Here is a 70,364-nt window from a genome sequence, read left to right on the forward strand (position 1 = left end):
AGCTGCCCCCTGACAAAAGCCTCAAGCACAGGACCAAGTTCCTGCACTGAGCAAGGCCAAGAGCTGCTCTGACACCCCTGAGGCCTTCCGTGCACCAAGGCAACCTTGTGATGTCACCACGACCACGTGACAACCGTGCCCTGACATCACAAAGCAAACGCTCTGCCTTGATCTGGATGGATGGAGGAGGGCACGTGGACTCGACTACTGAGGACTCATTGCAGATGCTAGAATTAAGGGCTGTCCTTTGGATCATTATGAATTGGCCTGATCAGGGTGTAAATATTGTCACAGACTCATGATACGTAGTAGGGGTGGTGCTGCGGATTGAGGATGCATTGATAAAGGATATAAAGAATGACAGGTTATGGGAACTTTTGAGGCAGCTGAGGCAAGCTGTTCGGCTGCGCTCAGCTCCTTTTGCGATTTTGCATATTCGAAGCCACAAATGGTCAGAAGGTTTGGGTCAGGGTAATGCCATAGCTGATCAGTTGGTTTCTGTTGCAGTACCACAAGACGGATTTCAGCAGGCACGTATTGCTCATGAGACTTTTCACCAGAATGCACGAGGCCTAAAGAAACAGTTTCGCATATCTCTGAATGATGCCCGTGGTATTGTCAGATCCTGTCCTCTCTGTAGTCAGCATGGGCCTGGACTAGGGTTGGGAGTAAACCCACGGGGCCTTGGACCCAATCACATCTGGCAAATGGATGTAACTCACGTATCCTCCTTTGGTAGATTGAAATATGTGCATGTTACAATTGATACTTTCAGTAAATTTATTTGGGCTTCAGCGCAGCCGGGAGAGAAAGCTCTCCACGTGGTACGACACCTAACTACTTGCTTTGCGGTGATGGGGGTGCCAGAACAGATTAAGACAGATAATGGCCCTGCATATGTGAGCAGCAGGATCCAAAGGTTCTTACAGAAGTGGGGTGTGACACACATCACAGGTGTCCCACATTCACCAACAGGTCAGGCGATTGTGGAGCGAGCCCACCAAACACTCAAGGATTATCTGTTAAAATATAAGGAGGAGGTGGATGCGCAGACCATGCTATCAAAAACACTATTTGTATTAAACTATCTGTGTGTAATGGGGGACCACTCGGAGCCCCCTGCGGTCATCCACTCAGGCGGAGTAAAGGAGGAAGCAACTAAGCCATTGTTTAAAGTCATGTACCGAGATCCCAAAACTGGAGTATGGGAAGGTCCCGCAGAGGTTCAGTACATGGGTAGAGGTTATGTTTGTGTTCTTACCCCCACAGGGCCCCAATGGATACCTAGTAAATGGATCCGTCCTGCTAATGACCCTGCAAGAGCGACATCGATACTGGACAGCCAGGGTTAGAGGGGGTACACTTAATTGAAGACTTAAGGGCAAGAGAAAACCTACAACTGCTCTGGCAGTTTGACAAGGTAGCACAGAGAGATCACTGCATGTCAATTCATACCCAAATAGCTAAGTTGTAAGAACTCACTAGTCATTTGCAGCAAGACACAGGCTTGGGTTTAACAGATTGGCTATGATCTTTCGGGCTAGGGCCTTGGATAACCTCCCTACTGCAACATGTAATCAATATTGTGATTGTTATTATACTGCTTGTACTTTTTGTATCTTGCTTTTTTTGCTGCTTGCAACAGATGATGTATCGCATAGCAGAAACAGTAACTACTCGACACGCTGCGTTTGCTGCACAAAATAAAAAAGAGGGAATTGTTGAAGAATGGTTAGCAGAGCAAGGCCACGGATCATTAGAGGCCTCATGGCCCGATACCAAGTGCTAGCAGCCTACGTACTGCTAAGATAAGCTGTCCTTGGGACAGCAGTAAGCACGGATACAGGCCAAAGATAAAAGAACTTGTGCTTAATAGAGCGTAGCAGTAAGCACGTATACAAAGTTTTCAGCATGCCAAGGGGAGGAACCTTCTCACGCTTGATATAGCCAATCAAGTATAGATGAGTAGTGTATGCTAACCAATTATAATTTGACAAGTATGCTGAATGCTTGGGGCAAAAGTATAAGAACGGATGTTATGAGCAATAAAGTTGAACAATGCTTTACCAATCATATTGATTGATTGCATTCTTCCCTCGCCGAAATCCTCCGCAGTGCAGCACATCCTGCGTAGGAGATGGTCCTGGTGTCCCAGAGGGAATTGTGCATGGCTTTGGGGACAGTGGTGCAGATGGAGCCCAGGTCGCTGAGGGCCAGGTTGAGCAGGAAGAAGAACATGGGGCTGTGCAGGTGGTGGCCGCAGGCTACGGCGCTGGTGACGAGGCCGTGGCCCAGGAGGGCAGCCAGGGAGATGCCCAGGAAGAGGCAGAAGCGCAGGAGCTGCAGCTGCCGCGTGTCTGCCAACGCCAGCGGGAGGAAGTGGCTGATGGAGCTGCTGTTGGACATTTGCTGTGGCTGCATATGGGGACGTGTTCATGGATAAAGGACAGTGACAAGTCAGGGCTGGCTGCTTTGAGCCAAACCCGTGCCATTCCCTGTAGCCTGTCCTGCTGGTGTTGGTGTCTTTGGGGCGGACCCTGACTGCCGACAAAACAGCAACACATTCGCTTAAGAGCTGGACTAGGTCAGTGCAAAAGATGGCGGCCAGGGCTGAGGGAGCCACACACAAGATGGCGGCCAGGGCTGGAGAGCCACACACAAGATGGCGGCTGGGGCTGGGCTGCCAGGGCGGCTGATCTCACTAGGAGGCGCAGCCTCAGCCCTCTGGCTGCCATCCTGTGTGGGGCAGGCAGAGCCCCCCTTCAGTGCCTGTTGAAATGGACATTAACGGACACCCGGGAAAAGGACACGGTCTGGCACCTTTGCTCTCTGCACTCAAACATAGACCAGCCAGTTTGGAACGCCAACTGGCAGTACTTTGATGTCAAGGCAATTCAAATAGGTGAAAATACGAAACTCCAGGCATTGAACGTTTTAAAATAAAAACTTTTTTTTTTTTTTTTTTTTTTTTGAAAGAGGGCTAAAAGCACTCCTTGTGCACATGGACTCCAATTAGCATCAAGCAGCATCACAAGTGGTTTCGTCCAGGCAGGAGTCACAGTCACTGTGAGGTGATGAAAACGGAGATGGGATCTGCTTGAGGCGGATGGTGCAGCGGCTGCGCACCTGCGACGTGTATCCCTCAGGGTACCTATTTCTTTAGAACACTATGAAGACTAGAGGGAATTGAAAGTCCACTGCAGTTTAGGTTGTTCTTCACGAGATTGTTCAAGTCGAGCACAGCCATTCTGCTCAGCAGACACACGGGCAGGGGCTTCTTGGAGCGCTGCTCTGGCACCCATTCTTTGGAGGAGGGGATTGCAGGAAAGAAGAAAAGAAGCTCATCAACTACTGAAGAGGAAGAGTCACTGACAGGAAGCAGTGGGTTAAGAAATGTGAGGGGGAAAAAGGCAGAAAACATGAGGTGACAAGTGTGAGAAATGGGAGTGGAAAAAGGAGGGAAGTGTGAGGGAAGAAAAGGGTAGGAAACCTGTGTGGGAAAGGGTGAGAAAACTGAGGGGAAAATGGTGAAGATGTGAGTGAAAGTAGGAGAGGAAGGTGAGAGGAGGAAAAGGCAGGACATATGATGGGAAAATTCTAAGAAACATGATCAGGGAAGGCTGAAAAACATAGAGGAAAAAATGGAGGGAAATGTGAGGGGAAGAGAGTGAGAAAATTACTGGCAGAGAGAGAGAAACAGGCAGCAAATGTGAGGGGAACATTGTGAGAATCCTGAGGGGAAAAGAGGGAGAAACCAGAGGGCAGAAAAAGGCAGGAAACATTAGGGGGGAAAAAAGGGTGGGAAGTTGGATGGGAAAAGTGGCAGAAAACAGGAGTGAAAAAAGGGCAGAAAATGCTAGAGGAAAAGTAGAAGCAACATGAGGGGGAAAGAATGATAAACGTGAGGGGGAAAGTGGGAGAAATGTAAGAGGGAAAGGCTGGGAAACATGAGGGCAAAAGTGAGAAACATGAGGAGACAACTTGGAGAAAAATGACTGAGGAAAGGAGAAAAGCATGAGGGGAGAAAAGGGCAGGATAAGTGAGGGGAAAATTGTGAGAATCGTGGGAGAACAAAAAAGCAGGAAAAAGCGGGAAGTTGGGGAAATGTGAGAGGCAAAGCGTGAGGAAAGGGAGCTGAAAAGGGTGGGGAAAATGAGTAAAACTTGGGAGGCAAACATGAGAGGAAAACTGTGAGACTCGAGAGGGGGAAGGGGTGGAAATGTGAGAGGGAAAAGAACAGGAAATGTGAAGGGAGAAAAGGAGAGAAGGCAGGATTGGCATGACAGCTGAAATGATTCCTAACACATTCCCCCATGCATTTGCCCATTTATTGCACTAGCCCAGGGCTTCTCTGTATGTCCGTCTCCCCCTGTGCCTTGATTCCTGTTTGGAAGCAGTAGAAGTGCAGGATGTGCCCACCAGCAGGAGCTGCTCCAAGCTGGGAAGGGGCCAGGTGGTGCTGATTTCCAGAGGCTTCTGTGTCCCAGGTGAGGCCAAGGCAGGAGTGGGTTGAAAGGTGCTGCTGCTGCTCCTCTGTGCCAGAGAGCCCTGGCCGGGCAGGGCACGGCGCCCACTGCACTGCGGGCTCTTTCTCCTGCCACAGCTGGGCACACCTGGCAACAAATCATGACGACTTGTGGGGAAACCAAGGGCTTTGTGGAGGCTGCCTTGCTCTGCACACACCCGGGCCACCTGCAGCACAGAGCTTTGGCCCCCAGAAAGGCAAACCCGAGGGGAACAGCTGGAAAAGGTTTCATTTTCACCTGTCAATAGATGACTTTATTTCAGTGCTGGGTGCGTGGGGAATCACTTTCCTAACACGTGCTCAGCCAGAAATCCCACCTACTCATTTGTAACCATGGAAACAAGACCTACTCATTACTTTGCTGAAACTCACAGGCTAAACATTCCCTCAAATTAGTTGACATATTTAAATCACTTCTCAGAAGTTACTGACAGGAGAGTAGGGCTCTCTTGAGAGTCTTGGGTGGTCATTTGGGGAACATCCCATTGCTGCAATTCTCCTCTGATGCTCAAGAGCCTCCTACAACCACTCTTTTCCCCTTGAATGCATTCCAGCTGCATTCTTGGGAAGACTATTCTCAAGGCTAAGGTAGTCACTTGCACACATCAATCACTGCTCTGGAGGAATAGAGGGCTCAACAGTCTGTTAATGCAAAGGGAATTCACAATTTGTTACAGTTCAATATTTTCTCAAAACCTGCCTTCTCTGGGCATTGCTCACAAGCATTTCTTTAATTCACCTTGAAAATGTTTTTGCTGACTGAAGCCACATTGTGTCTTTCCTTCAGCAATTCAGAAGAAAAACACAAACTGCCTGCTGAAACCCTTCTGCTCCCTTCCAAATCAGTTCACTGCTCAAGCACGGGCCACAGGCTCCTGCCTGATTCCCTCTGTGAGATAGGAGGTAATATTTTGCTGCAGCTGCAGGGTTATGAGAAGAAAGAACGAAAGCTGTTGGTTCTTGGGGTTGTTATTTAGGGTTTGGGTTTGTTCTAGTTGATTTGTTGGGTGTTGCTGTGAGCTGGGAGAGGGGCCAGCGTGAAGACCAAACCAAAAGGGAAGTAGGAGAAGAGGGGAGGGGACAGAAAAGGAGGCGGTGGGGACAGAATACAAGTTTCCTATTTCCCGGCCAAAGGGAAAGGGGACAGGGTTCGCCCTGGGCTGGGAAAGGCAATAAAAAGCAGCATTTTCTGTGTGTGTGTTGTGTGTGTGTTTGGCTCTTGGGAGAGGGAGATACACACCCAGCTCAGGTGAATCCATCCTAAGAAACAGTTCTCTTTGGCTTTGATGACGTTGTCACCCCATTAAATTTCATCTGACAGTTGGCTCCTCTCTAACACCTCTCTATCTCCCAGCAGCTCAGGGCTGCATTGCACAGTGCTTGCTGTGTGCCAGAGAGCTCAAAGCAGGCTGGCCTGGCGCCCCAGAATATTTCTGCAGAACACTCTGCATTTCACTCTTTTGCTCTGGCTCAGTGCACAACTCCAGCACTGCAGGCGCTTCCTCCCAGAGCCGTGTGAGGCCCCGGCTCCTGCAGATGTGAGCTGACAAGCTGTCCCTGCCTGCCGCTGACCTCGCTTCCCCCGGCAGAAGCGCCGTGCCTGAAGGAGGCTGCCCTGTGCCGGAGCCTGCGGAGCAGCCCGGCTCCCTCCCCTGTGCCCAGAGCGCTGCACACACTGCTCACCTTGGCCAGGAGTTAGAGGGCAGCCGGCACAAGGGTGGCAATCCTCAGCCAGGCCTGCAGCCCTCGCCTGTGGTTTGCCTTTCTCTGCTCCTGTGCACGCTCCGGACGGCCGATGCCACCGGTCTGTGCTGTGCCCAGCACGGCCACGCTTCCCCTCGGGAGAGCCTTCCCCACTTTCCAACTGTACCAAAAAAGCCATCAATGTCACTCTCCACCTCTAAGAAAAAACTGACACTTCAGAAGAAAATGTTGAGCTTTCTCAGAGGCTCAGAAGGAGGGGAATCTTTGAAAGGAGTTGAGGTTTCACAAACTTTATTTCCAATCCTATGCTACTATCCTACTCCACTGTCCTAGCTGCAATCCTACTCTACAGTCCTATTCTACAATCCTTCTCTATACTGGTGTTGGAGAAAACAGTTGTCTGATTCCTGTCTCCTCCTTCCACTCTTTCACTGAAGTGATCAGTGGCACCAGGCTGGACACAGGCTTGGCTGATGTTACAAATGGATGCTGCACAAAGAAAAAAAAAAAAAAACAAGAATGAACCATTACTTTGCAAGCTAAGAGCCTCAAAGGCTGGGCAATATTTTTCAAAGGAAAAGGAGATTGAATCAGAGTACGTCTAAGGAGCAACAGTGGGGCCACATTGGCACAGCTTGCTGCAAGAGCTGCTATGTGCCCCAGGCCTGGAAATATCTCCGGTCTGAGCATCCTGATCTCTTGAAAGAGGTCCCTGGTCATATTGCAGGGCACTTGGAGCAGATGACCCTTACAGGCCCTTGCCAGCCCAGCCCAGTCTAGGATTCCTGACTGTTCTCATTTGAACAGCACCAAGAGTGGAGGTGAGGAGGAGGAGGCTCCCCTGATGCCTTGCACTTCAGTGCAGGAGGAGCCCGTCCCTGGGACACTGTTTCCCCTGCAGCCCCTTGGCATTTTACCTGCAGCAGCTCCTTGGCAGACCAGCGCCGCGCCTCGTCTCTCTGCAGGCAGCAGCTCAGGAAGTCACGCAGAAAAGGGGAGTGGAGCTTGGGCTGCTGCAGCTTTGGGATCCCTTTGGTGGCTTTCAGGAGTTGAGCCTGGAGAAAAAGGAAACACGAGTTTCTCACCCGCTTCTTTCACGTCTGGAACTGCTCTCCCAGATCCCATTGTTTCAGGTGCACTCTGCAGTGGCAGTTTCTGCCGTGGCACAGAGGCAGAGATGACTTTCCTGACCAACAAAAAACCCAAAGCCCAATGCAGCCACAGCTTTTCCAGCATCCAGCAGCTCTTGCCTTGGCAGCTGATTTCATTGACTGGCCTTGTTAGTGGAAACAATAGCAGCAAAAGCAGGTTTCCTTCTCTGAGGATTCACCTGAGCAGCTTGACAGGCTATTTGGAAGAGGGACTTTGCTCTACTAACTCACTGTACTATTTCCAAAGATAATTACATGAAAAGCATCTCTGCAGCTCTTGTTGGTCCCTTAAGCACAGCTGCCATCAAACCAAAGTCATCAAGCTTTTTCCTTGGTTCTTGAAAACAATGGGAATTGCAAGCAAAGAAAGGAAATCCCTCAGTTATTCCTCAGGTAAGGAAACAAACATTTGGAATCTCATCTTCCACACAGACACATGAAGATGCATGCACAAATGTCTTGGGACGAAAATGCCTCTTTGGGCACACAGGAAACACCTGCACCTCCGTCTCTCATCAGACTGCAAATTTCAGCTTCCCTTAGGCAGCAAAAGGAAAATTTTGGTGGTCAAAGCAGAAGAGGGAGAAACGCCATCCATGTGGTAGCCCTCTGCTCATTTGGACACTCAAGTCAATGCATTAATGGCATGGCCATCCTAGAAAGTGCCAGGAAACAAAGGGGTGGGTTTGGCAGGCTCTCCACATGGCCAGGCTTCATCTTAGTGACATGGAGGTGACGGCTTGGGTTAGGAAAGAAAGACGGTCACTGAGTGTTTCAGCAGCACCGCACAAGAAGCACAAGAGACTCTGTGGCCTTCACACCCTCTTGTTAAGGTTTCAGGCAAATTTCCTTGTGAGAAGAATGGGGGTGCACTTCTTCTCTCCAAACCACTGTTTTATAAACATTCTTGGGTTTGGGTTACTTCATTTCAGGAAAGATAACACCACTTCTAAGATGCTTGTTTGCTGCTATTAGGGCTGTCTACAAAGCCAAAAGAGCTGGAACGACTTCTAAGCCAAAGCCCAGTGTTGCCTGAGAAGGGAGATTGTTTGCCTGGGCTAAGGCTTGAGTTCCCCCACGGATGCAACCAAAACCCCAGCAGATGCTGATGTGCTGCCGGGACATTTTCAGAAAGGGACTGTGGTGGAAGTAGTTCCAGCGGATGGCAATGGCATTTTGTCCAGTGGCACACACAAAGTGGGATGGGGGAGAAAGACAGCGGGATCAGAGAGTATTTACACCTTACCATGGCAGAATTTTCCTCCCAGTCAGGAGCTTCTCCTTCCACCATTTCAATGACCACGATTCCCAAAGACCATATGTCCACTTTGGGGCCATAGGGTTCACCGTTCACTTCAGGTGCCATCCACTGAAGAGTCCCGACCACCGATCTCCGTCTACTCTGCTCAGGGGTGAGTTGAGCAGAGAGGCCAAAATCAGCTGGGGAGAGAGCAAAAGACCGTTTTTATTTGAATCCTGTGCAATTAGGAAAGCACGCAAAAGAATTTCCCGGTAGAAGTTTGAGAATGTGCTCTTGAATCTCCTGGACAACCGTCCCTGCCTTGTTTCCTCAGGACTTTAGCCAAGGAAATATGGTGCTGGCTGCTTCAGAAATCCCCACATTTTTTACACTGCCTCCAGCAGGGGCTTTTCAAACTTTAGACATGTAGCTCCCTCCCTCTGGAAGGGACACGCACAGAGCAGTGCCACTGTGGACTGCTCGAGCCTTGCCATAGGTCTGTGCACGTTGCCACCGCGTGGTCAGCTCACAACAGGCTCCCTGCACTGCCACCAGCGCCATTTTGGGGGGGCTGGCACTCACTCAAAAGCAGCCCCACAGCCCACATATCCCTGGAACGCTGCACCTGCCCAAGAATATACTGACCCAGCTTGACAGAGCCATCCGTTTTGAGAAGGATGTTGAGGCTTTTCAAATCTCTGTGCATCACGTGGTTGGCGTGGAGAAAATGCAGTCCTTGCAGGCACTGAGAGAGAAACCAGAAACAGGAGGGCAAATATCAGTGATGTGATTTCATCACACAAGAAAGGAAACAGCTCTCCAAGATTCCCTCTCCAGGGGAATGAGGAGTAATGGCAGAACACAGTGCCACTGAGGGGAAGAGCTCGCTACTCCAACACAGGCAGAGCAGCACCTTTCTAAAGAAAGGCATGTCAGCTTGCCAAAGAGCAACAGCAACTGCTGGTGTAGACTCTGCCCTGCAAACCAGCCAGGATGACTGCTGCTGCAGTGGATGTGCTCAGAAGTACAGAGCACTCTGGCTGCACTGCTAACCTTTCCAGCTGAGGACTCAGAGAAATGAGTCTCTCTTTCTTCTTTGCTGTTCCTTTCAAATGCTCCCACCACAACCACCTTTGCTTTTACAGGCAAGGAATGCAGTGCCAACAGACCAAAGTTTAGAGAGGCAAGATGGAGAAGAGCAAATACAAGAGCCAGAGTGAAAATGCAACAGCAGGAGACAAGAGGACAAGAACAGAGTCCAGTGAGTGCAGGGGCACTGGCAGGCAGTTCATTTGAGATGCTCTTGCTTGCCCAGAGCATATCAGCCACACAGAAACAAAGCCTGGCTCATGGAATCGCTCCTGTTCTGAGCCCCTTTCCCAGACAATCCTGCCCAAGCTCTGGGAAGCACAGCTGGGATCCCCGACTGACCTCCCGACTGATGATGGCAATCTCGTCTTCTGTCAGGCGAGTCTTTTGGATTGTGTCGTAAAGACTGCCTCCATCCATGTACTCCATCACCAGCCACAGTTCTTCATGCACAAGGTAGCTGAAAGAAGGGAACAAGGCCATGCAGATGAACATGCATTCGTTGGCTCCTTTGCTTGATTCTTGTTTCCGGGTTGCTTTGTGACAAGGACAGAATTAAAAGAATTAAAGACATTCCCTCCGGGCTGTGGGTTGTTTGCAGTCTGTGCAGTCTCAAGGAGAACAGCACATCTGTCAAAAGGAGATGTCTCTGATGGCCAGCAATCAAAAAGTGCAGTTTAGTATACGCCAAGATGAAAAACCTGTCCCGCGTGGTATTTCTGGAAAGAAGCACCTAGTGTTCCTGGCATGGCCAGCCCTGGAAAAGAGGGGCAACAATCCAAGGGAAATCCTCCCTAGCATGCTTCATCAGCATTGAAGAAACCTTAAAAAATCCATCCTGAGACAACATGGAGGCAGCCAACTTACAGGGTACTGACTTCTTATGGTAGAGTTGATGCAGGTTTTTGAACAATTTTTCAACTATGTGTTGGAAAGCCAGGGATGACTCACGGAGATAAACTGCACTCTCTTCCCATCCTTTGGAGATGAGTAGAGAAATAATAATGAAGCAATAATTAACAGCTTTCTTTTCTGCTAGTGTCCAAAGTGGGGTTTTAACCTTGCATGCTTTTACTATGTAAACAAACCTTCATGGGATGAGACCATGACCACTCACCCGTCTAAATAATGGACAAGATGGGGACTCATATTCCTCTTCATGACCGTGATTTCAGTAACAATATCCTCCATCTCGCTCGGTCCCTGAAGATAGATTTTTTTGATGGCCACCTAGAATGACATTGAAAATCAGTAACTTTAGAAGTTGGCGGAATGAGACCAAAACACACATGGGGAGAGAGATTTTGCAATGACACCGCCAAGCCGTGCCAAAGTGCCTTGTAATTAGACAAAGGAGTAATTAGGAAGTGACATTCCTACAGCCCCTTTCTCTGCTCCTTTGGGGGCCAGATCCAGGACACGTGGCCACTGACCACATTTTGCCTTGTCCACTTGTTAGCAATGGTGTGTCAACTCTCACCCCCCCAAAGCTCTGAGCACACTCTCTGTCTGTCTGTACTTGAGAAGAAGTAATGCGTGCCTTGGTACTCTGTGGATACATCTTGGGCTATAGGCAGGGCTTGGGGCTTTTAGGGACGCCTTGCAGATCTCTCCCTATGTGCAGTTCCCAAGTGCAGCACTGCAGGTGCCTAAGGAACTGCCAGGAACATTCAGATGTATTTGCTGGCAGCCAGAAATGAGAATTCAGGACTCTGAAGCCGTAGCCCCAGAGAGCAGTGAGATGCTCCTTTGTTGGAGCAATTGAGAGCCAGGGAGAGCATCCTTCTCTGAAAGGAACCGCTGTCCTCCTTGCCTTCCTTCTGGCAGCTGAGCAGGACAAAGACTGTCCCAAATGCAGTTGGCAGGCTGGCACCAGTCTGTGCTTCTTGTGCCTTTGCAGCACAGCTCTAGCCACAGCTGAAGCCGCAGCTGACACGAGACAGGAAAGCCCTGGAGAGCAGCAGAATCTGCAGGGGCTCTTGACATTTACCTGTTCTCCTGTGGCAGTGTCGATGGCTCTGCAAACCTCTCCAAAAGCCCTAGAAACAAAACAGCAGCAAAGAAAGGAGAAGCCATTTAGACCTTGGAGTGAAAGCCAGCCCAGACAGGAGATGTCTGCTGGAAATGCCTCCAACCTGCAGCATGCAGGAGGGCACTGCCAGAAGGCAGATGATGCATGTTCCTCTCCAGTGCATGGGCACTGGGCCTGTTTCTGAAGCATTGGGGTTTAGTGCCTCAGCTCCAAAGGCCAGGTGATTCTTTCATCGTGGATTTCAGTTTCTAAACTGGGCGGTTTTTATCCTCACCACAGACTATTTCCTTCAGCAAACTCTTGGGAAGAAATGCTCCTGAGAAGTGTTATCTGACTGCTATGATAGGGGGTAGGTTGCTGTTTCTGGCAATGAAATAGAAGTGTCTTTGATAATGCCTTCTGACCACACTTCCAAATTCTGGCCGGTACTGAGAGATGGGGCAGACTAACCCCAGTCTCTGAATATGTTTGCAGCTTGCCTGACTTCACACTTGACAGATATTCCAGCAGCAAATCAGCTGCCCCATGACTGTGTAGAAGCAACTGTGGTTGGACTCACCCTCTGCCAACAATTTCCTTTTCGGTGTATTTCCTCCGGGGATTTTCTGTGCTCACCATTTGCCCTGAGGGAAACAAAATGCAAAATGCTCACTTGAAAGCAGACATCCCACCATCCAAGAGATACAAAAGGCAGCCCTGCTGGGGCTCTACAGTCTGGCCTTCTGAGTCCTTTGTGGCCAGCTGGGTAACAACAACAACAACAACAATTGCAACAAGACAGGCAGCTCTGCAGTACAAGCAGGTCAGCACAGAGAATGATTTTCTACAGTCCTTTGAAGAGATGCCTTGGCAGAAAACAAAGCACAGGGAGATGCATTCCCAGGAGAGGAGGGCATCTTCCCCATCTTGCAGCAGTTTCCCAAAGGAATGCCTTTCCCTTTGTAAACCCAAGCAGCTCATGCTCTAACCAACCCCAAGGGGCCTTCAGCAGCAGGACCCTCACCCTTGATGAGCAGGCTGAGCTGGAAGACGCCCTTGCCCGTGGCCCACGTGAAGAACCACACTGCTTCTCCTCCCCCTGACAGCAGGGATCAGTCCCTGCCATTGCACTCGCCCTCTCAGCCCCGCACACGTGCCCACCTTCCCGCAGCGGGCAAGGGCAGCAAGGACAGCAGTGCTCCTCAGGTGCCGGCGGGACACGGACAGCTGCCCAGAGGAGATGCTGACCCTCTGTGAGCCCAGCCCAGGCCGTGCAGGAGCCGGCCCAGAGCAGGGGCTGCTGCCTCGGGGCAGCTCCGCGCTGCAGCGGCCGGCCGGCAGCGGCACTCTCCCAGCTAAGGAAGGCTCCAGCCTCGGCGCTCACACCAGCCCTCAGGGCCAGGGCAGCCACCGCCACAAAGCTGCCAAAGCCCAGGCACCAGCACTGACAAGCAATGGCAAGAAGGCACGGCCACACCCAGCCCCTTCCAAGCTGCTGCCCCCACTGAGGACACAGCAGGATTGGCTTGGAGAGCAGACACACCCAGGTGCACGTCAGTGCCCTTTTGTGCCAACAGGTGATGGGAGGCAGAGAGTCAGCTGGGCTCTCTTCTCAGCCCCACCAGGTCTTATCTGAGGGCACAGGACGGGCAGCTGCTCTGGGCAAGAAGCAGCTTCAATGACTTGTGCTGTACAATCACAAAGGGCACTGAGATGAGGAGGATCATTGGGTCCAGCTATGCTGACACGTGCTCACAATACACTGTCCCTCAGAGAAGAAAGACACAAGACGTACTCATGAACCCCAGGAAGTCATCCTCATCATACTCCATCTCCTGTTGCTGAGCAGCAGCTTTGTCAGTGCTGGAGATGAAGGAACTGCCCAGGCTCCACTGCTCAGCTGGGGCAGGCCAGGCCCCTTCAGGTGACACTGCTGCTCCTGCTGCTGCAGCTTCAATAGAAGAGCCTGTGGAGATCTGAGACAACAAAAGAGTTTGTGTCAGAAAAGTGGCTGGCAGAGATTAGCCCCAGATCCCATTTTAAATGCAAGCCCTTAGGAAGGTGCTGTCAGCCAGTGACTGGGAGCTGCTGTCAAGCTCAGCTTTTTCACCTTTCTGCCCACAATTCACATTAATTCAGCCACTTCTTTCTGCTTCCCTGCCCACCTCTGCTTCCGTTTTACCAAAAGAACAACCTGGCAACCAAGGCACCAAAATCCCTGACTTGAAGCAGAAACTCCACGTCCCCAGTGTGTCTCTGAAATGCTCCCAGGTAAGCACAGCCAAGAAGCTCGTGGGGACAAACCGCCCCAAAAAGCTTGTGTTGTCACATCAATACTTTTTGTGCCTGTGGGTACTTGGCGAGTCTGTGGAGGGGGACAGGTGTCCCCAGACCACAGCGTCCCCTACGTATCCACCAAGGCTGAGCACAGTGCCTTTGACATGCTCCCTCCTCTGCAGACAGGGAACCTTCCTGCTCCAGGCTGGCCTCTATCAGAATCCCAGCAAGCTGGGGCCTAAACATGGCAGCTCAAAGCCCATTTTCCAGCTGTCACTGGCTGAGGGGAATGGCTAGGTCTGGCAGGACTGCAGCACTCGGCATCCTCAGCCACCAACAGCAAGAGCTGGCTGCTCAGAAACTTGCAGCTCTGCCTCGCACTAAAGACAGCACCCTCCAGAAGTGGCACTTACTGGCTGGGAAAGTTGCGGCTGTGGTGTGACCACAGCTGGAGCCTTGTGGTCATTTGGCTCCTCGTTGGCTTCTTGTCCAGGAGCAGAGGAAGCCGGAGGGGAGTCTGTTCTTCCTTCAGTGATCTGTGGACAGACAGGAGCGTGAGACACAGGCTCATTTAGAACCTTCCTTCTCTTCAGCTCTAGAACCAGCTCTACTAAGCACAAATCATCAACTTGGAGAGCAAGGATATTCTAAGTCCCTCAGACTAAATTCTGATGGGCTGATTCAACTGGACACTGCAAATTGCTCTGAATTAGATATTCCCCCCTGGCTACTATCAGGAAGCAACGTTCTCTCAGCAAAACTGGGCTTTTAGTTCTTTTAAAGCTCTGGAATGGAAAATTAGGAAATAGCCGGTGATGCCTTTGCTCTTCCTGCTGTAGACATGGAAATGGATTTTCTTGCAGCCTACTCAGCTGGCCCTCTACACTCTACTGCCACAGGCCAAGCTCACAGCTTGCTGCACAATTCATAAACGCCAGGAACATCAAATGTGCCTTTCTTACTCACCTCAGCATCAGCACCTCTGAATACCCGGCTCAGGTGACCTGCAGTGGGCAAGGGAAAATGAAGCAGATGCTTTGAGAAAACTGGAGACAACCACAGCATTTTTAGAAGACCTTCCAAGAAGGCCTCCCAGTCTACATTTTCAGAGTTGTCCTGCTTGACCCAGCAAATGGAGGAAATGACAGACTCTGCTGCCACAGACTCTCCAACAGAGGGAACGCAACCCCTGCAGGCTCCCTTGCAAATGCTGCCCGCACGGCCCTGGCTACAGACAGCCCGTTTTGAGCTGAACGTGTTGACAGCACCTTTACCCAAGTGGCATCCAAAAGGTCTTTCTGTTTCCAAATCTACTCAGTCCCCAAGAAAGAGCAGGAAGACATACAAAAGGCAAGTTAGGTGACACTCAGGGAAAACCTCTACTTACGTGCCAGGTGAGTCAGGAAATAGGTGGAATATCCAACTCCATAAACGGAGCAAACTACAGCAGCCAGTTGCCCAATCATTGTGGCAACTGCTGTGCAAGTTTGCCAACTGTTCTCTAACACTATCAAAAAGCAAGTCTCCTGTCAGTGTGCACGTGCCCACTGACAGTCGCCTCAAGCTGCAGGACGCTCCTGCACTGAGCAAGCTCAAGAGCTGCTCTGACACCCCTGAGGCCTTCCGTGCACCAAGGCAACCTTGTGATGTCACCACGACCACGTGGCAACCGTGCCCTGACATCACAAAGCAAACGCTCTGCCTTGGTCTGTGAGTTGATACAGATGGAGAGACTGATGTTTGTGTAGGCCTAGGCTGCATTTTTACCTCTTTCCCCCGCTCAGCTGCCTGTTTCAGCTCTTGTTTCTCCCCCTGCGCCCCCTGTGTCCCCTGTTGCTGTGCTGGGTCCGAGCTGGCGGCCGGGCCGGGCGGAGCAGCAGTTCCAGCCCCGGGTGTCCCTGGAGCGCTGGGAGCTGCCGGTGGCCCCAGGCACTGTCCCCTGAGCCAGTGCCATCTGCTGTCCTTGTCCAGGGCTGCTGCTCTGCAGGGGGGAAAGCTAGGATGGAGTGAAAGGTTTTGAAGATGGGGCGGCTGGAATCCCTCTGCTTCGAGTTCTTTTTAAAGATATATGGACTTGAACATAGAGAGGGATAATTATATGGATATTTATACATGTGGGTATGTGCTATTTGTATGGGAATATTTCTATCTATATGTTGTTATATTTATAAATGTATGCTATGTATTTTTGTGTCTGTATATATGCATACGTCTTTGTAATAACATATGTATATATGGATGCAAGTATATGTATATGTAAGTACACCGTTCTATGTGTGTTTAATTCTATTTCCTATGAATACAGTTGTGTAGGTATTTCTATTTATGCAGTTGGAGTTATATGGCTCTTTAAATAGGTATATTGGTATTCCTAGAAGTAAATATGTTGAGGAATGGCTACATGACCAAGGCCACGTAGACATGAGAGAGCTTTGCTGAAATCACTTGCACAGAAGCCTGCGAGGTCAGCATGACCCTGAATGCAGCTGTGTTACCATAACAAAGCCTTGGGGTTGAGAAGTTTGAGGGAGAAGCTTAGTGATAACAAGTATATAGTTTTCTTTTACTGTAACCAATCAAATGTTAACAAGTGTGCATAATAAGAAGTAGCCTCAATATAATGTGTGCCTTTTGATCAAGAAAGTGAGGCTTGCTTATAAATCATATTGATTATGTGCGATCTTCCCACGTAGGAGAAAGAGCAATATAAATATATCTAGCTTTATATTTACACATGTGCATTTACTTCTGTATTTTGAGGTGGGTGTATCTGGGTGTATCTTTTTATTTCAGCATGTATGGAGATGTATAGTTGCATCATTGTATCGACTGAGATCTTCCTAGAGGACTGTTTAGATAGAAATACTGATATTTTTGTATTCCTAGATGGGCTTTAGGCTTGCAGTAATATGTAATAAATTAAGTTGCTAAACACCTAATTGATCTTTGTCTCTACTGAGTTGTTGTAGATGTTGGCAATAAATTAAGGTTTTCTTAACTGAAGTGGATATTTCTATATTTTTACATAGCATTGTTGTAAAAATCTAATAAATCCCTTTTTTAACTTAAATTGAGATATATAGTTAAATTAAATATATCGTTGTATATTGTCAGCGCAGTAGAAGCAATTTGTAATAAATGACATTTTTCATGTGAAATCAATTCTTGTGCATTTGTCGATCAGCAGTGCAGCTGTAGGAATCTGCAAGAAATTACAATTGTCAACTGCGATGGGTGTTTTGTGATTTGTGCTGTCCAGAGCAATGAGCAGTTGTAAATATTGGAGGATTTTGGCCGTGGAAATCTCCATCCATGCCCAGCACATGCCCCACTTGCACTCAGGCTGGGCAGGGCAGGTGCAGATTTGGGATGGCAGCAGAGCCACACCTTGGCTGAGAACTCGCTGCAAAGGCAGCTGAGAAAACTCCGGGACTCCACGGAGCATCCAGCTCCAACCAGAGCCACCCAGGGAGGACAAATCCACCCGCCATGCCACGGGCAGCTCTTCAGGAAGCGCTCCAAGTGTCCCTCTGAAGGTCATCCTGGAGCCCAGGAGCCAACAGGGATCCTGAGCCAGCTCCGCTGCCTTTGGCAGCACTTTGCAAGTGAGCTGCAGCAAGGGGGAGGCCGCAGGGCTGTGAGTGCTGCAGGCTGGGGATGAAGGAAGGGCCATGGACACCTGTGCTGACATGCTCCAGAATCCACAAGGATTCTGGGGGAGAACTGGCAAGCAACAAGTTCCCACAGCCACGACAGTGATGGAAGCCCTTGGTGTGAAGTTCCCTGGAGGAACTCCCAGGGGAGTTGCTGCTATAAGAACTAGTACCAGAAGGCACAAATGTAGTAACACTAGGAGATGGCCTCTAGGACCCACAGGCAATAGCTTAGGAAAAGATCAACTATATATTTGATATATTCTATTGATTATGGCATATCAGAATATATAATATGCAGCATTATATTTGATAAATTGCATATATGATACATATAAATATGTACCATTGAGTGCATTTTCATAAATATTTTCATTTCATATAGATTTGATATATTCTTCCCACTTGGGGGAGTGAAGATGTACTGCTGTTGAGAACCTTCTGCCCACACAGCAGTCAGGCCACAGGGCTGTGCATGCACACCCACCCACCGTCCTTGTTCTTCTCGGCATCTTGGGGCTGCTGTTGGCACAGAACTGGGATGAATTGAACTCGACACACCTGTCCATGTCCAGCCTGTCATCAACGCTGATGTGGCAGGGCACAACACACAGCTCTCAAATCACTCACATTATCATACATGCTTTCATTCCTGCTGGGGAATGGGGAACTTAGAAACACCAAAGACACAGAAAAGAGGTGGAAAAAGTTGGGATCTTTGGTACACTGCTGCTACCCTCATGGAGGAACATTTGTTGGGTTTTTTAAGGTCATAACTTTCCAAAAACTAGCAAAGCGGCTCAGCATCGGTCACCCAGTTGTGAACGGTTTTCTTGACTTGGCAAAACTGCAGTGTTAACTGCGGACTCCGTCCTTGGTTCAAACCACCTGCCCTGACCTGCAGACAAAAGCACCAGCACCAGCAGAAACTAAATCAGCCACTTTTCTCAAAAAGCTCTCTTCAATATGTGAGAGGAAAGGAAAACATGTCAGACAGTGTGGATTAATGACAAGACTCTGAGCAACAGTTAAAAAGCAAAGGGCCGCAGCTTCTCTGGGACACCCCTCGTGCTCCAAGGCAGCCAGGCCGCCCTGGCTGCCCGGGACCCTGCGCTCCACGGGCTCTGCAGAGCTGCACAGCGGGGAGGCAGCCTCGGGCACCTCAGGCCCTGGGCACCAGTGGCCTTCTTGGTCTGGACGGCTGCCTCTGGGCAAATGCAGCCTGCTGGCCCTCTGCTCTCGGCCCTAGCCCGGCCTTGCAGGGCTAATCCTGCTCCCGGTCTGAAACGTGCTCAAGCGGGATTTGTTTGTTTCCAGCTTTCCAGGGCATTGATTTGCACCACAACATACTGAAGGACTAAGGCCTGAACAACAGGCCCTGAGCTAAATCTGCCCTCTGGATGACCCTTCCAACCAAATGTTCAATGGATCTGCTCCTTAACCAAGTCTTACTATCAATAGGATCGATGCATTCATTCATTGGTAAAACACGTCTTTATCTTTCAGCATGAAGAAATCAGACAAGGCCACATCTGGCCTTGCTTCCTCCTTGAGCCCTGGACAGGCTCAGGGAGAAAATAAGAGGAGAAGGAAATCAGATCTCCTGCCCCAGAAGGTCTGTCAGATTGCTCGTTCACCACTGTCAAAGCTGGGCTACTCTCACAGTGCAGTCAGAAGCCTGGTGGCCAAGAAAGGGGGAGGCAGTGTAGGATTTCCTAGTTCCTTGCAGTGACTTTCCCGAGCTTTGCTGGGACAGCTTTCCCCACCTGATGAGTGGATCTGGATGAAGGATAAATAAAAAGGGTGTCTGCTGATGTATCTTTCTTAACCACTAGAGGCAACCTTTTGTACCAGTGATAAGGTGCATTGCTTACCTTCTTCTTTTCTGATTTGCCTTTGCACTCCTGCATGATAGTAAATTACACTGTTGCTTCAGCTGGTGTCTGTGTCTGTGACTCTCCCTGTTGCAGACAGGTAAAAAATGTTATTAAAGAAAGGTCTTATGGAATATGGATGAGGCCATGCTACTTTAGCTAAGCAGCTAGCAACAGCCTGCAAGCTCCCAGTTGAAAACTGTTTAGAGAAAGAGAAGTTTGTTCACACAACAGCCTATTCTTAGGGAGAAAAACAAGTGCATCTGCATAAATATTAGCTCTGTTCCATCAGAACCCACCAAGGAAAAATGGAAACAACCTGAAACTTAGCATATACACACAAATGACCTTCTGACCAATAAATGAGGCAGTAAGGAAACTACTCGCCAACGGGTGTGGTGCATGAGGTCCCTGAAAACTGGACAAAAGAAGCAATGTGAATAAAGAATTGGCTTTATCTGCATGAAGGATATGGAGTCTCGGCTGATTCATTACAACATCTCCCCACCACCAAAACAAACACACAGCCAGTTGAGCACAAGACCTGCCTCTCTGCCAGCCCATTTCTTGGAAAACACCCCTGATTGCCATCTCTGCAAGTGCAATCCCCACTTTCCAACTACCTTTTCTGCAGCCAGGCGAGAAAAGTAGTCGCTCTCAGCTCCGGACACCTTCAGACACCAACTGCTTTCAGCAGTCACAAGCCTGAAATATCAACTTCCTTACTGAACCAGCCCACTGGGAGCTCACACAGGGAGGCCTTTTGTCCAAGGATACCCACACTAGAGCTCGAGGCTGGAGCAGTTTGAAATGCAACACCTCCAGAGTTTAAACCTCCCTTTATCAAATGAGAACATACCAACCTGCCCCAAAGGGAAAGGAAAGAGAAGCTCTTCTCCCACAACAGCAAGCTCTGTGCTTCCTTTGGTTCCAGTGGAGAGTGGAGGCCATGGGCTACTCCTCACTTTGGGAAGGAACCTTGGGAAATGGCCTGACCTGGGAGACCAGCAGAGGGAAGTTCCTCAAAAGGTATGGAAAAGGATCTCTGCAGGGAAAAAAAAAAAAAAAAAAAAAGGTTAATTGAAACTTTTCAAAAAGTTCTCAGACAGAAATTTCTGCCCCAACATGACAACCCCAAAGTCTCTGTGGTTTTTCAGGACACATCATTTTTGTCAGTCCCCCCAAGCACAATCAGCTCCCCAACAAGACTTCAAGACTAAAGGACAAACCTTCCCCCTTCACCTCTCCACACCAGCTCTAGGGAGTCTCTGTCCACTGCAAGATCTCCTTGGTCAGTCTGCATTGGCAAGAGCTGGCTGCAGGAGGCATTTGCATTGGAAATCTCCCCAGATGGGGGGAAAAACAGAAGAAGCGATTCCTGAGGAAAGAAAATGGCAACGTCCTTTGGGAAGACACCGGCGTGAGCTCCCTACAAGTGAAGGCCTTTCATCCCTTGCATAAAGCAACATCCATCCATGGGGCAGCACTAGCGTTTTGATGACAATGCTGACAAAATCACTGCCCCTTCCTGCTGCTGTTGCTGACAGCGAATCATGAGAAATGTTCCAACTCTGCAAAAAACAGGCAGAGATGGCGAGAAAGAAACAGTTAGTCTGCTGAAAAGGTGGCCAAAAGAATGCTTTCTAATGTCCCCTTTTCATCCTTTCCCCAGCCAAGACAAAGCAATGGCCTTTTCCTCTGTCACCGACGGTGACCCAGGCACAGGATGCAGCATGGGGACAGAGTCCACCACAGCTCCCAGAGCCCACCCTGCCCAGGGGCTTCCCGTGCCGAGCCGAGCCGAGCCGAGCCGAGCCGAGCCGAGCCGAGCCGAGCCGCGACCGTTGGTCTCCGGTCGTTGTGGCCACAGTCGGCGATGGACGCCATGCCGGAGCTGCCGCTGCCCGCCGGGCTCAGCGCCGGCACCTTCCCCGCCAAGCTGTGGCGCCTGGCAAACAGCCCCCGCGTCCGCTCCGTGCGCTGGGACAGCCAGGCGCGGGGGCTGCTCATCGAGCGCTCCCTCTTGGAGCGGGAGCTGCTCGGCCCGGGCGGCTCCCAGGGGCCGGCCCCGCACACCTTCCGGGCCACGCAGTTTCGCAGCTTCCTGCGCCAGCTGAACCGCTACGGCTTCCACAAGGGGCCGGGCTGGGTTGGCGCAGCCGCGCCGGGCGATGCCGGCGCCTGGCTCCACTACACGAACCCCTGGTTTCGCCGCGACCGCCCCGACCTCCTGCTCCGCATCAGGCGCCGGAGCGCGGCCAACAGGCAGCGGCCGGCGGCGGGGCGGGAGGGGCGCAGGCGCCCGCCCTGCGGCTTCAAGCCGCTGCCCAGGGAGCGGCCGCCGCTGCCGCCCGGGCGCCCGCCCCGCGGCTTCCTTCTGCTGCACAGGGAGCGGGTGCTGCCGGACGGCCGGGAGCTGCGCTGTCCCCGGCCCGGCCGCTTCCAGCAGCCGCCCAGGGAACGGCCGCCGCTCGCCCGGTGCCCGCCCTGCGGCTTCCACCTGCTGCACAGGGAGCGGCCGGGGCCGGCCCGGCGGGAGGGGCCGAGCGGCTTCCAGGAGCTCTATGGGCAGCGGCCACTGCCCGCCCCGCGGGAGGTGCTGCGGATCCCGCCCTGCCACTTCCTCGGCTTCCACGGGGAGCGGCTGTGGCTGCACGGACAGGAGGGGGCCCCCAGCCGCTTCCTGGAGCTCTACGGGGGGCAGCTGCCCCCGCTCGACCGGGAGGTGCTCAGGATCCAGCCCTGCAGCTTCCAGCAGCTCCCCAGGGAGCAGCAGCCCCCAGCCTCCAACCCGCCAGGTAAGAAAAGAACTTTTGGCTGTTAGTGCCTCTTTGGTATTTGGTTGTTTTGTTTTCATGGTTTTCTCCTCTGTGCAGATCTTCAGGGCCGTGCTGAGGATCCCGTCTGAGCAGGGATGACATCACAAAGCCTTTTCCACCTGCCGCCATCACCTGGCTGTGCTCTCCCTATTCCTCAGCACTGTCATGTTTGCCTATCTGAAGCCCCCCTCCATCTCCTCCCCATCCCCGGATCTGGCCCTGTCAGTTCTGTTCTCGCTGGTGCCTCCAGCCGTGAACCCCCTCATCTGCAGCCTGAGGAAGCAGGAGCTCGAGGCTGCAGTGTGGAAGACTGATGGCTGGATGGTTTCACAAACATTAAACTGCTGGCCAGTTTCTCAAAATCACTTGTCATAAAAGTCATTTTTGATACCTCTTGTTGCTTTACTTTGGAGGTTCTTTTCCTTTGTTTTACTTTTGTAATATTGTCCACAAAGCAGTGTCACTGTTTGTGCCATTTCTCATTTTGTTTCTCTCCACCTTCCCTGTGGCCACAGACTGTGTCAATGAGGGGCTGCACTCCTGGTGGCTTTAAAGGAACCCAAGGATCTGGCAGGCAAGTTTTCTGCAGAGATCCCCCTTTGGTTCTCTTCTCTGGATGAGAGCTGGGGGCAGATCAGTGCTGGCACAGCAGCTGTGCCCAGGAGCAGCAGCCCTTGGTGTTGGCAGCGCTGCTCCCGTGGCCCTGCCCCGCTGCCCTCCTGGCCCTGGTGTTGCTGTAGGGCCGGAGTGCTCTCGGCGCCGGGCACAGGGCTGGGGCTGGCAGTGCCGGGGCTGCAGCAGGGACAGGCCATGGGCTCCGCTGGGGCAGCGCTGACGCCTCAGGGCAGGGCCTCGCTGCTCCAGGCTCCTTGCCCAGGCTCTCTCCAGAACACGCCCAGGCCCAATGCTGTGCACGGAAAAGCCCCGTGAGCAGCCCCAGGGTGGCCGTGGGCAGGCTGGGGGCAAACAGCACGGCTGGGGCTCTGCAGGGTCCCTGGGGGAGACGGGAAGGAGCAGCAGAGCAGGGGCTGATCCATCCCCACTGTGCTGGACACCCCCGGGCAGCGTCCCAGAGCGTCCTCATGCACCTGCCAACAACATCCCCCCTCTGCAGCCCTGGCCTCTCTCCCAGCTCACACGGGGGCCGCATCCTTGCAGGCACAGACACGGCAGCTCTGGCTCAGGAGCCCCTGTTTGCAGTGCCCAGAGCAGGCCTGAGCACCCCCATGGTGTTGGTGTGGGGAGATGAACCTGAGGGAGCACAAATGCCATCAGCCCCTGGGGCCAGGAAGGGCTGGGGGACAGGAGGGGAACCACTCAACTTTGTTGAGGCCCCTGTAGTCAGCCAGAAAGTTTGTTCCCATCAGCTGGGAGTTTCCTGTGCCACTGCAGATGTTGTTGTTCAGAGCCAAGCGCTGCCTGGCAGCCACCCCCAAATTGCCCTGAGCATTTCCTTTGCTTCACCCTGGCTTTCTTTTCCTGGTACAAATTTCTCCCTATTGCCCATCCCTGCTCTCTCCCCAGCAAACAGCCCATCCCTGGTTGCCCTTTCCTCTCTGGGCCCACTCCCCGTTTCACTTCCTGAGTTGGCATCATGGGAACATCCCTTGGGGTGCAGGATCATCCTCCAAGTGCTTCAGGAATTGTCTGCAGGCTCCTGCAGTGCCTTGTGCTGCTCCCTTGCCAGAGGCACCACAGGCCAGGGGGGCACGTGTGGGCTGGTGTGTCTGGCTGTGGGGCTCCCTGTTCTGGGCCATGAGGAGGAGCTGCAGAGGCTCTGCAGGACTGACAGGATGGGCTTTGGGGCTGTGAGGAGAAGCTGAGGGACCTGGGCTGCTGCACCTTCTGGAGAGGAGGCCCAGGCCTCATCCTGCAACTGCTGCAAGGCTGGTTTCAGAGAATCACGGAATCAGCAAGGTTGGAAAAGACCTTGGACATCATCAAGTCCAACCTGTGCCCTGACACCACCTTGTCTCCCCTGAGCCTCGTCTTCTCCAGGATGAACAGCCCCAGATCCCTCAGCTGCTCCTCACAGGACTTGTGCTCCAGACCCCTCAGCACCCTTGTTGCCCTTCTCTGGACACGCTCCAGCCCCTCCATGTCCTTCCTAAATTGGGGGGCCCAGAACTGGGCGCAGCACTCGAGGTGCTGCCCAACCAGTGCCGAGCACAGGGGAAGAACCACTGCCCTGCTCCTGCTGGCCACACCATTCCTGATCCGTAGGAGTGCCAGGGGCTGGATGAGGGAAATGGTGGGGAGGGGGTGGGACAAAGTCGGATTGATTGTGAGCCATGAAGGGTCTTGATTTTTCATATCTATTCAGACTGCATTAGAATGTGTTGGGGGTCAATATCATTTGGCCATTGCTGATATCAGTCTACAAACAGGATCATGAAACAGGTCAAAACAGTTCTCTCTGCCTTGTTTTCTATACATTATATTCACTTTGAATACACTTCTGAAATCTCTATAATTGACCACAGAAGAATTGAAAGCTTAAAATATTTCCAGGGGCTTTTCTTGTTTGAGCGTTTTGAACAAATATTGATGAGCCTTTCTCACCGAATTCCTGAACTGAAGAGCTCAAGAAAGAAGAGGCCCCTGCAGTAGTAAAATTCATCATCAGCCTGCAAGGGGCTGAAGATCCATCCTCATCAGAGCAGGAATGAACAGAAATGGGCACAGCTTTCTGGCTGCCCCAGCTTGGGGATGGGCCCTGGGCCTGGAGCAGGAGCAGCTCTGCAGGGCCCCAAGGCTGGCGCTGTTGTGCTGGCCTGGGCAGATGGGATGGCAGCAGGGGCTGCAGAGCTCTCAGGACCTCAGGGACAGGGGAGCAGGGCACACAGGAAGCCTCTTCTGCCTTGGCCCAGCACCTTCCCCATGGCTGGGGCTGAGTCCTCTCTGAGCTGCAGCTGCTGCTGTGCCCTTGCGAGGGGCTGAGGCCGTGGGGGCCCTGCCCAGAGCCGCCTGCCCTGAGCAGAGCTGTGGGGCCAGAGGTGGCTGGGCTGTGCTGGGGAGAGACCCCTGGTGCTGCAGAGAGCTCAGGGCAGCTGGCAGAGCTTGCAGGGAGCTGGGCTGGGCTGAGAGAGCCTGACCCAGAAACCATCAGTGTCCATCTCAGCCTGTGTGAGCGTGCAGGGGCAGGACTCAGGCCAGCCCTTGTGGGGCAGGGCCAGCGCCTGTGGAAGGCATTGGAAACAGGCAAGTGCCCCACAGAGGAGGCTGCTCTGTGCCCTTGGTGGCACGGACAGAGCAGGGAGGGGGCCAGGACATTTGTCACCCATGCCAGCCTCTGTCCCCAGGCATTGCCAGCCGCGGCTGCTCAGCCCAGGTTTGCGGGGCAGTTTGGCTCTGGCCCAGCTCCATCCTCCCGTGGGGCTCAGGGCCTGTTCCTGGCCATGGCCAGCCCTGCCCGGCCTCTCTGCTGGCCCAGAGCCCGGCAGAGCCTGGGGCAGGGCTGTCTGTGCGGGCCCACAGGGGCCACGGGCTGTGCAGGAGCTGGCAGAGGCTGCCCAGCAGGGAGGCCATGGGGCACAGAGCCCCAAGGCTGCTGTGGGCACCACGGCACAGGGGCCGTTCCCCCCCGCAGTGCTCCTGTCCCGCGCGGGGGCTGTGGCACCGTGGCTGGCCCAGGGCGGCACAAAGGGGCCACGCGGCCGCTGCGGGGGCTGACAGCAAGGCCAGGCACACGCAAGGAATTGCTGGGCATCGCCTGCGCTGGGCAGGGCTGACTGTGCCAAAGGCACAGCTCAGCTGCCCTTGGTGGCTGCAGGAAAAGTCCAGAGCCCAAAGAGCCTCCATGGCTGTGCTGGAGACCAGGGCTTGGGGAGGGAAAGGCAGGGCTGCTGCGGGATGGGCAGGGGATTGAATTCCAGCACTCATCCTGTTCTCTGATGATCCTGGCACCATGCTGGTCCCTGTTTCAGCCTGGAGCAGAGCAGATGTTTATGGGACAGGAGCCCTCTGGGGCTCTCCGGGACATGCACCTTGCAAGGTGCGCTGCTCCCGCTACAGCTGTTCTCTGAGAGATGCCAATCCCAGCTCGGCACCTCAGGGCACAAGTGGCACCGCCTGTTCATGCACACACAGCTGATGTCTGCCTGGAAAGGGGCACAGGTTTTCGTACTTGTGCATTTCATAATATACAAGCATATTTTTATTATCTGGGTCGTTTGAGTAGTTGAGGAAATGGCAAAGTTTTCCCACCAGAAATTTCCTGGATCTACTATATTCTTCTACTGATGGCATAACAAGAAATACTGCTCTTCTCTAGTTGTGTCAAAAAGATTCCGTTTATTATTTTCTTCACCTATTCCTTCTGGTGTTTCTAGCTCTCCTGTTTAAATTGCCATGACTAAGGACATTTCTTTACTAGACCAGCTGGATCTATGTCCTTCCCGAGTCTCCCTGATTTCCTCCTCCAGACACTCTCTGGTCATTCAAGTGCCTCTCAACTGACTGGTTTCATGCTTTGATCTTCAGGGAGTTACCCAATCTCTCTGAAGTTCACAGAAGTATCGTATCAGTCAACATCTTAAGTGTGTTTGTATCTATCACAGAATTTCCTTTTCGTATGTCTTTGTCGAAAACTCTTCCTGCATGGGAAGCCCTTGGGGATGGTGGACATGTCAGATGCTGCTGGGACATCACAGAGAGCTGAGGGAAGAGCTGGGATGCTTATTAAACTGTATGGTGTTCAACTTCTGTTTGTTGGCAAGAAACCTTTCTGTGCCTCTGAGTCTCGCCAGTCCCGGAGCCCCAAAGGACACAAACCTGGTGAGTTGTGGTTCCCACTCCGGTGGCACTTGCACCTTGGCTCTGCACAGGAGAGCTCTTCATCCACTTGTTCTCTTTTCCTTCCTCTAGGCATGGAGGGAGCTCCTGTCTTCAGCGTGTGCAAAAAACAAATCTGGCCAGAATCGGGGCAGGGAGGCTTTGCGGAGACCTTGGGATCTGTGCTGGGCACAGGAGGTCTTTTCCATTGGTCTGAGAGTGTCTGCTGTGGAAAGTGGATGTTAATACCCAGCAGAGAAATGACTTTTGCATTTTATGGAGCTGTGCCTTCCCCTGGGTTTGTGTGCTGACAAGAAATGAACATCCCTCTGTGACTCAGGCAGCTCCTCCAAGGAAAGCAGGTGGGAATTGGAGCCAAGGAGCTGAAAGCTGCAGGTGCAGCCTGGGGTGGAAGGAGCTCAGATTTGCACAAGGCTGCTCTGAGTCCCAGGGCTTGGATGGGGGAAATGGTGGGGTGGGGGTAGGGACAGTCTGATTGATTGTCAGTCAGGAAGGGCCTTGATTTTCATAGCTATTCAAAGTGAATTAGAAGGTACTTGTGATTTATTAAAAAAATATGAATATCGAGCTAATACTGATATCCAACTGAGGGGGACAAAAACTTTCTAACAGTTTAAAGTTAGAAAGTGTATGTCTGTTGCAGCACCGGGCGGCATGCGGGGTGGCTCCCAAATACACACCGCAATTTACAGACAATCACAGAGTCCTTTTATTTACAAAGATGTTGAATACCCAAAACACAAATGCGTACTCAGAGCCCCCCCCCCCCCCAGTCCCATTCTCCGCTTAGTATGGTAACTAGCCAAAAAACAATTAAGCATGCTAGTTTGGCCTTTGAAATGGGTCGGTGCTCCTTTTCAAGGGGAGGGGGGCTTAAAATAAGAAAGTAAGATGAGTCGTCCTTGCTCTGAACTTTCTACCTTTTCAATGCAAATGTGACAAATGAGCTCTGGTAGGACTCCCATTTCTCCAGGTGCATGACTTTCAATGGGTTTCTGAATAGGGAGTTTCTGTAATCGTCTTGTGCTCCTAAATCTATTTATCAGGTTCTCTGTTCTTCATTACAAACCCAGCTAAGCAAAACATAAAGTTGACAAGCAATCAGTTATTGAGGCCTGGGAAAGTTAATTCAAATCTGGTTTCCCTTAACTAACCACAAACTTTTAATTTTTAGCAAACTTTAATTAATTCCTACAAAGCTTATCTCTAACTAAAATCTTAACCTCTCTAAAATCCTTAATTCTTTAAAGTCTATGTCTCACTTGGATTCAATGCCAATTGGAGATTGCACATATCAGTGTATTAATAGGGAATAAAACCTCTAAACAGGACCATAAAAATCTTTTCTCAGTGTCCTTTAAAATATTATACATTCACTTGGAGGACAGTTCTAAAATCTGTCCAATTAACCAGAAAAATTTGAAAACTTAAATCAAATGATTCCCAGAGGCTTGGCCTGTTAACGTGTTCTGAATGTTGATGGAGCCCTGGGCCACTGAATTCCTGAACTGAAGAGCTGAAGGCTGAGCAAGCCTCTGGAGAAGTCCAACCCAGCAGCAGCCTCCAAGTGTCTGAGGGAGGGTGTCACAGCTCCCACTGAGGCCACCCCTGCCCAGAGACCGTGGGGGAATGGGCAGACAAGGAGAGCGTCCCTGGGGCTGGGCAAGCAGAACTCAGAGGCACCAGCGGGTCCAGGTGGGAAACGGAGCGTGGGATGTGGCTGTGAAAGCCCTGCCTGGGCTGTGCCAAGCAGGACAGAGAAGCCCTGAGCCCCAACTCCCAAACAACTCTCTCCGTGAGACATTGCAAAGGAATTACAATTGTTTGTGTACTCTGAGTTGGAAACAATGGAGAAGTACCAACAAGAGATTCTCAGAAGCTTAAAACAACAAAACAGCCTTTACTGGCAACTTTAGAAAATCAGAGAAACTTGAGCAAAAGCTTTACTATGACATTCAGTCAACAAAAAAACACTGCTCAAAGCGTTAACTTGGCCCATTCAACTTCACAAACTGGAAGCATGCTCAATTTTAAGTTAAGCAAAATTTGCAAGAAGAGGGAATTAGAAGAGGAAGACACAGAAAGAGAGAAAGACAAATAAAATATAGAGAGATAGAGAGAAGAACACACCCTGCTACCAGCTCCTGGATTCCAGCAGTGTTCAGACAGAAATTCCAAGAGGAGCTAGGGTCAACGTGTGTGCTTGCCTTGTGGTCAGCCTAAAATACCCCTTGGTCTTCCTGGGCCCCTCCCCCAGATGGGACTTTGGGTCATCTGGTCACTCAGGAGCTGGGCTGGGGGCTGCAGAGGTGGGTGTGGAGCATTGCCTTTGGTGTGCCAGGGACTGGCAGACACTGCTGGGCTGGGATAGAGGCTCTGGGGGATTTGGGTTACAGGGTCAAGTCAATGCTTTGAGAAGTGCTGGGGTTCAGGGCAGGGTAAGGCTGGCTCTGCCCCTTCCTCCCCCTCACACGAAATGTTTCCAGCCAACAATCTCCTCCAGTCTCTCACAAGAGGCAATGTTGGAGGTGGAATCCCAATTCTGGCCATGGGCACCTGGACAAGAAGGACAGTTCTTTTCCGTAGGAAGGAAAGTACAGAGCCCCAGGGTTTGGAAGGCAGGTGAGAGACTCACTAGGCCAAGGTCACCCAGACTTGTCATTAATGGCAGATTTTGTCTGGGAGCAGGCTTTGGATAGAGGGAATTTTTGGAGGTGGAATCCCAATCTCAGCCATGGGCACCTGGAGAAGCAGGACAGGGGTTTTTTCCCATTGGAAGGAAAGCACAAAGCCTTCCCTAGAGTTTTGGGGACAGATGGGAAGTGACCCTTGTGAAACCACTGCCAGCCAGACTTGTCCTGACAATATTCCCATGGGAACTATCCCTGGATATAAGGAAGTTTAGCAGTGAAATCTGAATTCTGGCCATGGCTGGTGCATTTGCCAGCATTGCCATGGGTTAGCACAGGAGGGGGAGATTTCCCCTTCGAGAGAAGCTCGTATTTCAGTTTTTGCATTCAGGCAGCTCCAGATCCCTCAGCTTTGGTTGCACGGCAGCTGGAAATGCAAGCGCAGGAGCTCTCTTTGGGCCCAGCCACAGCAGGTGACAGCAAGGACAGGGCCCTGGCAGTGTGACATGTGCAGAGAGCGCCTTCAGCAAACGCTGGGGGCTGGAACTCTGTGCAGAAAAGGCCCCGGGGGGTCTCTGCACCCAGGCTAAAGGAACAAAGTTCCATTTCTGGCCTGGCTGGGGAGCACCACAATGGTGCCTTTTCAGGGCAAGCTTCCATTGCCGGCTGTTCTCTGAGCCCCAGAGGGGATTCCGGGGGGCCAAGGGACTGAGAGAGGGACTGTGCAGGAGCCGGGAACAGTGAGAGAGCCCAGGCTCTGGATTTGTGTTTATTTTAGAACTTCCTGTGCGTCTAAAACATTCCTTGCGTGGTTCTGCCTTGGGAAAGGGGAACTTCCTTGGTGGCACCCTGGGCTTGGCACACACCTGAGGATGTTATAAATGATCAGAGCCAATTTTCAAAATCAAAGATTTATTTAACAAATTTGAAAAGCGATTTCGGGAAACGCCACGATAAATCAGGACAACATCGATCGAATGTTGGGTGGACAACCCGGGAGCAGCAAAGGGTGCTTCTCCGGAGTACTGCCCACAAATTCGGGGTCTCAGGGTAGGTGTTTTATACCATTTTTCTACCCTGAGGCGAAAACAAGACGGTAACAAAGAACCCGAAGAACATGACATCATGTACATAACATAATCATTGAAATGTCTGGTGTCCGCAAGGGATATCTGAAAGAGTTTCCTGAGAAATTGAGAAGACGTCTGAATGAAAAGTCTCCGAATCTTCTGTCAGAAGGTTTCTGCCCAGATTGGTATCGGATCTCCTGATGAGCTGTGAAGATGTGGTCAGCCCATGCTTAATGGGCCGTTTCCCGGTTACCTCTCTGGCAGATGTCGAGGTAACACCTTTGGACTGTGAAAAGACTGTGGTATGCGAAGAGATGCCCTGGAACTCTTTCCAGGAATTCAGGGGTTTTTTACATTCCACTGCAAAGTTTTAATACACACAATTTTAATCCACGAATTTAATATTATGTATCTATTACAAGGAGATTGTCTGTTTTCAATGGGGAAGCTCAGGGATTTTAGATTGCTAAACTAAAAGAAAGGAAACCCCTCGTTGCCTGAGTGCACCCAGTTCTCCGAGCAAAGCAGGTCCCACGTGAGCGAGGAGAGGCAGGATGGAGTTGGGGAATGTGGAGCAAGGTTGTCCACTGGGTCAGAGCTCAAGGCACAGCTTCTCTGAGCAGGCCAGACCTGCCTGCTTAGGAGAGTCCCTGGGTCAATATGAGTCACTGAATGCTGCAATCACCTCTGCTCTCAAGAGAAAAATACACCCTTGAAAATAGGAATGTGCGTTTATTAGAAGCCCTTTGAAATATTTCTCCGTAACTCTAGGAAAAAAGATCTCCCAATGAATTGCAACAGACCACGGGGAAATCAAGGGAGAGCTGAGAGATGGATTTCAAAGGAGGTAAGGATTTGAGAAAAGTTAATGTTTTAGCTAAAGATAAGCTTTGCCAGAATTAGTTAAAGTAGGTAGCTAGATAAGCTGTGCAGGAAAGAATTAGAAGTTAATGGTTAGATGAAAGGATTCCGATCAAGGATAACGATCCTGGATCTAAATAACTAATTGCTTGTCATTTTTGTGTTTGTTTAGCTGTGTTTATAATGAGAAACAGAAGAAACTGATAAATAGATTTAGGAACACAGACAATTGTAAATCCTCGAGCATCCTAAAACCCATTCAACAGTCACGGAGAAAGGAAACAGGAGTTTGACCAGTTATCATTTATCTTGATATCCATTGAAAAGGTTGAAAGTTTACAATGAGGAAGACTCCACTTACTTCCTTTTTTTACGCCCCCTCCCCATATAAAGGACCACTGACCCAATTCAAAGAACAAACTACACATGCTTAATAGCTTTTTAGCTAATTATAATATGAAGCAGAGAATGGGAGGTTTTAGTGCTATAAATATGTATTAGTATTTTGGATACTAAATAAATATATATTAGTATTAGTATAATATGTATTACTATTAGTGCTGTAAATATGTATTAGTATTTGAATTTGTAACTTGGCAGTGCATTTTAGGGAGTGATCGCACACAACTGCCTGGCGTTGCATTGAGCATACACTTTCTAACTCTAAACTGTTAGAGAGTCTTCTGTCTGTCACAGTTGGGTATCGATAGTAGATCAATATCCATATTTTAGTAAGTCAGCAGTGGCACAGGAAACTCCCAGCTGATGGGAACAAACTTTCTGGCTGACTACAGGGGCCTCAACAAAGTTGAGTGGTTTCCCTCCTGTCCCCCAGCCCTTCCTGGCCCCAGGGGCTGATGGCATTTGTGCTCCCTCAGGTTCATCTCCCCACACCAACACCATGGGCGTGCTCAGGCCTGCTCTGGGCACTGCAAACAGGGGCTCCTGAGCCAGAGCTGCCGTGTCTGTGCCTGCAAGGATGCGGCCCCCGTGTGAGCTGGGGGAGAGGCCAGGGCTGCAGAGGGGGGATGTTGTTGGCAGGTGCATGAGGACGCTCTGGGACGCTGCCCGGGGGTGTCCAGCACAGTGGGGATGGATCAGCCCCTGCTCTGCTGCTCCTTCCCGTCTCCCCCAGGGACCCTGCAGAGCCCCAGCCGTGCTGTTTGCCCCCAGCCTGCCCACGGCCACCCTGGGGCTGCTCACGGGGCTTTTCCGTGCACAGCATTGGGCCTGGGCGTGTTCTGGAGAGAGCCTGGGCAAGGAGCCTGGAGCAGCGAGGCCCTGCCCTGAGGCGTCAGCGCTGCCCCAGCGGAGCCCATGGCCTGTCCCTGCTGCAGCCCCGGCACTGCCAGCCCCAGCCCTGTGCCCGGCGCCGAGAGCACTCCGGCCCTACAGCAACACCAGGGCCAGGAGGGCAGCGGGGCAGGGCCACGGGAGCAGCGCTGCCAACACCAAGGGCTGCTGCTCCTGGGCACAGCTGCTGTGCCAGCACTGATCTGCCCCCAGCTCTCATCCAGAGAAGAGAACCAAAGGGGGATCTCTGCAGAAAACTTGCCTGCCAGATCCTTGGGTTCCTTTAAAGCCACCAGGAGTGCAGCCCCTCATTGACACAGTCTGTGGCCACAGGGAAGGTGGAGAGAAACAAAATGAGAAATGGCACAAACAGTGACACTGCTTTGTGGACAATATTACAAAAGTAAAACAAAGGAAAAGAACCTCCAAAGTAAAGCAACAAGAGGTATCAAAAATGACTTTTATGACAAGTGATTTTGAGAAACTGGCCAGCAGTTTAATGTTTGTGAAACCATCCAGCCATCAGTCTTCCACACTGTAGCCTCGAGCTCCTGCTTCCTCAGGCTGCAGAGGAGGGGGTTCATGGCTGGAGGCACCAGCGAGAACAGAACTGACAGGGCCAGATCCGGGGATGGGGAGGAGATTGGGGGGGCTTCAGATAGGCAAACATGGCAGTGCTGAGGAATAGGGAGAGCACAGCCAGGTGAGGGAGGCAGGTGGAGAAGGCTTTGTGCCGTCCCTGCTCAGAGGGGATCCTCAGCACAGCCCTGATGATCTGCACATAGGAGAAAACAATGAACACAAAACAACGTAATCCTAAAGAGATGGAAAAACCAATGAACCCAAACTCCCTGAAGCAGTAGTTGGACTAGGAGAGCTTGAGGATCTGGTGAACCTCGTGGAAGAACTGGCCCAGCGCATTGCCATGGCACAGGGGCAGGGAAAATGTATTGGCCGTGTGCATGAGAGCATTGAGAAAGGCACTGGCCCCGGCAGCTGCTGCCATGTGGGCACAAGCTCTGCTGCCCAGGAGGGTCCCGTAGTGCAGGGGTCTGCAGATGGACACAGAGCGGTCATAGCACATGATGGTCAGGAGCAAATACTCTGCTGACATGAAGAACAGAAAGAAAAAGAGCCGTGCAGCACCTCCCGTGTAGGAGATGGTCCTGGTGTCCCAGAGGGAATTGTGCATGGCTTTGGGGACAGTGGTGCAGGCCGCTGAGGGCCAGGTTGAGCAGGAAGAAGAACATGGGGCTGTGCAGGTGGTGGTCGCAAGCTATGGCGCTGATGACGAGGCCGTTGCCCAGGAGGGCAGCCAGGGAGATGCCCAGGAAGAGGCAGAAGTGCAGGAGCTGCAGCTGCCGCGTGTCTGCCAATGCCAGCAGGAGGGAAGCGGCTGATGGAGCTGCTGTTGGACATTTGCTGTGGCTGCACATGGGGACATGTTCACGGATAAAGGACAGTGACAAGTCAGGACAGGCTGCTTTGAGCCAAACATGGGTCATTCCCTGTGGACTGTCCCACTGTGATTCACCCACCCTTGTTCCTGCTCTGGGAAAACCTTCACCCAGGTCCCTGCCTGAGCTCCAGTTGTGCTGCCTGAGTGTGCCAGGAGCAGCCAGGCCTGTGCATGGGGGCTCTCCAGGAGCCGTCCCTGCCCCGCTGCCCTGGGTTTTTGGCCATGTGGCAGAGGGACAAGCCTGGATATTCAGGATTTGTCAGTGGAATCACTCCTAATGCAGAAAGGCTTGTTGCCATCTTCACTCCCACTTCTAAAGGGCATGGAGAACAGGAAGGAATTATAGGCATTATTTTCCTGCCCACACATCATTCCTGGTTCTCTGAGGTCAGAAATCCCCAGCATTTCTGCTGCACCAGACCTTGCCCAGAGCAGAGGGATCCCTGAATGTCTCACCCTCTCCAAAGGTCTCTGGGCAAGGTCCTCAGCACCCCCTTCTGCCAAGGACACTCACAGCTCCCTTGGCAAACCCAACAGCATTTCCTCAGCTGTGGCATCTCTGCACTTCCCCGTGGCCCATTCAGGGAACTGCCAGAGGCTCTGGCACAGATCTGCAGGCAGGAGGGCAGCTCAGAGCTTGGAAGGACGCAGCAAGGAGATCCCCGGGTGTGCCCATGATGGGGTCTCAGGGAGGGGGCTCAGCTCATTCCCCTTTCCCATGGACTGCTTTGCCCACAGCCACACAGCTCACAGGGAAGCTTGGACACCCCATTGCCATGGACACAGCTGCCTGGCAAGAATCCCAAGGGCAGTGCCTGGCTCAGCTGCTGCAAATGCCAGAGCCTCCCTGAGAGCACCAGATGACAGTGACAGTATCAGGGGAGGGCAGAACCAAGAGAAGATGTTGTGGGGCTGTGCCTGGGAGGGCAGGGCAGACACAGCCAGGCACTCAGGACAGTGTTCCCGTGCCCAGCTGTGCACAGCACCTCCCACACACCCACAGTGCCCTCCTGCCCCCAGCACTGCTCTGTTCAGCCCCCTCTCCTTCCCTGAGCCTCTCCCTGGGCCTGGACATTTCCCTCCTGAGAGGAGCCTTGTCCCTGCCAGTGCTCACAGAGCCCATGCCACCCTCTGCGCCCTGGGCCCAGCCCTACAGAAACCTGCCTGTCTGCAGGGCCCGGCCTGGGGCAGGGTCTGTCTGCAGCTGGGCAAGGGCAGCTCAGGAGAGCCCTGCTGGGCCCTGCAAAGGGGATGCTGCTGCTGCTGCTGAGGGCTGAGGAGTGGCTGAAGGCCCTTTAGGAGGCTCCCAGCAGAGAGACTGACCACCCAAAGTTACAAATCAGGAGTCTCTGTAAATGATTAAACATGACTCTGATGATCCTAGGTGTCCCTTTCAACTCAGAATGTTCTGTGGTTCTGTGATTACAATTCCTGTTCTGCTTCACTCATCCTCTTTTGCCTATAATCAGAAGAGAAATAAACCCCTTGCAACAGCGTTACAACAGTAAAGTAAAAACCAGACCTTTAGTGGAAACTTCCAGGTGTCTCAGTGGGAATGAGGAACACCCAGCCCCTGATTTCAACAATTGATTAGAGGTTGATTAATTAGGATATTTAACAGAAACATCGAATATGAAATTCAGTATCCACAGCTACAAACCCCTGGGTCAACCCATTGGAGTAGGTCCAAGGGCTTCTTTGTGCCACTTTTTTTTCTGACTGCTCACACTCTGGTTTAAAAACAAAATGTTCATCTTGTAGGTCCACTTCCTGACAATAAGACTGGGCAGTATTTCAGGAATATATTTTGAAGCTTATTGTTCTAAAATCTAAGATAAAGGGTAGGAAATGTTGTAGAGTTAATTAAAGATTATAGTAATACAAGTATATAAAAGTAGTTGAATAGAGTCATAGTAGTTGAATAGAGTTGATTAAAGATGATAGTTTTATAACTACATAATAGTAGTTAACAGAGCTACGAATAAATGCAAAATGCATAAAAAGCAAAAATGTTTTTGTCATCACCCCAACTTTCCCATCCTTCTCCAAGCAGGAAATTGAAAACACTCTCAGGAAAGCTCCTGGTCTTTGCAGCAATACCAGGCTTAGCTTCCTTTGGCAAGTGTCCTCCGGAGCTGTGCCCAGGCTGGTCTGGAGCTGGGAGCAGCCCTGCCCCACACAGCCCCTCTCAGCAGCAGCACCTGCCCTGCTCAGGGTGGCTCCTTCCCCCCACAGCTTCTCCCCAGCGCTGGCAGCAGCTCCCCGGGCCAGCTGAGAGCTGTCCCTGGCAGGCAGCAGGGTCCCTGGCCCAGCGCAGCGCCCTGGGCTGCAGGACCCTGCTCTGCACGACAGCCCTGGGCACCCCTGGCTGCAGCCCCGGCTGCTCAGCCCTGCAGCAGAGCCCGGCAACAGGGAGCTGCCCTGTGCTGTGCCTCGGGTGCTGCAGCAGGGACACCCAGCCCTGCCCTAGGGCCACATGCCTGCTCTGCAGCCACGCTGAGAGTCCTCCTGGAAGGGCCTTAAAGCTGTGGGATGTGCCAGCTTCAGGAGATCCCTGCAGGAGCTGCAGCTTCTCTTCCCCCAGCCTGGGAGTGACTCTTCCTAACGCTGCGAGGATTTCTCCCCCAGTGAGCCCTCAGTGAGCTCTGCTCTGTGCTGCCAGCCCAGGCTGAGTTGAAGCCCTCTGTGCCTGTGTGCTGTGCCCGGGGTGGCTGCAGGCAGTGCCCCAGCCCTGCTGGGCTGGGCACAGGAGCTGCTCCTGGGCAGAGCTGTCTCTCTGCAGCGCTGCCCTTGCGAGGAGCTGCCTCTGTGCCAGGAGCCCGGCCCAGCTCAGCAGCACAGACACGGCACAAGGGCTTGAGTGACCCTCTCCAGACTTGTGCTGGGGCCCTGAACATCAGTCCCTGAGAGGGAGCTGGAGAAACCTTTCAAGAATTCAAAGTCAGAATCCAGCTCCAAAGTTTCTTGAAGTTTTACTGGGTCCCGCTGAAGGACACGACAGAGAAAGTGTCCCCAGGCCCCAGCCAGAGCAGAGAAGTGCAGGCAGTGATGACACGTGGGGACAAAGAGGAGCCAAGTCTTGGTGCCCTGGGCCACAGCAGCCTCTGTGCCACCAAGGGCCGTGAGGAGTCACCTTGTCCTGAGGCCCTGGGGCCTCCTGGCACAGCCCCGGCAAGGCTGGGCACTGTCAGCCCCTTGTCCTGCCCTCAGCATCCCCCTCCCATCCCAGTGGCCTCAAGGATGTGCTGGAAGGAGTCCCTGGGGAGCCTTGGTCAGGAATGGCCCTGGGGGCTCCTTAATGCTCCCAGGGACTGCAGGCTTTTCAAAGGACTTAGGGCTTTGCTTTTGCCTTGGAGTCTCAGAGAGGTTTGTGCAATCACGGCCTCCAGTTATCTGCTTTAATTAGTCCCTTGAGAGACTTTGTCAGTAATGACACTCAGTGCACTCATTAATGCTTCAAAGCACTTCAGGTTTTTAAAGGTACTTGATGCTTCCCTTTTAAAACTGACTTTGTGAAAGGTTTGTGCCATTGTTGCCCAAATTATCTACTGTAACAAGTCCTTTGAGATTCTCAATCAGTAAAAGCACTCAGTGGGGCTCATCAGTAATTCCGGCTACTCAAGGTTTATACAAGGACTTTTTTTTGGCACTGAGTCTGAGAGGTTTGTGCACTCGTGGCCTCCAATTATTTGCTCTAATCAGTCCCTTGAGATTTTTACTCAGTAACAACACTCGGTGGAGCTCATTCACGCTTCAAGGTAATCGGGGACATTTAAGCACTTCTTTTTGCCACTGAGTCTCTGAGAGGTTTGTGCAATCATGGCCCCAATTATCTGCTTTAAGGAGTCCCTTGAGAGCTGTGCATTGACACTCAGTGGGGCTCATCAATGCTTTGAGATACTCAGGGTGTTTAAGGTACTTTGGGTTTTTCCTTCCCACACTGAGTCTCTGAGACGTTTTGGTGCAATCCTGGCCTCCAATTCTCTCCTCCAAGGACTCCATGAGGAACCTGTGTTGGGGATGGACCTCAGGGTGACCCTTTAATGCTTCCAGACACTTTGGGGTTTTCCTCTGACTCTGACTCCTGGAAAGGTTTGTGCAATCTCTTCTCAGGCCCTGAGGTTCCAGGGCTCAGCACCAAATGCATCACTGGGCTCATTAGGAGAAAGCAAGTCCTGACAAACCACGGCTGTGCCTTGATTTCCTTCTGGCCTGGTGCAGTTCCTTAGGAAGTCTTTTTTCCTAGAGTTATGGAGAAATATTTCAAAGAGCGTCGAAGGAATCAACATTCTTCTTTTCAAAGGGGGTATTTTTCTCTTGAGAGCAGAGGTCATTGCAGCATTCAAGTGACTGATACTGATCCAGGGTCTCTCCTAAGGAAGTCTGGCCTGGTCAGAGGAGCTGTGCCTTGAGGTCTGATCCACTTTGGACAACCATGCTCCACATTCCCTAACCCCATCCTGCCTCTCCTCACTCACCTGGGACCTGCTTTGCTCAGAGAACTGGGTTCACTCAGACAAAGAGAGGTTTTCTTCCTTTCTTAGCAATCAAAACCTCCTAAGTTCCAAACAATCTCCTCAATTTGTGGCAAGCCCAAGGTGTCACCAAGGAGGTTCCCCTTCCCCAAGGCAGAACCATGCAAGGAATGTTTTAGACACCAACGAAGATGTACAATAAACAAAAATTTAGAGTCGGCTGGAGGCAGAATTAGACCAACTCCTCAAGGACAGACAAGCTTTGAACTCCTTGCAAGTCAAAGCTCCAGGTGGGTTGTTGGGAGGTGTGTGAGTGAGGCAAGAGTGAGGGCAAGGGAAATGCAGAGAGCCCTGGAAGTGCTTCTGTGCACACAGGCTGTGGGGAAGGGCGCTGCAGCCCAGGCCTGGGCCAGGAGGGAGGCTGGATCATCATCCCAAGCTGCCCGGGGCCATGGCAAGGGGCTGTGGCCATGGACACTGGCCTGAGCCCAGTGCCTGGGCCCCTTGCCCAGGGCTGGTGTCAGTGGCCAGAGCCAGAGGGGATCCCTTGCTGGGGGCTGTGCCACGGCCACCTGCCCTGTGCCGCGCCGGCTGCTCAGGCGCCGCGGAACCAGCAGCAAACGCCGCTGCCAGGGCCAAAGGCAGCTCAGCCAGGCAGAAAGGGGCAGTGCTGGGCACTGGTTCCATGGTAACCCTCACTGGGACAGCACACCTGGGTCACCTGTCCTGGCAATTGCCACGGAAACCCGGCTCATTGGGAATGCAATGGTGGACAAAGGTTTTAGGAGGGCCTGTCCCAATAGGACAAAGGGTGCTGGTTTTAAACTGAAGGAAGGGAGGTTCAGATGCGGAGAGATAAGGAAGAAATTTCTGAGCATGGGGCTGGTGATCCACCAGGACAGGCTTTCCCAGAGAGCTGGTCAGTGCCCCCTCCCTGGAAACATTCAGGTCCAGCTGGGACAGGGCTCTGAACAACCTGATCTGGTGAAAGATGTCCCTGCTCATCGCAGGCGTTTGGATGAGATGAGCACTGCAGAGCTCTTCCCATCCCAGCCATTCCAGGATTGCATGGGGAGAAGGGGCTGCTGGCTGGACTCCATCCACTCCCTTGACTCCTCCTTGTCTCTGCTGGAGCCCACATCCAGCAGCCAAAGCCAGCCCCTTCTCTGGCCTTTCCCCCCCTGCCCCAGGGGCTGCCAGAGCCAGGGAGGCGCAGGTGACCTTGAGGCTTTGCAGGGCTCAGGCACAGCGGCTGTGCCAGAGTCAGGGCTGAGGTGTCACTCTGCGGGCTGGGGCAGAGCCCAGGCAGAAATGAGCCCTGAAGCAGCAGCTGTGCAGTGGGGGCCAGCAGGCCGGGCTGCCAAGGGAGGCTTCTGGCCATGGCCTGGAAGCAGCTGCTGCTGCCAAGGTGCCTTTGGTGCCTCAGGCTCTCCCTGGCACAGCTCCCAGCACGGCACTCTGCACTTGTGCCCGAGCCCTTCGTTGTGTTGGCTTGGCCTGGGGCTTTTCCTGCAGCGGGACCTGCCCTGGTCATGGCACAGGAAAGGCAGTTCCTCATGGAGCAGGAGGCTCTGCCTGGAACGGGCTCAAACAAGTCCAACAAGGCCCTGTTTGCTTCAAAATTGCTTCCTAGAGCACTATATTCTATATAATTGTTACAGCTCCTATACTGTGGAGTAAATAACTCTCTTTTTTCTATTTGCTCTGTTGTGTAAATAAATCTTTCTGTCTAATCCTGATCAGAATCAATCATAGCTGTATTTATGGAAATATATCTGGTATTGAATCGGTAATCCTGGGGGACAAATTGCATTGCAGTTCAATTCCACCTGTCCAGTCTTTTACACGTAAACCTTTGACAAAGTCTGGGACTAGGATTGGATCCAGCCACTCCCAGTCTCCTCTCTTAGATGGAATTTGAAAAGTCAGGCATCCTGGAGGGGTTTGAGGATCCATGGTGTCTGTTGGGTGTCATTTCTCCACCTCATGACTCAGCAGGAGTTTCTCCAGTGAAGAAATGAAGCTTTTGCCTGGAGCTCCCACTCTGCCCATGACAGGAAGCTGTCAGAGCCTGTCCAAGGATGTGATATGCCTCACGACTGTCTCCAATGATTGAGGACTGAGACCCCAGACTCTGAAAGCAGCCCCTGGCCTGGCTGAGGTGGAACGCTTGCCAAGTCTCGGAGGACTGGTATGCATCTCCATGAGAGTGGAGTGCAAGAACAATGGAACTGGTCACAGTGGACTGAGCCAGGGCTGCCTGTCCAAACTGGTCTGTCCGTACTGGAGGTACGGTTTGCAGCTTGTTCCTGAGCACTCAGCCTTTACACAGCTGGTTCCTGCTTTGGCTCTGTGCCCCTTGCTTTGCTTCCCGCCTTGACCAACCTATAGAACCTCTGGAGACCCCCGCTCACTTTTGTGATCACCCCACTGGAGAAGATCGCGTCTATAGGCATCGTTAGGCGTCGAAGACTCGACCCTCCACGTTCGTAGCTATAATCCCCTTCCCCTCTTTCTCTCTCTTTCCTACTATTTTTTATTTCTCTCCCCACTATGGCATTTGTTGGCACTAAATAAAGGTGCATTTTTGATGGAGTAAACTGAGTTGTTCCCTGCTGTGTCTTTTGCGCTCTGAGATCCCTAAAACGAACCATCAGGTTCCCTGCATATATTTGCGGACCCTGACATGAAATGGGTGTCACGGACAGGATCTTGATGGACAGAGGGGTTGCGGGTTTTGTATAGCTTGTAACAGGGGAAGGACCCTCGTCTCAGCCGCACCTAGCACGCCACTTCGGTGAGCGCTGTTAGAAAGCAAGGAGGGCCAGGGAAAATTCCCGCCAACTGTATACACCCAGGCGTATAGCACTCCCTGTCATCAGGATTTCACAAAAGGATCTCATTGTGCAAAAGATGGGACTGTAGTTAGTTTTTTTTGGGTTGGTTTTTTTGGGGTTTTGTTGGTTTTTTTGTGTGTTTTGGGCTGCTTGGTGTAGTTGAGGAGACAACCATTTGTAACTAAAGTGAACCTCCCAGGCAGTTTTGGTCTCCTCGCCCATTCCAGGGAAGCTAAGGAAAACACAGTTTTAGCTGTGCCTTTGGTGTAACTTGAAGCGTACCTCCCTGAGAGTGGTTTTGGTCCCTGCACAAAATGAGTGAAAAAGATAAGAATGCATTTTATGCTTTGCTAGCAAAACATAGTGCTAGACCTTCTCCAGACGGAGAAAGGTGGGCACAGAATAATTGGTTTAACTTTGAAAACATTGTAGATAGAATATATTCTTTGCAACATGATGCTAGATACAAACTGGGCAGAAATAAAACCATTCTTTGCTCAGTTTTGGGGGCCTGTCTTTCGGCAGCCATAGAAACCCGTTTTGAGCAGGTGAGTGAAGAAAAAGCAGTCATAGAATCCCTGCAGAATTTGGTAGAAGCTTTGGAAAAGCAATTAGAACAGGAAAGAAATCAGATTTATTTGCTGCAGATTTCTCTTGCAGAAGAGCGAAGCAAAAATTTAAAATCTGCAGATTTACCCACAGAAATAGAAGGAAAGGAGACATACAACATGAAACAAATATACCCTCAGAAAGAATTAGTACACATGCAAAATTGTGGGGAACACTGTTGCTCCAACTTGAGACCTCTCATCAAAACAGAATATAATTATATAAATGAAGAGGATCATGATCCCCACATAACCACCAAAGAAATACCATACACAGCCACTGAATTAGCTAAATTAAAGAAAGAATACTCCCGCCTCCCTAGTGAATCAGAGACGGAGTATGTTTTCAGAGTTTCCCTCACAGGGGGCGACCAAATTAAATGAAGTGAACAAGAAGCAAGTGGCTACTGGGGACATGGAGTTTTCTTAACAACAGGAAATATGCATGCTCCATGGTCCCTGACACAGCGTGCAGCTCACTGGGCAGGGGGGTTAAACCCCCTTGAGAGGGGCGACCCTCTGGCAATAGTCGGCACCTCGGACCAACTCCTAGAAAACATACACAAAGCTGCATGCTTGCAAATGATACAGGAAAGAAAATTAATCTCTGGCTGTGAGTCGCCAATGCAACAGCCTGTCAAACCTGAGATTATGACCCCTTTAATTCGAGGTCCGCCAGAGTCTCTTAAACCAACAGCAATTCTTCTTCAAAAAACAATAGCATCTATCTCTTCGGTAGATAGACTTGAAAGATTTCTTGGCCGTACAAGAGATCAAAGTGGTTCCACTGACTCCTCACCTTTCACAACTCCTAGCACACAATCTAACAGCAGTCATAAACTTTGGACATGGAGTGAGGTAGCAGAGGAGTTAATAAGTTACAGTAGAAAATATGGACCAGTGAAGTACTCAGAGGACAAACCAGAAAAACCCAGAGGAGTCAGGCACATTGCTTCTCCTAATGAAAAACCAGAAAAGGGAAAACAAATTTCTAACCGGCAGCAGCTGTGGTTGCTAGGGCTGGAAAGGGGAGTTCCACGAGAAGTAATGGATAAATTGCCGTATGATAATTTGGCTAAAATAATTTCCAATTGGCCCTGTCCCAAACCTATTGTGTTGGAATCATCCAACCAACAACCCAGTGCACCTCCTCTTCCACAAGCCTTGAGCAACCAGCCACAACATTCCCCAACACAGGTTTTAAGCAATGAGACACAGCATGCTCTCTCCCTGCTTCAGGGAAGTGAAACACACCAACCTCCTTTAAACTAGAAACTCCGTTTCTTGATAGTGAGCGAAGAAATGGAGACTGGATGTTTTTGAGGAAGCTCACAAAGGACCCGAGAACAGGGGACATATTGATTACAGCAATAGTTGGCCCCAAACAAATATTAATAACTTTTGTTGTGGACACAGGGGCCCAAATCAGTGCATTGAAAATCACACAAGCCCAAAAGTGTGGGCTTGTTCCCAGCAAAAAACGATGTTGTGTTTTAAATGTCCTAGGAACTACAGAGTCTATGAGTATGGCTCTAGTAAAACTCACACTGCCCGGAGAAGACAACCCAATAGCTGTCCAAATGGTCATTGGAAACATTCCTGACAGTTTGTTAGGGATGGATATACTTGCTGGGAGACAATGGGAAGACTCAGAAGGCTTTCTCTGGTCTTTCGGAGCTCCCAGCCTTAACATCAGGCTGCTACAAACAGCTCCTTCCCTACCGTTCAGCAAAATCACTTCTGTGAAACAATATCCTTTACCCTCTGGTGCTAAAGATGGCGTCAAGCCAGTCATTCAGGAATTGAAAGATCAAGGAGTAATTGTTAACACTCACAGCGCTTTTAACTCACCAATCTGGCCAGTTAAAAAACCCAATGGAAAGTGGAGACTGACAGTTGATTACAGACGGCTTAATGCCAACACAGACCCTCTTACAGCAGCGGTCCCAAATACAGCTGAATTAATAATATCAATTCAGGAAAAAGCTCACTCTATTATGGCAACAATAGATGTTAAAGACATGTTTTTCATGATACCCATACAACAAGAAGATAGGGACCGTTTTGCCTTTACATGGGAGGGACAGCAATATACCTTCACACGTCTACCCCAAGGGTAGAGACACTCCCCCACTTTAGCCCACCATGCTTTAGCCCAAGAATTAGAAGAACTATCTAAACCTGACACTGTAGCTGTTTACCAATCCATAGATGATATTGTAGTGGGAGGGGAAGAAAAAGAAGTAGTGGAGGATGTTCAACAGAAAATAATTTCCCACTTAGAAAGCCTTGGTTTGCAGATCCCCTCAGAAAAAATACAAAAACCTTCTCAAGAAGTGAAATTTTGAGGCATCTGGTGGAAAGGAGGTATGACATGCATCCCACCAGACACCCTAACTTCTTCAGATCAAATCAAGATGCCCGAATCTAGAAAAGAACTCCAACAAGCTCTAGGACTATTGCTATTTTGGAGAAAACACATTCCAGATTTTTCAATTATTGCCAGACCTCTTGATGATTTGTTGAGAAAGGGAGTAAAATGGGACTGGAGCCCTTCTCAGGAAGAAGCATTACAACTGTTGATTTTTGAAGCCACAGCTCATCAGGCCCTAGGCCCTATCCACCCAGCAGATCCTTTTCAGGTAGAATGGGGATTTGCTACCTCAGGATTGTCAGTACATATATGGCAGAGGGGTCCTGAAGGCCCAATCAGACCTGTTAGCTTCTACGCCAGTGGCTCGAAAGATGCTGAAAAAAGATATACAACTTGGGAGAAAGGCTTATTTGTTGTTACCCAAGCTCTCATAGAAGTAGAAAAAATCACAAGAAAACAACCAATTGTGTTGAGAGGTCCCTTTAAAGTCATTAAAATAGTGATCACAGGGACTCCACCTCCTGAAGGGGTAGCACAACGAGCCTCAGTAAGGAAATGGTATGCACAAATAGAGCATTATAATAACATCTTTTCAATTACTGAAGGCGCTGTGAAAAATTTACCAATACAAGACACAGAGAATCTGAATAGCAGCCAAGACAAACCTGCCTCAGTTCTTAAAATAGCCCCTCCCTTCTCCCCTGAGCAAACAGCACATTCATGGTTTACTGAGGCCTCAGCTAAGCGTGAAGGAAAAGTGTGGAAATACAGAGCTGTAGCTTTGCACACTTCTTCTGCAGAGCGGATCATTACAGAAGGGGAAGGCAGTGCCCAAATTGGGGAACTTAGAGCTGTTTGGAGTGTTTTCCAGAGGGAGGCACAAAACACCTCTCTTGTCTGTATTTACACTGACTCCTATGCTGTATATAAGGGCTGCACTGAACGGCTGCCTTTCTGGCAACAGAATGATTGGGAAGTTAACAGAATTCCAGTGTGGCAGAAAGAAAAGTGGCAAGAAATTTTACAAATTGCAAGTCAAGGGAATTTTGCTGTAGGGTGGGTAGCCTCTCACCAGACAGATGATAATCCAGCAGGAGAATGCAATACAGAGCTGATGAATTAGCAAAATTAAGTCCTCTGAAAAAGGATGAAATCACTGAAGATTGGGAGCACTTATTAGAATGGCTGCATGTAAAACGACAACACACAGGTACAAAAGATTTATACAAGGAAGCTCATGCCCGGGCTTGGCCCGTTACCAGAGAAATGTGTAACACCTGCATTTCAGCCTGTGAGCAGTGTCGCAAACGGCTAGAAAGACATCCTTTAGAGGATGACCCACTACACTTGAGGACAGGTAAAGGCTTATGGGATGCATGGCAGGTAGATTACATGGGTCCCTTTAAGCAATCAGGAGGTAAACATTTTGTGTTAGTGGGGGTTGAGATTACATCTGGATCAGTTCAAGCCGAGGCATTTAAAAGGGCTACAGGGGAAAACACTGTTAAAGCATTGCAGATATGGTTCGGGACTTTCCCAAAACCACAGGAAATTCAATCTGATAATGGGTCACACTTTACTGCTAAAGTAGTACAGGAATGGGCAAAAGGTGAAGGGATAAAATGGACTTTTCACACTCCCTACTACCCTCAAGCTAACGGAATTGTAGAAAGGACTAACGGTCTTTTAAAACGACTTCTGAAACCACAAGAGGGAGGCTGGGATGGCCGGTTGCATAAAGCTGTGCAAAGTGAAAATGAAAGATGGGGGGTAAATGGGTGCCCCAAAATTACTGCTTTTTGCCCAAATCCTCTGAGCTTAATCTCCTCACAAAGAGGACCAAATGATCCCGAAAATCCAGTTCATGACCCGGGACACCCTGTTTTGGTAGACCTCCCTACGGTGGGAGAAGTACCACTTGTGTTGAAAACTTCTCTGAATAAAGTTGCGTGGATAGCATCTGATGCCTTAGGAAAAGAACATCGGATAAATACCCGCTGGATAATTCCATCGTTTTAATGTTCTGCCCTTAGGTGGCAGATTTTTCTGTGTTTTGCTATTGCAGGAGAACTCCGAGGGGACACTTCAAGTGACATGAAAACAAAATAACCATGTTAACATTATTAATACTTCTCTGTATCCTGCCACACTCCCATGGCCAGGAGGCAGCTGAGTGGCCGTGGTCTGAAGCCACTGTTAGATATACCAGTACTCAAGAATCACATCCCAGAAGTCTTCACCTGAACCTGGCAACCTCAGGGTATCATGGTGGTCCACGTGAGTGGGGATGGGATAAGAATGAACGGGTTACAACTCTAAATGGAACAGTTGGTTTGGGGATATTTTTGTGGGCGGATGTTGGGATCGGGACTGTGTGGGGCTGGGTGGGTGGGATGTGGTTTGATAGTAAATCAGACTTGGAGAGTTCTTGATCACATGGACTGGGATCACATGGACTGGGATTTCACAGGCTGGACCATCTGGATCAGAACCATAGAGACTGGGATCATCTGGACCGGGGTGGCCGCCTCGGAACGATGCGAACCGAGGCGGTCCCGCCCGGCCCAGGGCAACCTCCCCGTCCCTCCCAGTCCCGCCCGGGGGCGCGGCCAAAACTCCCCGCAGCGAACGCGGTGGTCCCGGAGCGATCCTGGAGCCGATCCCGGAGCGATTCCGGGTCCGATCCCGGTCCCTGTTTCGGCCTCGGTCTCAGTCTCGGTCCCGGAGCGCTCCCGGTGCTGATTCCGGTCGCGGTGCCGATCTCGATCCCGGAGCGGTGCCAGTCTCGGTGCCAGTGCCGGTTCCAGTTTCAGTCCTGGTCTCAGTCTCGGTGTCGGAGCGGTGCCGGTGCCGTTTTTGGTCCCGGAGTGCTCCCAGTGCCAATCCCAGTCTTGGTCCCGGAGCGGTGCCAGTCTCGGTGCTGGTTCCGGTCTCGGTCTCGATCCCGGAGCGCTCCCGGTCTGGGTTCTGGCCGCAGTCCTGGAGCAGTCCTGGTGCCGGTGCCGGTTCCGAAGCGCTCCCGGCGCCGGTCCCAGTGTTGGTGTCGGTCTCAGTCTTGGTTCCGGTACCAGTTCTGGTGCCGGTTTCGGTGTCGGTCCCACAGTGCGGGTCCCGGAGCGGTGCCGGTCTCGGTTCCGGATTCGGTCTCGGTCTTGGTGCTGGTGCCGTTTCTGGTGCTGGTCTGGGTCTCGGTGCCGGAGATTTTAGGGTCTTGCGGGTGATTTTAAGCCAAACCGGGCCCTTTTAGGACCGCGCGTTCCCTTGACCCCGCCCATTCCCCCTCAGAATTCCCGCCGTTCCCTGGACCCCGCCCCTTTCCCCTCCCAGTTCCCGCCCTGTCTCTGACCCCGCCTCGTTGCATTCGTTCCCCGCTCTTCATTGGCCACGCCCCTTTCTCCCTTGGGCCCCGCCCATCTGCTGGCGCGTTCCGTCCAGCGCATGCGCAGACGACCCAGAGGTGGCTCTCCCGGGCGCCGCCATCGTTGTTCCCGGTTCCCCGAGCCGGCTCCGGCGTGTCCGAGACCTGCGGTGGGGGAATGGGGGTCTATAGGGGATCTATAGGGGATCCATAGGGGATCTATAGGGGTCTGAGAGGACCTGGAAGTCTCCTTAGAGGATTTGGTGGGGGATCTGCAGGAGATTTGGGGCGGTCTGTAGGGGCTTTAGGGCGGTCTGGGGATCCCTAAAGGGGGCTGGGCGGGTCTCGGGGCTCTATCGGGGTCTGGGGCTCTGTAGAGGGTCCAGCGGGGTCCGTAAAGGGGCTCCGGGCGTCCCTAAATGGGGTCTGGGTGTCTGTGGGGGATTTGGGGGGTTTCTGTGGCGTTCTGGGGGGTTGGGGGGTGTGTAGGGGATCTCTAGGGGTCAGCGGGAGCCTGTAGCGGGTCCGGAGAGGTCTGGGGGTGTCTGTGGGTCCCTGTGGGGGATTTGGGGGGTCTGGGGGGGTCTGGAGGTCCCCAGGGGGGTCTGAGGGGATATGTAGGGGCTCGATAGAGGGTCCGGGGGCGCCTGGGGGACCCTATAGGGGATCTGGGGTTCTCTGCATGGGATGTAAGGGGGTCTGGGGGAGTCTTGGCATCTCCATAGTGGAGTTTTGGGGCCCATAAAGGAATTTTTGGGAATTTTTGGCTCTGTACAGCTAATTCGTGGAAATTTGGGGTCCAAACTGGGCAATTTTGGGTGCTCTATTGGGATTTTTTTTTTTGAATTTTGGGGCCTCTGTTAGGAATTTTGGGGAATTTTGGGTCTAAACGTAGGAACTTGTGGAATTTCCTGTCCAAGCGTGGGAATTTTGGGTAATTTTGGGTCCTAACTTGGGAATTTGGGGAATTCTTTTTCCTAGATATCCTCTTCAAGTTCTCGGTGAGTGGCAGCACGGCACGGGCAAGTCCTGCCTGCTGCACAACTTCATTGAGAGCAAGTGTAGGAATTTCTGTGAATTTTCAAGGATTTTGGCAGTTCTAGGGGGTCGTGGGATTTTTGGGAATTTCGGAGGGATTTTTTTTCATTTTGGGGGACGTCTTGTGTATTTTGAGGGGATTTTTGAGGTATTTTTAGGACTTTTGGGGTGGTGTTTTTGCATTTTTAGAGTGTTTTCTGTTGCTGTTTGCGGGCTTTGGGGAATATGTTGGGAATTTTGAGAAATCTGAGGAGTTGGGGGATTTTTAGATAATTTTGAAGAATTTTTGGGGAGTTTGGGGGGTTTTTTAAATATTTCTGGACATTTTTAGGATTTGGATTTTTTGGTTTTTTTCTTTTCTCTTCTGGGCGATTTTTGTTGGTGTTTAGGGAAATTTTTGGACTTTTTTGGGAATTTGGGAAATTCTGGGTAGTCTGGGAAATTTTGGGAATATTACTGGAATTTTTGCAGGCATTTTCTGGGTTTTTTTCTTTTTTGAGCTATTTTGAGGCTTTTTTCAGTTTGTTTTTTTCTATAGTTTTCCTTTTGTATGCAATTTGGGGGGGATTTTTTTTTTTTAATTTTTTGGGAATTCTGTGTCTCCGGGCGCTCCCCCATCCTGCGGCATTTTGGGCAATTTTCTGTCACTCTTGGGTCATTTTTGGTCACGCTTTGGGTCATTTTCAGCCATATTTTGTAATTTCAGTGGCATTTCTAGTCAGTTTTGGGTCATTTGGGGGCCATTTTGTGGCCATTTTCTGTCACTTTTCGGGCATTTTTGGTCTCTTCAGGGGCGTTTTTGGTGCCGTTCGAGCCATTTTTTGCCGGTCTCAGTCCCGGTCTCCGGGCGGTGCCGGTCCCGGTGCCGGTCCCGGTGCCGGTCTTGGTCCCGGAGCGCTCCCGGCGCCAATCTCGTTCTCAGTCCCCGTCCCTGGGCGGTGCCAGTCTCGGGGCTGGTTCCGCTGCCGCTCTCGGTCCCGCTCTCGGTCCCAGTCCCGGAGATTTTAGGCGGGTTTGGCTAATTTTAGGCCAAACTGGGCAGGTTTAGGGTGGATTTTCGGCCCCTTTGGATGATTTTAGGCCAAATCTGGTGGGTTTTCGGGTGGGCTTTAGGTACATTTCATTGATTTTAAGCCAAACTAGGTCTTTTCAGGGTTGATTTGACGCCCTTTTTAGGAGTTTTAAGGGGATTTTTTGCCATTTTGTGTGGATTTAAACCAGTCTGGGCAATTTTAGACGACATTGGTTGGTTTTAGACCCCTTTAGATGATTTTATCCCCAACGGGCTGATTTTAGACCGAACCCTGTGGCTATAGGGTGGCTTTTAGTGCCCTTTGGGTGATTTTAGGCCACTTTGTGGGGATTGCAGGCCTCTTAGGGTGATTTGAGGCCAGACCTGATCCGTGTTAGGGTGGATTTTAGGCCCTTTTGGAGAAATTTAGGCGCATTTTGGTGATTTTAAGCGAACCCGGGCGGTTTTAGGACCGCGCGTCGCCTTCGCCCCGACTCTTTCCCCTCACGATTCCCGCCCTGTCCCTGACCCCGCCCCTTTCCCGTCCCAGTTCCCGCCCTTTCCTTGGCCCCGCCCTCCCAGGCCGGGCCCGGGCCCGGGGGAGGAGGAGGAGGGAGGGAGGAAGAGGCGCAGCGGCGGCAGGAGCGGGAGGAGAAGACGAGCGGAGGGAGCGGCGGCTCCAGCGCTCCCTGAACTGGCGGCACCGCCGGGATCATCGCCCCCATCCCGCAGGGGGCGGGGAGGGGGAGCTCGCCCCAAATATCCCGGGGGGTCCCTGGGTTTGGGGTTTGTTGGGGGGATGTTTGGAGCTCGCGGGCATCCAAAGCCGAGCAGCAGATGCCCCTCGGGGGGACATCGGGCGCTCCCCGGGAGGTGTTTTTGGGGTGTCCCGGTGTCGGCAGAGCCCCGGCGGTGGCGGGGGGACACGGGGTTTGGGGAGCCCGGGAGAGCCGCCGCTTCCCTGAGCGGGAGCCCAGAGAGAGGAGAGCCCAGAACCGCAAAGCGGGGACCCCGAGAGGGGGGGGACCCCTGGGATTGCCGGGACCCCGTTAGGGGCTGGAGGGGCGGGATGGCCGGGAAGAGGGTTCGGGAGTCGCGGTGCTGGAAGTGGCTGCTCCCGGTGTAAGCCCAGTCACTCCCAGTATCCGTAGGTGGGGAGACAGAAGAGGGGGGAGCTTTAAGGGTTCCTGGGACTCGCCGCAGCCCGGGGAGGGCAGGCACCGAGCAGACGGGGGATCTCCTTCCCCTTCCCTGTGACACAGAGGCAAATCCCATCCTGTCCTTGTCCTTCCTCCCCCAGACAAGGAGCCGAGCATGGAGAGCAGGGAGAACAAATCCCCGCGGCAGAAGCTCCTGGCAGAGGCCGTTTTGAGCGGCTCCACAGCGCAGGAATGCAACGGAGAGGAAAAGGGCCGGAGGTCCCTGAGGAGGAGGGGCTGCAAACGCAGCTGGCGAGGATGTGAGGAGGAAAGAGCCAGGCCGGGCCGGGAAGGCGGCCGGAGATGGAGCCAGAGCTCAGAGCTGGTGGTCCATGAGCAGCTTCGTGATGGGGAGAAGCCCCACAAGTGCTCCGAGTGTGGGAAGAGCTTCAGCCAGGCCAAGAGCCTGATCTGCCACCAAAGCATTCACACAGGTGAACGGCCCTACGAGTGTGGGGAATGTGGGAAGAGCTTCAGACAGAGAATCAACCTGATCCAGCACCAGAACATCCACACTGGGGAAAGGCCGTACAAGTGTGGGGAGTGTGGGAAGGGCTTCAGGGGCAGAGCCAACCTGAACTTCCACCAAAGGATCCACACTGGGGAGAAGCCCTACGAGTGTGGGGAATGTGGGATGAGCTTCAGCCAGAGGTCCAGCCTACTCCGCCACCAGATGTTCCACACAGGGGAACGACCCTACGAGTGTGGGGAATGTGGGAAGAGCTTCACAGAGAGAGCCACCCTGACTGAGCATCAGAACATCCACACGGGGGAAAGGCCGTACACGTGTGGGGAATGTGGGAAGGGCTTCAGGCAGAGAGCCAACCTGAGGCTACACCAAAAGATCCACACTGGGGAGAGGCCCTATGAGTGTAGGGAATGTGGGAAGAGTTTCATCCAGAGTTCAAGTCTGATCAGCCACCAAAGCATCCACACCGGAGAGAGACCCTATGAGTGTGGGGAATGTGGGAAGAGCTTCAGTCTGAGGTCCAGGCTGATCTTTCACCATAGAATCCACACTGGGAAAAGGCCCTACAAGTGTGGGGAATGTGGGATGGGCTTCAGGCGGAGCTCCCACCTGATCCTCCACCAAAGGACCCACACCGGGGAACGGCCCTACGAGTGTGGGGAATGTGGGAAGAGCTTCAGCCAGAAAATCAACCTGATCCAACACCAGAACATCCACACTGGGGAAAGGCCGTACAAGTGTGGGGAATGTGGGAAGGGCTTCAGCCACAGAGCCAGCCTGAGCTTGCACCTAAAAATCCACACTGGGGAGAGGCCCTACAAGTGTTGCCAGTGTGGAAAGGGGTTTCGGGTCAGCAGCAAGCTCCTTGAACACCAGCAGACACACACAGAGGAGAGGCCCTTCCACTGCCCTGACTGCGGGAAGGGCTTCAGGCACAACCCCAACCTCATCATCCACCGGCGCATCCACACTGGGGAGAGGCCCCAAGAGTGTCCCCAGTGTGGGAAGAGCTTCTCACAGAGCTCAGCCTTGACCCAACACCAACCAAGGCACCATCAGGAAAGCCCTGCCAGTGCCCCCGGTGCAGAAAGAGCTTCGAGCTCTGCTCCAGCTCCAGCCCCCACTGGAGGAGCCACATTGGGCAGAGCCCCGGTGACCCACATTCCCTGTGTTCCGTGTTGGGAAGTCACCTTGCCGATTATTCTTTTGATTAGACCTTAGTTATTTTCTCTTCTCCCTCTCTTTGTACTGCAAAAGCCAAGAGAGATTGTAGCCCTGCTTTCGTGCCTGAGATCTTTTGGTTTTGTGAAATTCTTTTCTCAGGGAATTTTCTGTAAACAAGAGGAGTGTTTTTCTAAAAACTGTAGCATTGTTTTTCATTCCTTTTCCTAGGAGAGACTTCTTCTTGATGTCCCTCTGGTCTGACCAGTGTGATTGATGAGGTTTGTCTTTTTGTCACCAATCAGATTCGTCTGTGTAAAATACTAAGGGAGACACATTCGAAAATCTAAAGGAGTCATTTTCAGCCTTGGGAAGCTCCGAGTCTCCCAGCTCGGTCCCGCCCGGAGGCGCGGCCAAAACTCCCCGGAGCGAGCGCGGCGGTCCCGGAGCGATCCCGGAGCGATTCCGGGTCCGATCCCCGTCCCAGTTTCGGGCTCAGTCTCAGTCTCGGTCTCGGATCAGCGCCAGTGTCGGTGCTGGTTCCGGTGCCGGTCTCGGTCTGTCCCGGAGCGCTGCCGGTCTCGGTTCTGGCCGCGGTCCTGGAGCCTTCCCGGGGCCGGTTCCGAAGCGCTCCCGGTGCCGGTCGCAGTGTCGGTCGTGGTCTCAGTCTTGGTTGGTCCCGGTACCAGTTCTGGTGCCGGTTTTGGTCTCGGTCTCGATGTCGGTCCCAGTGCCGGTGTCTGTGCGGGGCCGGTCTCAGTTGCGGTGACGGTCTCAGCTTTGGTGTTGCTGCGGGTTCCGGTGCTGATCTTGTCTCGGTCTTGGTCCCGTTCCCGGAGATTTTTGGCCCATTTGGATGATTTGAAGCTAAACCTGGTGGATTTACGGTGGATTTTCGGCACAATTGGCGATGTTAGGCGAAACCGGGCGGTTTTAGGACCGCGCGTTCCCTTGACCCCGCCCCTTTCCCGTCCCAGTTCCCGCCCTTTCCTTGGCCCCGCCCTCCCAGGCCGGGCCCGGGCCCGGGGGAGGAGGAGGAGGGAGGGAGGAAGAGGCGCAGCGGCGGCAGGAGCGGGAGGAGAAGACGAGCGGAGGGAGCGGCGGCTCCAGCGCTCCCTGAACTGGCGGCACCGCCGGGATCATCGCCCCCATCCCGCAGGGGGCCGGGGAGGGGGAGCTCGCCCCAAATATCCCGGGGGGTCCCTGGGTTTGGGGTTTGTTGGGGGGATGTTTGAAGCTCGCGGGGATCCAAAGCCGAGCAGCAGATGCCCCTCGGGGGGACATTGGGCGCTCCCCGGGAGGTGTTTTTGGGGGGTCCCGGTGCCGGCAGTGGCTGCTCCCAGTATGAGCCCGGTCAGTCCCAGTATGAGCCCAGTCTGTGAAAAACAAGGTTCACTTTCTATGTAAATTTTCAGAAACAGGTTTAATAGAAAATGAGTCAGTTAGGAGATAAAAAAAAAGCTAAGTACGTTTGGCCGGTTGACTTGGCATTTAGCCAAGTCCACACTCTGCTGTATCAGAGTCATTCTTTAAATACCATTTCCATTGTATCAACCTGTTGAATGTTCATATTTTTCCATAAACTAGTTTCCATATTCCGGGAACTGTTTTGCATGGTCCCTCCTTGGGTCCACTGTTTTAGGGCATGCGTGTTTCTTGGCTGTGTCTTCATTATCACCTCCAGCTTGGGCCTTGGTCCATACTTTCTTCAGATGGTAGATGCTGATAGTTGGTATCTCAATAGCAGAGTCTCCTTTACATGTTCACTAGATGTTATCCCGACCAAACAGACAGTTTAAGGATACTATATCATCTAGTACCTCTATGCCTAATTTTCTTTACTAAAGCAGAACTAAAAAAACTTATATCATTACACAATATTCTTAACCATATAGAACACATCTTGCAAAAAGCCAAGTTTATAATATGCATTTATAACACCGGTCAGTCCCAGTATGAGCCCAGTCAGTCCCAGTACCCGTAAGTGGGGAGACAGAAGAGGGGGGAGCTTTTTGGGTTCCTGGGACTCCCAGCAGCCCGGGGAGGGTGGGGACTGAATAGATGAGGGACCCCAATAAAAGTGTGACCCCCCAACAGCTGGGACAGGGGGGAACCAGTTTGGGCCTTGGAGCTGCAGGTGGACACAGGCAGCTGCTTCTGCTCCCTCTGTGTGTCCCCGTGTTCAGCAGTGCTGCTCCATCAGTCTGTGCCCAGCAACGGGGAAAAGCCTCAGCCCTGCAGGGCCAGCGGGAAGGGAGCTGCTCCATACAGGAACAGGAAACAAAGGAAACACATTCTTTAGGATGTGTTTTCTGTTAAAAAAAAAAAAAAAAAGGATGAAAAAAAAAGAGAAAAGAGAAAACCGGAAAAAATACAAAAGATAAAAACTGCCCCAAAACCGTGTAGTTAAAAGTCTTCCATAAGTGTGGATTAAAAAGGTGTAAGTGATGTTTTGAAATGAGAACTCAGTTGCTTTGTAAATGTGCTCGTGGCAAGGATTCATCAGCTGCATTCTTTTGCAGATTTTGGAATTATTTTCTAATATGAAGTAAATTTAAACTTAAAGCAATAGGAAATTGAAAGATGGATTGTGCACGACTGCATCTTGAGTGTAAAAATTTGGCAGTTTGAAACTTGGAGCAAAAGTGTTGCAAATGAAAGTTTTAAATCCCAATGGATTGTGTGACAGCAGTTTTTCCTATACTATGTGTAGCAGCCCAAGGATTTAATCAGTGGGGTGGTGGGTGCTTTTAGCTTTGTCCTGTGCCACTCTGGGATGTCATGAAACAGGACTTCACCTGCCACCAGCCCGCGTTTCCCTCTGCCACCCCAGCTCCGTGGACCTTGTGTCCCCCAAAGCAGACACAAAGTTTTCCTGCTGCTCTCCCTTTGCACAAATCCACAGAGAGCTGGGATTGTTCCAAGTTTTGTCTCTCCATTGTGCCACATTCCTAAAGAACCAGCAGCCCATCCCGATGAATACAGCGAGTTACACTGATGGTTGTCAGCTCCATTTCCTGCCTAGAAATCCTGAAACTGCTTCTAAATGCTGCCCTCCTCAGCTCTTAGACACCTACTCACACAAAGCTGGGAAAAAATCCCCTGGCTTCCGGCTTACAAGTGAGCCAAAGTTAGAGCTCTGTGGAAAATCTCTATCCATCCCTATCCTTTTAATACATCTGTATGTGAGGTGTGCATGGATGTGTCTTGTATAGAAAGGAAGGAGTGCACAAGCACCGTGCCTGACACTTTCCCTCTCTGTGTTCATTCCATACCCATGGGTACAAAGACATTATGGAAACCCTGGCGCAGACAGAGCCTTCTGTGCATGGATACAGAGACATCCAAGAGCCCCTTGGTCATCCTGCTGGAAGGACGACAAAAAGGGAGTGGGAACTCAGCAGTGAGGAGAGCTGAGGGCTGGAGAGCAGCTCTGAATGACACTAAAATGTCTCTGGGCCTCTGAGACATTGCTACTCTTCAGCCAGTGCCAGTCCCTAAGCCTGGGACTCAGTCTTCCTCATGCTGAGGGGCACCAAGAAAGGCAACAGTGTGATGGAGACTGGCATGGGCTGGGAACTCACTGGGGAAAAATAGAGAGCATTGTGAAGGAAAAGGCAGGTGGAGGACAGAACTGTTCAGAGAAGAGCTGAGCTACAGCTTGAGCAAGCTTAAAAATGTCATTTGGGGCCATCCCAGATTGATTTCATTTCAGAAGGTATTGAAGAAGTTTATTTTTTGGGCGGTATCATGTTTTCTCTTGGAGATGTACACTCTGCAAACTTGAGCCGCATTGCCAAAATGCTCAAGGCAAGTCTCTGCTGCAGGGCACACCGTTTCTTCTTTGGCTGATCCCGGCCCGGTGCTGAGCCCAGCAGAGCCCTGGCAGAGCCCAGAGCAGCCTCAGCACCCGCAGAGCCCGGCTGCAAGGACAGAAACCAGAAACCGCCCGTCAGCTGAAGGCTCCTGTGCCCTTGTCCCAGCCGCCCGCGGTGCCCAGGCCACGCTGGCCGTGCTCAGGGCTGGGCCCAAAGCTGCCCATCATTGCTGGCAGGACGTGTGCCCAGCCTGCAGCCAGCCACGGCGCATCCAGCCCTCAGCAGCTGCCCAGAGCAAGATGCTCCTGTGCTGGCTGCCATCTCCCAAAAGCTCTTACCCCACCCGTGCCAAGAAGACGGGGACCCACCTCACACCATCCTCCGCTGGAAGAAAAGCTGCTCCCAAACCACGTCCTCAGCCTTCTCCAAGGGCGCGGCCCATCCACGCCACAGATGGTCCCAAGCACTTCCCAATCCAAACTGGACACCACCTAGAACACTTCCTTTAGAAAAACAAACAACAAATTAACAGACAAAAAGGGGAAACAAGGGAAAAGGTAAAAGATGTGATCTCTGTCAGGGGCTTGAGGAAGGGCCAATTCCGACATGCTTGGGAAAAACCCACCCACCAGTGAGGGAAGCCCATGCTTTCACTCTTCCCCCCTGCACTGCCCCCCAAAATAATGGTGATCCCAAAGCAAACAAGGGCAGTGGAGCAGCCCAAGCCCTTCCTTGCCTGCAAAGCAAAGCAGCCCATGGACAGGCTCTGGAGTCCCACCTCTGCTCCCACCTTGGGGGTTTGTTTGTGCCGGGCTGGCTGCCCCAGCCCCAGCCCAGGGCACGGTGGGTGGTGGGGGCTGTTGGCAGGGCCAGGAGCCAACTCCCATTTCGTAACCACCCCAGCCTGTGCCCCCAGCCCTGCCAAAAAGCAGCTTGGCAGCCCACTGAACAATCAGTTGGACCTGCCCCAGCAAAGGGAGGAACCTGTGGTTCCTGGACAGGCCGTGCAATGCCCAAATCTGGGAGCATCCCCCTGTGCGTGGACTCATCTGCAAATTGGCTGTGGAGCCTGGCTTTGAAGAAGGTGCCAGAATCGAAGTCAGTCATCTTCAGCTTTGTGGTGGCCAGGTCCCAGAAGAGGTTTTCATCCTTGATGTTGTCCTCGCTGTCTCCAGCAGCAGCAGCCCCACCTTGTCCAGCTTCTCCAGGGGCTCCTTCTCGTTCCCTGGGGGTGAGACCAGGCTCTCAGGGCTCTGCCCAGGGCCCCAGCTGTCAGTGAACCAGGACAAGCAAAACCAGCCTGGATGGCAGCCACCAGTGCTGGGCAGAGCAGCTCGGCTCCAGCACGAGGGCTGCCTGTGCCCATCCCATGAGCCCTGCGCACTGACACAGGCAGGACAAAAAGTCTGGCTTGCTCTGCTTCTGATCACCAAGGCATGTGTGCAGCTGGAACTTACCAGGGCCCTGCATCAAAGTGTGCCTGTGGCTCTCTCCCTTCTTCTAGGGCAGATGAGTATCCTGCATCCAAGGATCACAGAACAGGTCTTCTAATGAGGGCCTGTCCAAGGAGTGCACTGATAAACACCACCTGATCAGATCTTGGCAATCTGGGGAGAGAAACCAGAAGCCACCAGTCAGTTGGAGAAAGCTCCTGTCCCACTATTTCCATGCCCAGGTGTCCTGGGTTGAAGTATATTCTATCACCATCTTCAAGAACTGTTGAAACCAGGTGAGGCAGTGCTCCCTGCCTCCTCCACTCTGGCTTATCTTCTGTTAATGGCCCATCAGCACCTTTGCTACACAGCTCACAGATAACCCCCTCCTGGACTACCTCCTGTTAATGGGCCCATCAGGCCTTATCACATGACTCACCATCCCATTGTGGGATGCTCCGCCCAGAGGGAGAAACCAAGCATTCCAGCCTGGATATAAGCTGAGACTCTGAACACCAGAGGGGCGCTTACCCACTGGATTCCCAGAGGACCCGAGCTACCAGACCTTTCTACAGGATCACTGCTTCAGGAAGACCACCTCATCTGGACTGCTTCCATCACTCTGCTCAGGTTGTATTCTGACTCTGTCAGTGGTCTTTTGTATTATTGCATTGATTTTATTTTACTTTCTTTCCTTTTTTTCTTTTTCCTATTAAATTGTATCTCTGACTTGGAGCCTCTCATTTGTTTTGCCTTCAAACTACTACACCAGGCCATGCTGCATGTGCTCAGAGCTGGGCCCAAACCTTCCCACCAATTCCCTGTTTTGGAGGAGATAAGGAGAGCAGGACATGTGCCACCTCCTCAGCAGCTGCCAAAGCAGGATGCTCACAAGCCAACTGCTGTTTCCCAGCACTGGTATTCCCCCCGTGCCCAGAGATGAGCATCCACCTTGAGAGAGCCGTTGTGGCAGGGAGAGCTGATGGTCCCAGCTGATCTTCTGACCCCTCCTGAAAGGGTGTCTTCCACAGACCATCTGGTGCAGCAGGATGCCCAGGGACCAGATGGTAGCTGGCTCGCCATAGTACCAGCCACAGTGGGTCCATTCCGGGGGGCTGTAGGACGGTGTTCCTATGGAATACAGATGGAGTTCATCAGGGGGATGCTGCTGCTCCCAGAGCCTGGCCCCAGCATCCCTGGGCATGCGGGGGCTGCACCAGTGGCACGTGGGGTGACCTGCTGCTCTCTCACCAGCACCAGTGACTTGTTTACAAACTCAGGGTTGGAAAAAAAGCTACTAGTGTCGGAAGGGGGCAGCGGAAGCCGTGGCAAGGCCTGGCCATGACATCCAAAGGAAAAACCCACTCGGCGCCGGGGAAAAACCATGCCCTCATCCTCCCTGCCTGCATTGCCCCAAAAACATTATGAAGCCAGGGTAAATAAGGCAGGCAGAGCAGCCCAAGCCCATTCTTGCCTGCACACCAAACTGGCTGCTGCACTGCTTCTAGCCCCCGCTTCTCTGCTACTCTCACCCACAGGTGTTTTTGTCGAGCTGCCTGCCCCAACCCCAGCGCCAGTCCTGGGCAGAGTGGCTGGCAAAGGCTGCCAGCAGGGCTGGAAGCTGGCCCCCCACACACCCCTGCTCAAAAGCCACTTGGCTGAAGACTCAGTGCCGTGTCTGGCAGCAAAAGGGAGAGTCCCTGCTGCCACACCCAGGCTGGGCCATGAGATGCTGGGACCGGGAGCACACCCCTGCGTGGACTCACCTGCAAATTGAGTGTATGCTGTCTTTTGCAGGTAGGTGCCACAGCCAAAGTCAATCAATTTGGCCTGCCCGGTAGCCAGGTCAACCAAGATGTTCTGGGGTTTGATGTCCCTGTGCAGGACCCCGCAGCTGGTGCAGTGCCGCACGGCTTCCAGGACCTGGCGGAACAGCTCCCGCGCCACCTCCTCGGACAGGAACCTCCGTGCCCGAATGAAATGCTGGAGGTCCTGACACCGCTCCGGGCGCTCCAGCACCATCACGATGTCATTGGAGAACTCCACCCACTCCAGCAGCTGGACCACACCAGGGAAGCCAGTGGAGACCCTGTCCAGCAGCACGATCTCCAGCGGTGCGCTGGTGCCGTTGGGCTGTGGGAGGACCACGATGCCGTCAGTGGGGCTGAGGCCCTGCCAGGGGTGGGGAAGCGCTCACCCTGCCCGGGATGTTCTGCACCCTCCAGTGGCCGCACGCCCGCTCTCCCTCGAGGCGTCCTGGCGGATTCCACCCTGCCGGGCCTCGGCTCGTCCCCGCCCGGCACGCCCCGGCTTCTCCCGCTGGCCCCCGCTCACTCACCAGCTCTCCCCAGTGCCGGACGCGGTTCCGTGGCACCCTTTTGATGGCCACCTGCAAGGCAAGGGGAGCAGCGGGCTGAGCTCACCGCCCGCCCTGCCCAGCCCCATCCTCTTCCTCCTCCTCCGCCCTTCTCCTCCTCCTCCTGCACCCCCTCCTCCTGCGCCCGCCGCTCACCGGGGCGCCATCCGAAAGCCGCGTCGCCGCGAAGACAGTTCCGAAGCCGCCGCGCCCCAGCAGCGAACCCAGCCGGTACAGCTCCTGGAGGCCCTGCTGCGCCTTCCCTGCCGGAGAGACGCGGCTGTCAGCGCTCGGCCTGGGGCCAGGAACGGCCCCTGAGCGCCCCTCAACCACCCCAGGCCGGGCATCCCCAGGCGTTCGCTCCTGGGAAGGCGACACTGGCGGCTCGGGGCCGGCGGCCGCGCTGGCCAGCGGCGGAGCTCGGGCCGGGGAAGGCGCAGCGCAGGCGGCGGGAGCGGCCGCGCCGCGTGTGTCCGCGGGGCCCGGGAGGGGCCGGGGCCGGGCTCGGAACAGGCGGAGGCAAAGCGCGGCGATACTGTCCCTGGCCCAGGCACCGATCCCCGCCCAGCACCGCCATCGCCAGGACAGCCAGAGGCGGGCGGAGGCGAGAGCGCGGTGGGAGGCCCGGGGGCGGGGACGGGGCAGCCCCGCCCGGGGCCGGGGGCGGGCCGGGGGCATGGCCCGGCCCTGCAGGGGAGAGGGACACTGGGAGAGGAGGGGGACACCGGGACAGGGAGACTGGGAGCGGGTGTGGGACTGCAGGAGAGGGAGAGGAGAAGCAGGAGGGAGTCGCAAGAGGAGCTTTTTTTTTTGCTGCTGCTGCTGCCGCTGCTGCTGCCGCTGCTGCCGCTGCAACTGAAGCCCCGGGGCCGTTTCTCCCCGGGGCCGTTTGTCCGTCGCCCGCTCAGCGCCACGCCGAGCCCCGCGCGCCCCGGGGGCAGCCCCTGAGCCTTCCAAACGCGGGAACTTTGCCCCGTTGAGCCAAGACCCAGAGCCTTGACTCCTGCACTGTGGCAGAGCAATCCCCTTGGCTGCTGCTGTGCATTGTCCCTGCTGAGGGTCACACACTGTCAGAGAACATTCCTTGAATGCAGAATTCGTACCTGGCCCAAGCACTGCACTTGCGTCTCCAGCATTGCTTGCCAAGAGAAACGGGGGTAGGCAAATTGTGTGTAGCTCATGGTGTTTTACAGTGTCTAAAACTTGCCAAGTCATGGATGTTAGAGGTGAGATCCATTTGTAGTTAATGGGATGGAGAAGTAGTGCAAAATGGAAAAGGGGAGCATAGAAATAAATAGAGAAAACCATCTTGGATTGGTTCTTTCCATTTTTGTTTCATTTTTTAAAAGCTGTTTCAGCTTTCCCAGAATCTTCTCCACAGTCCTGTCTGCTCTTTCCAAGAACCCTTCCTGGAGAACAAGCTGCAGCTTCTGTCACTAAATGTCCTACCAACGGCAGCAAGTTTGTGAAGGAAAATAAAAAATGGTTTTACAAATATATTAACGACAAAAGGAAGGCTAAAAACCGACCTTTGTTCTCTGCTGGATGTGGGAGGGAACTTAGGAACTGCAGATGAGGAGATGGCAGAAGTGCTTAACGCCTTCTTTGCCTCAGTCTTTAGTGGGAATATGGCTTGTCCTCAGGACAGCTGCCCTCCTGGGCTGGTAGATGGTGTCAGGGAATAGAATGGTGCCCCTGTTATCCAGGAGGAGGCAGCCAGAGAACTGCTGAGCCAAATGGATGTTCACAGATCTGTGGGCCCAAGTGGGATCCACCACAGGGTGATGAGGGAGCTGGCAGATGAGCTTGTGAAGCCGCTCTCCGTCATTTACCAACAGTCCTGGCTCACTGGTGAGGATCCGGAGGACCGGAAACTGGCCAGTGTGACAGCCATTCACACAAAGGGTGGGAAGGAGGAACTGGTAATTAGAGGCCAGTTAGCCTGACCTCAGTACCCGGTAAGGTCACGGAGCAGTTTATATTGAGTGTCATCATGCAGCACCTACAGGACGGCCCGGGGATCAGAGCCAGCCAGCACGGGTTTAGGAGGGGCAGGTGTTGTTTGACCAAACTGCCTCTTCTATGAACAGGTGACCTGCGTGGTGGATGTGGGAGAGGCTTTGGATGTTGTCTGTTTGGACTTCAGCAAGGCCTTTGACACTGTCTCCCACAGCACACTCCTGGAAAAGCTGGCGGCCCACGGCTTGGACAGGAGCACTCTTTGCTGGGGAGGCAAAGGCAGAGGGTGGTGGGGAATGGCGCTGCATCCAGCTGGCAGCCGGTCACCAGTGGTGTTCCTCAGGGGTCTGTTCCTCGGGGCTCCTGGACTCAGCCCCAAATCCACCTGATAAAAAACCACCGAAATCCCTGCGGAGCTCTTGGTCTTCCTTCAGTTGTCTTCAAGTCTCCATGGCTTGTGCAGCTGCTTGGAATCAGTTCGGAATTCTCTTAAGGAGGAAGATATCAAAGCGCACCTCGTGATTTTTGGTTTTTTAATTGCAGGAGTATTTTTTTTATTTTTCATTTCATTGAAGAGTTGACTGAAGCGTTCTTTAGGTGATCTTGGTGCTGAATGTCTCCTTAGGAGTTCTGAGCACAGCGAAGAATGAGCCCCTTGCAGGCTGACCCTGTTTGGACAACCTGCTTCTCACCCAACCTCACCACGTGTGACATCACCCACCTTGGACTGTGCTCCCAAAACATAAAAGAAAATTCAGCATTTTTTAATAAAAAGAAACATGTAAATAATAAAATTAGAAATTTATTTTTCAGTTTTATAATAACATTTTTCTATATTTTATTACCTAATTTTTATATTGACATTAAAAAATCAATATATTTTTAGCAACGAAGAAAGTTATTGGTCATTGGTTCTAAGTAACACACTTCCCTTCATGAATTGCTTGACCACTACTGGCTATTGATTTCTTCTTCTTCATGCTGATTTGCTCTATTTTTAGTCCTTTTGTCATCTTCTTTAGCATTTTCTCAGACAGGGTAAAAGGGGCCACTTTGGGGTTCATGGAGACATTTCTGGGGCACATTTGGGGCAGGGAATTTGGAGAGAACTTGAGCGTCTGGAGGACACATTTGGGAAGCGGGTGGACACTTGGAGGGGCACTTAGGGATTCTGTCGGACAATTCGGGGTCCAGGGGGGCACTTGGAGGTCAGGGAGGGGAATCCGGGGCCCTTCGGGGTCCGGGCGGGCACCTGGGGGGCTCTGAGGGGACTCTCTGGGGCGCGGGGGATGATGGGAGTTGTAGGCGCGGGTAGAACAGGGTTGAACGGCGCCGCGGAGCATCACGGGAGGTGGAGGCGCAGCTCCAGTGGCTGTCGGCGGGGCGCGGGGCATGATGGGAGATGGAGTCACGGCTGGAGTAGCGCTCCGAGTGCGCCGCGGAGCATGCTGGGAGCTGTAGTCCCGGAAGTGGCTCGAACGGGGCGTCTGGGGCTCCGGGAAGGCGCTTTGGGGACACTTTTGTGTCCGAGCCGCGATTTGAGGTCCTCGGGGGGAACGTGTACGGCTCGGGAGCACTTGCGGGGAGCTTGGGGAGCTGTAACCGAGCTCTCTAGGGCGCGGGGCGGGGCAGGAGTTTTTAGGCGCAGAACCGTGTTCCGAGGGGCTCCGAGGCCAGGGGGGATGATTGGAGATGAATTCCCTGAAGTCGCTCTAAGGGGAATCTGTGGGGTCGGAGCGTTCAAGGGATCCGGGGACGCTTTGGGGGCGGGCGAATGGGCGCTGAGGGAACAGTTGGGGATCCTGGAGGGGCTGGGGGACACTTGTTTAGTTCAACGTGGTTTTTTGCTCATGAAAAATTTTATTGTATTTAAAACTTAATATTCCATAGGTATGGGTTCTATAGGCGTAGATATCAATTAGCCTAAGTGCAAAACCTAATATTCCATGTAAGAATGATGTTCTCTACTGTTAAAAGCAAAATTAACCAAAGCAAACAAAAAGGAGAGAGTTAACAATTAATGAGAAAGGAACAGAAAAGGTTGTTATGCCACTGTAAACTTTCACTCTGAGTCTACATTTCAAATAATACAGGTGACCCATCTGAAGGAGGATTTCTCCTCAGGGGAAATGTCTTTCTAAAAGTTTCCTTTGTTGCCAGGAGCTGCCTCTGTGCCAGGAGCCCGGCCCAGCTCAGCAGCACAGAAACAGCACAAGGACTTGAATGACCCTCCCGTGGATTTGGTGTTTCCATTCAACTCTGTCCCTGAAAGAGTGTTCCAAAAACTTCTCAAGAGCTCAAAGGTAAATTAAAACACTGAAGTTTTTTGCAGTTTTAATGGGACACACAGAGAGACCCAATGGAGAAAGTGTCCCCAGGTTCCATCACTGCAGGCACTGATGACAGGTGGGGACAGACAAGGCAAAGGTGTCTCTGGTGCTGAGCAAACCTGGATGTGTTCCATGAATCCGAAAGGCCAAGGCCTGAGCCCCGGCCCCTGGCAGGGCAGGGATCTGTGGGGCAGGGATCTGTGGGTCAGGGCTCTGTGGGTCAGGGCTCAGCCATGGGTCAGAGATCTGTGGGTCAGGGCTCTGTGGGTCAGGGCTCAGCCGTGGGTCAGGGCTCTGTGGGTCCGGGCTCAGCCGTGGGTCACAGATCCGTGGGTCCGGGCTCTGTGGGTCCGGGCTCAGCCGTGGGTCACAGATCTGTGGGTCAGGGCTCAGCCGTGGGTCACAGATCTGTGGGTCAGGGCTCTGTGGGTCAGGGCTCAGCCGTGGGTCACAGATCCGTGGGTCAGGGCTCAGCCGTGGGGCTCACCGTGGCAGGGGTTGCTCAGGAGGTCACTCGGGGGGCGCCGGATCCTGTGGGGCGGCTCCAGCGGCTCCTGTGGGGCAGAGACGGGGGCGGGACAATCTGTGGGGCAGGAGCCATCTGTGGGGCGGGGATGGGATCTGTGGGGCGGGGTTTGGGATTCGGGATCTATGGGGCAGAGCGGGGATCCCTCAAAATTCCCACAAAAATCCCCAAATTTCCCAAAAACTCCAAATTTCCCCCCAAAAAAATTCCAATTTTTTTCCTCGAAAAAATTCCCAAAATTTTCCCCCATTTTTCCCAATTTTTTCCCAATTTTTCCCCATTTTTCCCAATTTTTTCCCAATTTTTCCCCATTTTCCCCAATTTTTTCCCAATTTTTCCCCATTTTTCTCAATTTTTCCCAATTTTTTATAATATTCCGAAAGTTTCCCACAGAATCCTCAAAAAATTCCCCCAAAATTCCCCAAAATTTTCCACAAAAATTCCCAAATCTTTCAAATCCCCCCAAATGTTCCCATTTTTTTTCCCAATTTTCCCAAATTTTGGGGGCTTTCCCCCAAATTTTCCCCAAAAATCCCCTTAAAAATGACCCCAAACCATCAAAAAATCCCAAAATTTTCCCGATTTTCCCCCAAAATCACCTAAAAATTCCCCCCAAAATCCCCAAATTCCCAATTTTCACTCCAAATCTCCCAAAATTTCCCCAAAATTCTCCCAGATTTTCCAAATCCTCCATTTTCCCCCCAGAATTCCCCTAAAAACGACCCCAAAAATCCCAAATTTCCCCCAAATTCTGGAATGTTCACCCCAAATTTCGGGTTTTTTCCCCCAAAACTTTCCAACCTCGAGGGCCACCAGTGGGCGCTCTGCGGGGAGAGAATTTGGCGGATTTTGGGAAAATTTGGGGGAATTTTGGAGAGTTTTGAAGGAATTTTGGGAGAATTTTGATGATTTGGGGTCATTTTGGGGCAAATTTGGGGGAATTTTTTGGGAAATTTGGGAGAATTTGGGGGAAAATTTGGGTAATTTTGAAAAAATTGGGGGAATTTTGGGGATTTTGGGAAAATTCAGGGGATTTGGGGGGAAATTTTGGGGGATTTTGGGAGGAATTTGGGAAAAAATTTGGGACTTTTGGGGGGAAATTTGTTTTTTTTTTCTGGAAATTTCGGGGTTATTTGGGGGAATTTTGGGAAAATTTGGGAATTTTAGGGGGAAATCTGGGGGGTTCGGAGGAATTCAAAGAAGGAATGGTGAAATCCTGGGAATTTTTGGACCATTTTGGGTCATATCGGGGGAAATTTTCGGTGATTTGGGAGGGAAATTTTGGGAATTTGGGGGGATTTTTGCAGAAATTTTGGGATTTTTTTTAGATTTTGGTGAAATTTGGGAGAATTTGGAGGATTTTTGAAAAAAATTTTGATAATTTTGGGGAATTTGGGGGGATTTTTGACAAAATTTTGGGAATTTTTTTTGGATTTTGGTAAAATTTGGGGAATTTTTGAGGAAATTTTGGGAATATTTGTGGGCTGTTTTTGGGGGGAATTTCGGGAGAATTTTGGTCGATTTTGGGGGGATTTGGGGACAATTTTGGGGGAGATATTTGTGGAATTTTGAAGAATTTTGGGGGATTTTTGAAGAAATTTTGGGAATATTTTGTGACTTTTGAGGAAATTTTGGGAATTTTTTTACATTTTGGGGAAATTTGAGGGGAATTTTGGGGATTTTTGGGGAAATTTGGGGCGGATTTTTTGGGGGGGAAATTCGGGACAATTTTGGGGTCATTTGGGGCCTCGGTGTATCCCGTCATGCCCCACGCCGCTTTGCGCCTCGGTGTATCCCGTCATTCCCCGTGGTGCCCCTTTGCGCCTCGGTGTATCCCGTCGTGCCCCGTGCTGCGTTGCGCCTCGGTGTATCCCGTCATGCCCTGCGGCGCCACTTTGCGCCTCGGTGTATCCCATCGTGCCCCGCGGTGCCGCTTTGCGCCTCGGTGTATCCCGTCATGCCCCGCGCCGAATTACACCTCGGTGTATCCCGTCATGCCCTGCGGCGGCGCTTTGCGCCTCGGTGTATCCCGTCATGCCCCGCGGTGCCGCTTTGCGCCTCGGTGTATCCCGTCATTCCCTGCAGTGCCACTTTGCGCCTCGGTGTATCCCGTCATGCCCTGCGCCGCTCTGTGCCTCGGTTTATCCCATCATTCCCCCGGCGCCGCTTTGCTCCTCGGTGTACAATTGACGTCACCCGCATTTATTTCGCCTCTCATTTGCATAAATTTAAATAAGGCTGGCGCATCAGTGAGGTGGGTGGGGTCAGAGCCACGCCCAGGCCCCTCCCAGTACAAACCAGCAACTCCCAGTCCCTGTGGTAAGTGATGTCATTCGCGTTTATTTGTGCTCTCATTTACACAAATTTGCATATCGGCGCGGTGGGCGGGGTCAGAGCCGCGTTGGCCCCTCCCACTCCCTCCCAGTACAACCCAGTAACCCCCAGGCCCCGCCCAGTTTGTCCCGCCCTTGTCGCTCCATATAAGGGAAGGGGGCGTGGCCTGACAAAGGGCGTGGTCGGTTCACCTGTGGGGGGAGGGGCAAAGGTTACACCACGCCCAGAAACCCCAAAACCAGTTTAAACCAGAATAAACCAGTAACCCCCAAACCCACTCCCAGTCCATCCCAGTATAAACCAGTGACCCCAAACCCACTCCCAGTCCATCCCAGTATAAACCAGTGACCCCAAACCCACTCCCAGTCCATCCCAGTATAAACCAGTGACCCCCAAACCCAGTCCCAGTCCATCCCAGTATAAACCAGTGACCCCCAGTCCCCGTCCCAGTGCCCTCACCTGTCCATACTGGTTTGAACTGGGATCTCTCGATGCTCGGTGGCCTCCAGGGAGCGGCTCAGGGCCAGGGCCCGGCGCTGGGGGATACTGGGAGTTACTGGTTTATACTGGTTTCTACTGGTTTGTACTAGGTTATACTGGTTTGTACTGGTTTGGGGGTTTTCCTTACTGGTTTGTACTGGGACAGGGTTTAGGGGTCACTGGGATGAAGTGGGATGAACTGGGAAGGGATTTGAGGTGACTGGTTTGTACTGGTTTATACTGGTTTGGGGTTTTTCTTTACTGGTTTGTACTGGTTTGTACTGGGAGGGGGTTTGGGGGTTTTTTGGGATTTTTGGGGAGAATTTTGGGGATTTTGGGGCATCAAAAATCCCAATTTTCAGTCGGAATTTTGGGTGAATTTGGGGGATTTGGGGGCTTTAAAAATCCAAATTTTTAGTGGGAATTTTGGGGTGAATTTTGGGGGTTTTGGGACTTCAAAAATTCCAATTTTTGGGTGAATTTTGGGGATTTTGGGGCTCCTAAAAATTCCAATTTTTAGTGGGAATTTTGGGGTCATTTTTGGGGATTTGGGGCCTCCAAAAATCTCAGTTTTAGTGAGAATTTTGGGGGATTTTGGGTGGGAATTTTGGGGTGAATTTGGGTAATTTTGGGGCTTCAAAAATCCCATTTTTCAATCAGAACTTTGGGGTCATTTTTGGGGATTTTGGGGCTCTGAAATCCTGATTTTTGGGGCGAATTTTTAGGTCAATTTTTGGGATTTTGGGGCTCTGAAATCCCGATTTTTAATGGGAATTTTTGGGGTCATTTTTGGGGCATTTTGGGTGAATTTTGGGGGATTTTGGGGCTCTAAAAGTTCCAATTTTTAGTGGGAATTTTGGGGTGAATTTAGGGGATTTTGGGTGGAAATTTTGGGGTGAATTTAGGGGATTTTGGGACTTCAAAAATTCCAATTTTTGGGTGAATTTTTGGGATTTTTGGGGCTCTAAAAATCCCAATTTTTAGTGGGAATTTTGGGGTTTTTTGAGGGATTTTAGGTGGGAATTTTGGGGGGAATTTTGGGGATTTTGGGGCTTTAAAAATTTCCACTTTCAGCAGGAAATTTTGGGGTGAATTTTGGGGATTTTTGGGCTCTAAAAAATCTCAATTTTAGTGGGAATTTTGGGTGGGAATTTTGGGGTGATTTTGAGGGATTTTGGGGCTTAAAAAAATCTCAGTTTTCAGTCGGGATTTTGGGGTCATTTTTTGGGATTTTGGGGCTCTGAAATCTCGATTTTTAGTGGGAATTTTTTGGGGTCATTTTTGGGGCATTTTGGGTGAATTGTGGGGGATTTTGGGGCTCTAAAAGTTTCTATTTTCTATTCCTATTCCTATTCCTCTTGGGTCTCACACTGCCGTCTTCGGCTCGTCTGCCGTGCCCTCAGCGCTACAACAACGCTGCTACCTAGAGCCGCCGCTTCGCCTGACTTAACGTCTGTGCTGCGGCAGTCCCTTGGGGTGTTGGATTAACATTTTCGGCTGCAGCAGTCTCATTGCAGTTTGGGTCTTTTCTGGATGGTAGCAACAGACTCCCTTGCACTCCTGTGCAGGGCTCGTTGCTGTACCTTCTAGACAGATCTGTAATGCATACATGTTGAAGAAACACACTGTCTTCCGTATGAAGTGCCAGGAGTTAAAATGAGTCCGTGAAAGATGGAAACCTTTAGAATTCACTAACTCAGTTTCTCAAAGCATTTGTGACCATGTTGGGCTTTGCGTGGTGACCACGAGCACATGAAAGTGTATAGCAGTTTCAGAACATCGTGTATACTTGCCTAATTTTTGTTCTACAGACTGAACCATCCCAATGTGGTGGCTGCCCGCGATGTCCCTGAAGGGATGCAGAAGCTCGCACCAAATGACTTGCCATTGTTGGCCATGGAGTACTGCCAAGGTGGAGACCTCCGCAAGGTGGGGTCCCTAGAATGGTAACCTAGGAATGGATCACCTTCTGATCTGATCCTAGGTTTTCTACTGAAGTTTTCCCTTCAAACCTTTGCTTTCATACCCTGATGTTTCCTATTTCTAGTCATGGCATCAACAAGTGTTGGTGGCTTGGTCCTTGGTATTATGTTCAGCTTTTGAAGACTTAAGTGCTTTGTATTTTTTTAGGTGCAAGTGACACTGTG

General features: G+C 51.9%; 1 protein-coding gene and 1 pseudogene across 1 annotated transcript; both read left to right on the top strand.

The window, feature by feature from the left end:
• Positions 1-16,398: 16,398 nt before the first annotated feature.
• On the top strand, positions 16,399-53,106 carry LOC136303524 (zinc finger protein 135-like). The gene is made up of 4 exons (XM_066207176.1): positions 16,399-16,412; positions 22,036-22,249; positions 27,062-27,119; positions 51,549-53,106. The coding sequence occupies exons 1-4, from the start codon at positions 16,399-16,401 to the stop codon at positions 53,039-53,041; spliced, it is 1,779 nt and encodes a 592-aa protein (XP_066063273.1). The 3' UTR covers positions 53,042-53,106.
• Positions 53,107-69,826: 16,720 nt separating this feature from the next.
• Positions 69,827-70,364, top strand: part of LOC136303525 (inhibitor of nuclear factor kappa-B kinase subunit beta-like) — a 10,631-nt pseudogene continuing 10,093 nt past the window's right edge.

This window comes from Chamaea fasciata, unplaced genomic scaffold, assembly GCF_029207755.1.
Source record: "Chamaea fasciata isolate MVZ Bird 193981 ecotype frontalis unplaced genomic scaffold, bChaFas1.0.hap1 SCAF_36, whole genome shotgun sequence".
NCBI classification, from domain to species: Eukaryota; Metazoa; Chordata; class Aves; order Passeriformes; family Sylviidae; genus Chamaea; species Chamaea fasciata.

Excerpts from the sequence above, each read along its gene's own strand:
- LOC136303524 (XM_066207176.1), top strand. Across the intron at positions 22,250-27,061 it reads TGCCCCCGCTCGACCGGGAG|AAACCTTTCTGTGCCTCTGA; the intron begins GTGCTCAGGATC and ends TTTGTTGGCAAG. Across the intron at positions 27,120-51,548 it reads CCCCAAAGGACACAAACCTG|ACGGAGAGGAAAAGGGCCGG; the intron begins GTGAGTTGTGGT and ends CGCAGGAATGCA.